Source organism: Lactuca saligna, chromosome 2, assembly GCF_052625555.1.
Source record: "Lactuca saligna cultivar CGN05327 chromosome 2, ASM5262555v1, whole genome shotgun sequence".
NCBI classification, from domain to species: Eukaryota; Viridiplantae; Streptophyta; class Magnoliopsida; order Asterales; family Asteraceae; genus Lactuca; species Lactuca saligna.
This window is the reverse complement of record NC_136418.1, coordinates 174,598,799-174,670,887: the sequence shown is the minus strand read 5'-3', so window position 1 is coordinate 174,670,887 and position 72,089 is coordinate 174,598,799. Positions and strand designations below refer to the sequence as shown.

The window sequence follows — 72,089 nt, the reverse complement described above, 5'->3', positions numbered from 1 at the left end:
AAATACATGCAAAATATGATTTCCGAGGTTAATAATCCTATCTAGCATACATGGGGAGATTTTAATCTAAAAGATGGCTAGAATTACATACTTTGTAGTTGATTTGATTCCATGAAAACCTTGAGAGCCTCGTACCCCAAGTGTGATGCCTCAAATGCTTCACACAATACCAAATGCTTTGGAATGACTTTGAGAGAATGTATAACACTCTAAAAATCGGCTTGCCCTCTCTTCTTGTTAGTGTGTAGCTGATTTTGGTGTATCACATGTTCTTTATATAGTGTGTCACATCTAGGGTTACACCATGTAAACCCTAATGTGCCATGACTCTTCATTTCCATGACCCATGGGTTTGTAACTCCCATGGACCATCCATGGAGCATCCTATGGGTTTAACCCAACTTGATAATCCATGGAGCCTTTTAGCCCACTATACAAGTTATGGATGATTTACATAATCAACCCATATATTTAATTAGTCATCTTTTGATCACTTAATTAATTCCAAATTAATTCTTGATCAAAACTAATTAAATAATACTATTAATATATTAAACCTTATAATATATTAATAACCACAAGTGTTATTTCTCTCATTTAGTCTATCCAAATGCATGATGCCATGAAACCCAAATGGACCATGTCGGGTCGGGTCAAATACATACCAAATATAGTTATGGACTTAGACACCTTATCCAACAATAACTCGGGATGCTACTCCCGCACTTCTGACTCCGGCTTCCATGTCAACTCAGACCCCTTCCGATGCTACCACTGGACCTGAACTAGGGGCACTTCCTTATTCCTCAAAACTTTCTCCTTCCTATCCAAAATTATGATAGGTCTCTTAGCATAATTCAGTCTCGCATCGACCTGAATGTCTTCTAATAGGACAATTACCTTCTCATCATCCACACACTTCCTCAACTAGGATACGTAGAAGGTGCTATGGATCTGGATCAACTCCTTAGTTAGCTCCAGCTGGTATGCTACCTTGCCTACCCTGGCGATCACCCTGAAATGTCCAATACATCAAGGCCCCAATTTTCCTCGCTTCCTAAACCGAATTTCCCCTTTCCATGGGGAAACCTTTAGAAGCACAAAATCTCCGACCTAAAACTCAAGCTCGGATCGTCATCTGTCCGCGTAACTCTTTTGACGACTCAGAGCCGTCAGTAAGCTATGTTTGACCTGCTGAATATATTCGGTCATCTTCAGCATTATCTCGGTGTCACCCATAATTCTCTGCCCCACCTTTCCCCAACTGATGGGAGTACGACACCTCCTCCCATACATGAGCTCAAAGGGAGGCATACCAATGCTCGAATGATGGTTGTTGTAGGAAAACTCAGCCAGAGGTAAATAAGTGTCCCAACTCCCTCTGAAGTCCATGAAACAGGTGTGCATCTTATCCTCGAGCATCTGAATTGTCCGCTCGCTCTGTTCGTTTTTCTATGGGTGGTATGCAGTGTTGAAATGCAACAGGGTGCCTAGCTCCTCATGAAATTTCTTTCAAAACCAAGAAGTAAAACGCACGTCTCAGTCTGAAACAATCAAGACTGGCACTCCATGCCTAGACACCACCTCTCTAACATAAATCTCGTCCAGCTTCTCTGTAGAATAGTTCTCACTAATAGCTAGGAAGTGAGCACTCTTCGTCAATCGGTTCACAATCACCCAGATCGCGTCAACTCCATGCGTTGTTATCGGTAATTTAGTGATGAAGTCCATAGTGATCTGTTCCCACTTCCACTGGGGAATCTCCAAAGGCTGCAATGGACCATGTGGATGCTGGTGCTCTACCTTGACCCAAAGGCAAGTCAAGTACCTCTTTACTACCCACGCGACATCCCTCTTCATACAGGGCAACTAGTAATCTCTCTTCAGGTCCAGATACATCTTAGTGGCCCCGGGATGGATCGAGAATCTCGACCTATGCGTTTCCTCCATCAGAATGTCACGTGCTCCACCCATATAAGGCACCTAAATCCTCCCTCAGAAGGTTATAAGCCCTTGATAGTCAGTCACAAACTCGGTTACCTGCCCAATCACCCGCTGCCTTTTGCGGTTTTCTGGTTTCAAAGCCTCTGCTTGGGCCTCTCGAATGGTATCCAACACTAGAGTCATCACTGTCAACCTCATACACACATATCGGATTGAGTCACTCCCTTCCCTGTGGCTCAGAGCATTGGCTACCACTTTAGCCTTGCCCGGATGATATCGAATCTCATAGTCGTAATCTTTTACCACATCCAACAACCTCCTCTGGCGCATATTCAGATTGGGTTGGTCCATAAGATACTTCAAGCTCTTGTGGTCCGTGTATATGGTACACCGAACCCCATACAAAATAGTGGCTCCATATCTTGAGGGCGAACACCACCGCCCCCAGCTCCAAATCGTGGGTGAGATACCTCATCTCATGAGGTTTCAGCTGCCTCGAAGCATATGCTATCACGTACCCTCTCTACATAAGCACTGCACCCAACCCAGATATGGATGTATCACAGTAAACCACAAAATCCTCCATCCCCTCAGGAAGAGCTAACACTAGAGCTTTGCACAATCTCTGGCGAAGAGTCTCGAATGAGGTCTGCTCCTCAGGACCCCAAACAAAAGCAACGCCCTTCCGGGTCAACCTGCTGAGAGGAGCTGAAATCTTGGAGACATCTCTGATAAACCTCCAATAATAACCGGCTAACCCCAAGAAACTCCTAATCTCGGTGGGGGATCTCGGCACCTCCCATCTCATCACAGCCTCAATCTTGTCCGAATCGACCAAAATCCCATCCTGGTTAATGAGATGTCCTAAGAACTGAACCTCTCGTAACCAGAAATCACACTTGGAGAATTTGGCATAAAGCCTCTCTTAAAAGTAATCCCCAACCATTAACCGAAACATTTACCGTCGAGATGGCTAACGGCGAGAAAGAAAACGCTAGCGACATATTCATGGGTTGTACCCTTACCATAAACGATCATTCCTTTCCCATCAATCTAATGCCATTTTCCATTAACAGCTTTGATGTTATTATTGGCATGGATTGGTTGAGTCCAAATCACGCTGATATCCTTTGTTATGAAAAAGCCATCCGTCTCAATCTTCCATCTAGCCAGACTCTCATGATCTATGGTGATAAACTTAGCTCCAATCTTCGTATCATTTCCTGCATTAAAGATCAAAACCTTATGCGAAAGGAGTGCCAAGCATTCCTAGCCCATGTCATTAATGAGAACCAAGAAGTTAAAGACCTCGGGAGCATCCCCGAAGTCTGAAACTTTCCCGATGTCTTTCCCAAAGAGCTCCCGGGAATTCCTCCCGAACGACAGGTTGAGTTACGCATCGACCTAATTCCTGGAGCTACCCCCGTAGCCAAATCTCCGTATCACTTAGCTCCAGCAGAAATGCAAGAGTTATCCAGTCAGCTTAATGAGCTGCTCGACAAAGGGTTCATCAGACCGAGTTCCTCACCCTGGGGAGCTCCGGTATTGTTTGTAAAGAAGAAAGATGGATCCTTCTGGATGTGTATCGACTACCGTGAGTTGAATAAATTGACAGTCAAAAACCGATATCCTCTTCCTCTAATAGACGATCTCTTCGATAGCTTCACGGAGCCAATTACTTCTCGAAGATAGACCTTAGATCAGGGTACCATCAGCTTCGAGTCCACGAGAATGATGTTTCCAAGACGACATTCAGTACTCAATATGGACACTACGAGTTCGTAGTGATGCCCTTCGGTCTAACCAATGCACTGGCTGTGTTCATGGACCCGATGAACCGGGTGTGTCGTCCTTTTCTGGACAAGTTCTTCATCGTGTTCATTGACGACATACTTGTCTATTCCCAAAGCGAAGAAGATGACAAATGACACTTGAGGTTGGTGTTGGAAACACTCAGAACGGAGAAGTTGTACGTGAAGTTCTCTAAGTGCGAGTTCTGGATTCAGAAGGTAGCTTTCCTTGGTCACGTCGTAAGCGAGGAAGGTATACACGTGGACCCATCCAAGATCAAGGCGATAGAGAATTGGTCAACACCGAATACACCCACAGAAATCCATCAATTCTTGGGTCTTGCTTGCTACTATCGCAGATTCATCCATAATTTTTCCAGAATCGCCAAATCCCTAACCACTCTGAAACAGAAAGGCGTACCCTTTTATTGGAATGAAAAGAAAGAAACTACATTCCAAATGTTAAAGCAAGCCTTGTGCAGTGCACCTATCCTATCCCTGCCCGAAGGGACAGAAGACTTTGTGGTTTACTGTGATGCATCCAATCAGGGATTAGGTTGTATGCTTATGCAGAGAGGAAAAGTTATTGCTTATGCCTCGAGACAGTTAAAAGCACACGAAGTCAACTATACGACTCATGACTTGGAGTTAGGAGCAGTGGTCTTCGCATTGAAGATTTGGAGACATTATCTCTATGGAACTAAGTTCACGATCTTCACTGACCATAAAAGCCTTCAACACATCTTTAATAGAAAGACTTAAACATGAGGCAACGACGATGGTTAGAACTACTCAGTGATTATGAGTGCGAAATCCACTACCATCCCGGTAAGGACAATGTGGTAGCAGATGCCCTGAGCCGAAAGGAGAGTTTAAGTCGGAAGGTGAAGTCATTAACGATGATCATCCATTCTCACTTATCTGCACAGATCCGAGAAGCTTAGTTGGAAGCCCTAAAGCCAGAAAACCTGTTGATCGAAGCCTTGAGAGGAATGGAGAAGAAAATTGAGATCAGAGGTGACGGAGTCTACTGTTTCATGGATAGAATCTGGACCCCAAAGTTCAGAGGTTTCAGAGATGTCGTCATGAATGAAGTTCACAAGACCAAATACTTTGTTCACCCAGGTTCGGACAAGATGTACTTGGATCTCAAGAAACAATACTGGTGGCCGAACATGAAAGCCGAGATAGCAACCTTCGTGGGCAAGTGCTTGACTTGCGCCAAGGTAAAAGTTGAGTACCAGAAACCCTCGGGTCTGCTCCAATAGCCCGAGATACCTGAGTGGAAATGGGAGATGATTACCATGGATTTCATCACCAAGCTACCCAAATATCCGAGTGGGTACGATACCATTTGGGTAATTGTCGATCGTCTAACAAAGTACGCTCACTTCATGCCAATTAAAGAGTCGTTCAAGATGGAAAGACTTGCGCGTATCTACATCCAAGAAATAGTTCGACTGCATAGTGTACCTGTATTCCTTATCTCCGATAGAGATAGCAAGTTTACCTCCCGATTTTGGCAGTCTCTTCAGAAGGCTCTTGGAACTAAACTAGACATGAGCACGGCCTATCATCCTCAGACATACGGATAGAGTGAGAGAACTATCCAAACCCTGGAAGACATGCTTAGAGCATGTGTCATTGATTTTGGAAATTCGTGGGACACACATTTACCTTTGATCGAGTTCTCGTATAACAACAACTACCACACCAGCATCAAGGCTACCCCGTTCGAAGCCCTTTACGGTCGCAAGTGCAGATCCCCTCTGTGTTGGGTTGAGGTAGGGGACACGCAGCTAGCTAACAGTCGATTCCTCGACAGTGCCTCACGAGACCGACAGAAGAGTTACGCTGATAAACGACGGAAACCTCTGGAATTCCAGGTTGGAGTTCGTGTCTTGTTAAAGGTCTTGCCCTGGAAAGGCATGATACGCTTTGGAAAGCACGGGAAACTTAACCCTAGGTACATAGGACCTTTCGAGATCCTTGCTAGGATCGGTCCTGTAGCCTACAAACTCCGACTCCCTCAAGAACTTAGCAACATTCATCGTGTCTTCCACGTCTCGAACCTTAAAAAGTGTTTATCAGATGAAACCCTCGTGATTCCTCTGGACGAGATCGAGATCAATGAAAACTTGAACTTTCTAGGGGAACCAATCGAAATCATGGATCGAGAGATCAAACGTATGAAACAAAGTCACATCCCGATAGTGAAGGTTCGCTGGAATGCCAAGTGGGGACCTGAGTTCACTTGGGAGCGGGAAGACTCGATGAAACAGAAGTATCCGCATCTCTTTTCAATTCCATGATTTGTATCTTAATTCTAAATTTCGGGATGAAATTTTCTCTAAAGGGGGGGATAATGTGACAACTCGTAATTTATTCCGTCACTGTAACCCATTTCCGTAAATAAAGCCGTTACGTCCCAAATTTTTCCGTTAGCTTTGTTTTAAATTAATTTATTGCGACTTCTATTTATGTTTTAAAAGTGTCGGGATACATTTTAAAACATTAAAATATTTTCTATTTTCATTTGGAAAATATTTAGTTTCATCTAAGTCGTAATTACGGTAACTTAATCGGGTACGACCAAAAGCCCCGTTTTACGTCAGTATCGGGTAGAATTCCACCGGGTCTCAAACCCAAACCCTATATATAGGTTGAGTGGACAACTTTGAAGACTTTTGCCCACCTCATAACTTTCTCTCACTACTCTCTCTCTCTCTAAAACTCGAAATTGAGCCAAAAATCCCCCTTTCAAGCTTCATTTTGGTAAGAAATCTATCCTAGCATGTTTCTAAGCTTGTTTAACATTAAAATTTGTGTTTAAACTACCCAAAAAACCCATGAACAAGTTTTTACGGTTTGGGAAACCTCCCAAAACCGTGAACACCTCTAAAGAGGGTTTTCAACCCCCAAAACCCCTCTAAATCACTTCTAGTGCTTAGTTAAGACCTTTGGACTTGCAGGAATGGAATTAGAGCACCAAAAACGTAACATTTGATGTATGGACATGATTTTACGGTCCAAGAACATGCTTGGACCGTAAAACCTCATTCATGGACCATAAACACCTTTTTAAGGTGTTAAATTGCCCTTAAACACCTCCAAAAGCTTCCATGAGCTTCCATGAGTGCATAGAACCTTATAATCCTTCAAGAAATGCACCAAATCATACACAAATGGGTTAAACTTGAGTTTACGGCCCAAGAACATTCTTGGACCGTAAACACATATCCTTAGAGCATAAACTCCTCCAATGGGTGTTAAAGTGCCCTTTAACACCTTGTATGGTTTGGAATTGGACCTACAACTTTGTGTGCTTAACCTACAACCACTAAAACCCATAAATCATGGACAAACATGAGTTTACGGTTGTAAAATCATGTGTTTAAGTTAGTAAACTCCCAAGAACATCTTCATAGACCGTAAACTACTTTTCCAAGGTTAATTCATGTCCCATTCACTTCGTGAGCCATGGAATCAACCCTAGAACCTTCCTATGTGCATTGTAATTGACCTAGGACCACCAAAACGCATTAAAACATGGTACACGAGACTTTACGGCCATAAACTCATAGTTTACTGCCGTAAACTCCTCAAATGGTCCTTAAGATGTTCAAATCTCATTCAAAATCCTTGAAACCAAGTCTAGCATCAACCCTCAAGTGTTATAAGGCCATTTAGCAACCAAGAACACCCCCACCATGAGTTTATGGCCGTAAACTCATGTGGAGTTGGTCATTTGGACCATAAACTCCTAAAGAATTTTACTCTTAAAGAGTAAACTCCATATCCAAACCATACTCGTCCATAGATGCTACCCGGGTCACTCCAAATACTTGAATTGAAGTGTTTTCACGTCTAGAAGTGTTTACTCTTATCTAATTAGTGGTTCAAAGTCTAATTAGATACAATTATGTATCATTTCATATTACATAGGAACCTCGTGAGTTATCAAGCCCCGAATTGACACTTAGCATCCAAACCAAATCGTTTCTCGATTGGTGAGTTCATACCCTTAAGCCTTTTTCCGTGTTTTTCAATGTGTTCAGGGGGGAATACAAGCAAACTATAAATGTTTTCAAAACCTAAAACTGATGAAATTCTATAAATATCTGGAAAACTTTCAAGATACCTTTACCCCTTATGTATTATGCGGAGCATAAGGGATGTTTTATCGAATCAAATAACATGGATTTCAACTACGGTAAAGAAAACAATCAAACCAATCAAATTATTATGGGAATAATTTGGGATCTTTAGTTCTTTTTTACAGACACAGATTTCATGTAAAGTTAATAGATAAACCATGTCTAATTCGGTTTATCTCTGTTTAAATTTAGAATATCATGCCAGATAATTTCATTGTATTAGATTGTTTTACTGTATGATGTTTGATAACTACCGAGTATATCGTGAATAATTTAATACTAGCTTGTGAGATGTATCTTCATTAAACCCTTCGGGTTATCAGTAAATCCTCCCCGGAAGTGTAACCAGAGTCTCCTGGAGGGAGAGCGTGGAATTTGTGAATAGATCTATTCGGGACTGACAATCACACACCTAAACTGCTAGCTACAGTTAGGCGGGCACGCCTGGGGTGACAAATTCTGGATATCGTCCTACGCCTGAAGAACGTCAAGGAGGTCTTGTGGTCATATTAGCATGGTTACCCGACTCACAATAAGTATTAATATCAAAATATAAGTTTATTCACGGGTTGTTATGTCTATCTTTGATCTATTACGGGATGGTATTCCCATGGTTTTTAATAGTTTTATGTATTAAAACTATCTAGTATGGGATGGTATTCCCATGGTTTTCAATCTATATTTTTATGTATTAAAACTACCTACTGTGATACGGGATGGTATTCCCATGGTTTTCAATCTAGAGTTATACGTATTAAACTGACTTAATAAGAAAATATGGGATTTTCTTGGATAACAACTTTTTCAGAAAACTAAAGGAAACATGTTCATTTTCAGAAAACAAAACACTTATGAACTCACCAGCTTTATGCTGATTATCAAACTGCTTGTATTCTCAGGTTTGCATTAGACAGGTACCCGCAATCTTTTGGAGAAGGCGAAGCGTTTTAGAAGACACGTCTTACTTTTGTTCTAACTTTTGTATAGATAAGCATGTATCACTTTACTTTTAAACAATTGTAATTATTCATATGTAATGTAATGTAATGTTTCGTGTTTACTATGCTTACTATGTACATTGGTTGTGATACTTACATGACGTCCTCCACCCCGGAATGTTTCCGCCATCGGTTTCGGGGTGTGACACCACGAACTCGTAATGACCATAACGAGTCCTAAATGTTGTCTTCTGAATATCCTCATCACGCACCCTCATCTGATGATATCCATATCTCAAGTCAATCTTGGAGAACCAAGATGCACCCTGCAAATGATCAAACATATCATCAATCCTTGGAAGCGGATAACGGTTCTTGACCGTCAACTTGTTCAACTCCCGATAGTCAATACACATCCGGTGGGATCCGTCCTTCTTGATAAAAAGGATCAGTGCTCCCCATGGTGAGCTTCTCGTCCTGATGAAACCTTTCCCCAACAGCGCCTGAAGCTGTAAGGATAACTCCTGCATCTCTAGCGGTGCAAGGTGATAAGGTGCCTTGGCGATAGGCGTCGCTCCCGGAATCAAATCAATACGGAACTCCACCTGTCTATTGAGAGACACTCTCGACAACTCCTTGGGGTACACATCTGGAAACTTGCTCACTATTGGAACGTCACAGACAAAACTCGGTCTCTCTGCGGTAACACGCGTATCCATTACATACGCTACAAATCCTCTACAACCCTATTGTAGACACTGTCTCGCTTTGGCAACCGAGCAAAATGTTGATCCAGATCGGGTACCCTCGCCATACACTGTAAGCACTCCCCCACTAGGGTCTCGTATCGTCACCATCTGACGCTCCCAGTCAATCATAGCTCTGAATCGACTCAGCCAATCCAATCCCACAATAACACAAACATCACCCATCGTGATCGGTACCAGATCTATCGGAGACTCTACTCTGAAAATATCGAGCACGCATCCCCGGATTATGTTAGTCACAAACACTACATGCTTATTGACTGTAAAGACTCTCAGAGGTTGAGTGAACGTCTCCCATCGTATACTGATGTGGCGACTAAACGCTATAGATACGAAAGATCGACTCGCACCCGAGTCAAATAACACCAAAGCAGGTACATAATTCACAAGAAAAGTACCTACACATATCACAGTATAAGCATAACATAACTCAAATAACATAAGTAAGAGATCACATGCCAGCCACTATATCGAGTGTTACATGGACCTCCTCCGCTGTCAACTGAAAGGCTCTCCCATGAGCCTTCGGAACCTCGGCCTTCACTGGCCGACCCTCTAAAACTCATGCAACAACAGGGGCAGATCCCTACGTTGATCCCTGCATCAACTATGGGCACTCGGCCTTCCAATGCCCAGTCTGATTGCAGTGGAAACATACTATGAACCCCTTGGGGAAATCCTTGGCTATGTGCCCCTCCTTGCCACACTTGTATCAAGCACCTACCTGACAAATCCCCTCATGTCCCTTGCTGTACTTCCCACAAGTGCGACCCTTCTGGCCTACAGACCTCAAATCAGTGGGCTTTGCTCGCTTGGCTGCCGGTTGACACTGAGCCAGTCACCGATCCCTCATTTGAGACTCCGCCTCCTCCCTGGCCTGAGTCTCCAGCTTTATGTCCCTATTCCGGGCATTTTCCTGAAGTTCAGCAAGTGTCCGGTATGACGAGTTTGCCACGAACTCGCGAATGTCTCTCCTCAGTATGCTCAAGTATCGACTCATGCGTGCCTGCTCAGAACACGCGGGCTGAGGGCAAAACAGCGCCCTCTCATGAAACATCCTCGTAATCACCATCACGGACTCGGTCCCCTACTTGAGGGACAAGAACTCCTGGGCCAACCGTTCCCTCTCCACCGAGGGAACTTAGTTATCTCGAATCATAGTGGTGAATCTCTCCCAAGTCACCGCGGTAAGCTCCGCAGGAGTGAAATCGCCTGTCACAAACTTCCACTAGTCCTTTGCTCCCAAGTGAAGCTGATTTAGTGCGAACCATACCCTCAGATGTTCCAGATAGGAACAAGTATAGAAACATCCCTCAATGTTCAAAATACACCTCATTGCTGCAATCGGATCCTGAGTCCCTTCAAACTCTGGTGGCTTCGTGTTGCTAAACTCCCGGTACAACAACGAGTTACCCCCTGCGGCCTGACAGCAGCAGCCGCCTTAGTAACAACAACATATCGCTCATCAAATGTCTCAATCAACGTGGTCTTAATAGAACCAAACATCTCTGTAATAGCCTCGCGAATGGCTGCGGCCACCTCCTCGTGAGTCATCGCGTGAATCTCATCATCGCTAGCTCTGCTACTCTCGGGGTTGTGGCGCGTACCTACCATGATGTCTCTGAAATACAACATAAAATAGTTAGAGACTCGATCGAGAACACTCACACCCAATCACTCGTACATACTTGCTCCTTAGTACCCTCATGATTCTTACTTGGGATGCTCACCGACCGGGTGTTTTCAGTAGTACGAGCCCAATACTACCTTCCACACCGTATATGTTCTCACCCCGAGTCCTCCTCCTAGTATCTTAACTCACAAGCACTCTACCTCTTCCAAACATCGACTACTGACATAGAAAACCCACCATATGCTCGTTCCTTCTACCTACTTGCAATCAAGCAAATCACAAATTGCAAACCCTTAGACTAAGGTATGACAAATCAGGCCACTCTAGTCCTAAATCAAGAAATACCTAGTCTACTCTCTAGCATGCATATCAGATCTCATAACAGCTTATGGCACACAAAGTAAGGATATTTTGGGAAATCACCGTTTGGGCGTTCGCTGGTTGTACACACTGCTTGTTTTCTTGAAATCTCTTGCTCATTTTTAGAAAAAAAAAAATCATTTCTTTCTGAAAACTTTTCCCAAATCCCCAGTTTGAGTCCGAACATACCCGAAGGTGTACCCGAATCCCTCAAATCAAGGCTTTGATACCAACTTGTAGCAACCAAAAATTTTCAACCAAATTTTCATTTTTAATTTTATAAAAACAAATGTCCTAACATTAATTCTCAAAAATCAATTAATAAGTTTTCAAAACAATTATTCAATCTAGGACCACCACTCTATCTCTATGCAGGTGTATAATCATGTCGGATCCTTCCCGCGATCCTCGAAAGTACCTAAAACACATAACACATAACACGGTAATCATAAATGCTTAGTGAGTTCCCCAAAATACCACATACACATACTAGCCACCTTAGGCTACAAGACCTTCCGGTCCTAACCCTGTCGACCTTATGGTCCAATCCTGCTTGACCTTCCAGTCCAACCCATACAACATATACATATCATATCAAATCATATAACTCATACAAGAACATAAGACCTTCCGGTCATACATAGTTACCATTCCAGGTAAGTATAGTGAGAAGTTTCACCTCGTAACTAGAAGATAACAGAAAATCTCTCAGGATCCTGAACTAGCCTCAGCCTATCATAATAAAAAACATCTTAATCATTTTCCATCCTTTTTACTCATAAAGCCCTCTCATTTTCTTTCTATCTTGCGGAATTGGGTAAAAGACCATGTTACCCCTATATGGTCCCATATACCCCTTATTGACCCATCCCATAAACCAACATAAGTCTACATAATTTAAACTATCCATGCCAACTTGACTCGCCGAGTGCACTCCCGTGACTTGCCGAGTCCAGTTACATTTCTTCGAGTTTCGTCCTAGGGTCCACTTAGCTCGTTGAGTTGCCCCTCAACTCGACGAGTTCATACTGGGTCAAAGATATCTGGACAAGCCACTACAACTTGTCGAGTCGTCCAACAGACTCGGCGAGTTCATCCCCATCGAATTCTCATTTAGCCATCTGAGGCCAGATCCGTGGCTGTAACTTATAAATCCAACCTCCTAACATCCAATAATCATGTAAGGGTTTGATTTTTACGTCTATGCATCACACATCTGGCTCTTATTTGTCAAAATAACCCTCATAATGGTGTTTTAGGTTCAATACTCTTATGTGACTGCATAAAGCTTGAATCATGGGACTCTCTGAACCTCTCAAGGTATAGATCTGTAGTCTAAGCCTCAAGGGGACTTCTTATACTCAATACATTAACTAAAACAGGGTAAAGAAACTCTAATTTCATTAGATCTACTAATCATACGAAAATAGGTACAAAATTATACCTTAAACAGCAGCCTAGAATGGGATACAAGTAGATCTGAGCTCCTGTAGTTGATTTAGCTATCACAATCTCACCCTTCCTTGCAAAAAATGCACCAAGATAATGAAAATGGCTCCCTTTTTCTCTCTAAGCTCTCTGGATCGATTAGGGTCTCTCATAGGGGAAGTGTGGCTGCAAATGAAGTCTATAAGGGCCTTTAAATAGGTCACAAACCCAGACAATTAGGGTTTTCCTCAGCAGTACTGACTCTACGAGTCAACCCCCGACTCGTCGAATCCAGTCATTAAAACACGTCACCGGGTGTGTACCTACTCGACGAGTTGATGCACCAACTCATCGAGTCCCTCTCTAAAATTCCATATGTTTAAATTATGGAAGATACTTGGAAATCCGGATGTTACAACTCATGTTATCCACATCCATCCATCCTCACTGTCGGTTGCCTTATACATGCAAATTATACACAGAATAGGATCTAATAGACTATCGAATAATAGACTCTACCCTAGGACCACAACCATACAAGGAATAGGAGATAAGGCCAAATCAGTTATTCTAGGACTATAAGATCCTAACCGTATATAATTTTCAAAGCATACATTTAGCAGCTAACAATATCAATAATCATTCTTATTCTAGCATAGCATACAATATCTCCAAGGCTATAGGCATAACATATCAGGCTAATCTATAGCTAACTACTCAGCAATAGCATGCAAGTCTACCAAATCATACAACATATAAAAGCACCTCCCTAGCCCTAACTATCATGCAATTCACAGATTCATAAGTCAAGCCATAACAGTTAACATATACGGGTATTCTGGGGAAACCTACTTGAGCTCATCCGATTGCATGCACCACACTCCTTTATTTCTATTAGAAAACTCTTTTCTTGAAAACATTTTTCTTTTCAAAACTTTACAGATCCTCAGTTTGATTTCAGAGACACACAAAGGTATACTCGAATCTCTTAAACCAAGGCTTTGATACCAACTTGTAACGACCAAATTATCAAGGGTAAAAATTTCATTTTTATTATAGCCAAAACATTGATACCATTTATTTCAAACATTCTAAAACATCGTCATTTAAAACATTTATCAGAGTTCATCCCAAAATCATTTATTGCGGAAATCATTGGTGTGTGCATTGCAATGAATCCGAGCCCTTTTTTTTCCAAATCGATGATACCTGAAACAAAAACAAAATTGTAAGCACGAAGCTTAGTGAGTTCCCCAGAGCATACCCACACAAACCACATAATCACACAATCCAAATTAGCTATAAGAGCTACATATACTATATAAGCCATGCATATAAACATATAGGGATGTCATTGAAACCTTCCAAGGTCTTACACCAAGTGCCACGGGAAACCCCCACGTGGTCTTTACCACCCGCCACTGGACCCCCCACATGATCTTGGCTAATTTTCGTGGGAACCACCACACAGTTTACATGAATCATGGAAATTTCATACAAGCTAAACAAGTAAACATACTAGGAAGCCATGGAAACCTGCCAAGGGCTTATACTGCAGATTGCCATAGGAACCTCCTAATGGTCTTAATATACTACCATGGGAACCCCCCCGGGGACTTCCATTCAAGTGCCATAGCAAGACGTTATATATTCAATTATCAATCCAAATAGCATAAAACAAGACACAGGAAGCCCCACATGGTCTTCGCATAAATACATAACATATTGACAGCACATTCACAAATATCCAATACATGTAAGAGTCACGAAAAGAACTAGCATGCTACATATAACTTAATTGCCATGGGAACCCCCACATGGCCTTCACATATATACATAATGTATCAAGACCATATATGGAATAATCATTACAACTAGGTAAATGGACCGGCTTTGGTGCTTTCGACCCATTAGTATTGTGAGGAGACTTACCTTATACTACTAAAGTCACACGGACAAAGCTTTAGCTGCTAGTTGACAGGTTCCCAAACTGTCAACATCAAAATGAAACCCAATTAGTAATTGGGTTCCAATATGTAACCATAAGTCCATGCTTGGGGTAAAAAGACTACTTTACCCCTAACATAGCTTTATTCAGTCCAAGGCCCAATCCAAGGGCCTAAAAGTCAAACTATGGACCAAAGCCCAACACATGGTCCATTTTTCTAAATTGGGCCTAAACCTCTACATGGGATAATCTTAAGGCCCAACCATTTAGTCTAGTCCAACCACTTGGTATTCCAATGGTCCAACCTCTCATAATCCTCAAGATCCAATTATGACCCATCTATGACCCAATTTTCCAAAATGGGCCTTACCCTAAGTGTCATCCATATTTTTGTTAGTCCATATGATTATTCTTGGATGGCCTATCAATAGCCTAATCACCAATACCCAATAGAAAGGCCCAACTTAAGGCCCAAACAAGATTAGGGTTTTCACATAAAATGACAATTAGGATTAAGTGTGTCTTACTTAACCCATTAAGTCGACCAATCTATTTTAATCAAACATATAATGTGGCCGGGCTTAATACATAATTCCAATCCAGTCATCTGAAAATGCAGGTCCTGACTATCCAAAGCACATATATCCCAAATTATGGTTTTCTAAACCCTAATTAGGGTTTCCAACCCATCACAACCCAATTAGGCCCAATAGTTAAGTCTCTGGATCTGTTAGGGTTTCATTAGGCCCATTAGGGTTTCATGAGTCGGGCACCACCCACCTTGGGTAGTGGTGGTCAACGGCGGCTCATGGCAACGTCCAACACCTCACGGTGGTGGTTATGGTTCAAGTCCAAATATGTCCAAATATCCCAATAGCAATCCAAACACATGCAAAGCACACTGCCACCCAACACGGCGGCTGGTAGTGGCAGCCACCACTTCATAGTAGTAGTTATGAGTTTTCTTTATATTATTTCAACACCGATTACAATTTACAATGAAAAATCCAAATAACACACACACACACACTAAGATAAACACACACAACCACCCTTTTAGTGACCGGTGGTGGTATATGGTGGCAGCCACCATGGTTGGTTGCCATGGTGGTTCCCTTTTAGCTCCGGCCAACAGAAAATGAGCATAACACAATTAGCGACAACATCACTAGACTATGTATACCAAAACGGACGTAGACACCTACCTGGTGGAGCACGGTGGCAGTAGTAGCGGTACCGACGTCGGTCATGACATTTGGCAACAGCTCACGGTGGGACAGCACCACACGTCAGCACCTCCAATTGGGATATCCACAAGAAATCGGCAACATCCCCTACAAAATGATGCATTAACGATGGTTTTCAGCTTTGACGACGATGGTGACAACTAGTAGGTCTTGAGTGACGGCGGCAATAACAACGGTTAACGGCAACAATGCAATAGTAGGACGGTGGTGCTCTGATGGCGAAGTAGCGGGTGATGGACGAGGGTCTCACATGGTGGTCACTAGCTGGTCGAAAAGACAGGGTACATGGATGGCGGCACCGGTGGGGATACATAAGGGTGGTGGTGGTGGCTGCATCCTTTCCTTAAGGTTAGGGTTTGTGACATGGTGAAGGTTATATACCCGGTTATGAACAACTTTCCCTTATTTGCATTATCAGCCCCTCCCACCTAATTCCTTTCAAATAAAGCCCATAATTTATCCTTCATACCCCTGCTCCCATAATTCCTTTCATATTAAGTCCAAATGATACCACCCTTGGCTCTAAATCATGTTATTTGACTCCCCGAAACCAACACCCTGATCAATAATATGGATTTTAGGGTAAAAATAATATAAAATATAAATTTACATCTTGGGGTTCCGGATTTATTATTTTATTACTCCATTTTAAACGATGTGTTACCCTCAAGTCTCACTGTGAACATTGATGAAATAATTTATGAGTATATTAGTATATATTTGTATTTAACGTTCAAAAAAATAATATAATTAAGTTTTCATAATATTTCTTTCTATCAAACTCAAAATTTTAAAATAATTTAAACATTTAAATTTAAATTTTGCTTGGTTAGAAAAAAATTGTCTAAATTTTAACAAAAAACGATTAACCTTGATAAAAAAAATTAGGTTGTAACACTCCTTTTAAAATAGAGTAATAAAATAATAAATCCGGAACCCCAATATATAAATTTATATTTTATATTATTTTTAAATGGCCCTAAAATCAATAATATTTATTGGGGTGTAAATTTATATTTTTTATTATTTTTAAATGGCCCTAATTTCTTTTATCAAGGTTAATTGTTTTTGTTAAAATTTTGAATTTTTTTTTTTCTAACGAAGCATAATTTAAATTTAAATGTTTCAATTATTTTAAAATTTTGAGCTTGTTAGAAAGAAATATTATGAAAACTTAATTATATATTTTTTTGAATGTTAAATACAAATATATACTAATATACTCCTAAATTATTTCACCTATGTTCATAGTGAAACTTAAACCCAACCTCCAACAATGAGAATGACACCGGATACCGCTTGATTAAAAATCTTTCTTATAAGATCGTTATACTTCAAACTCCATAAAAATTAAATGAGTAAATTACATTAGTGGGTCCTATGGTTTAGAGTAATTTGCACGTTTGGTCCCTAACTTATTTTTTTAACTCGGAAGGTTCTTACTATTTGTTTTTGTTACACGCTTGGTCCCTATCTTACCTAAAAAAACTATTTTGCCATTGATTTTTTTAATTTATTTAAATGAACACATCTCCAACCCCACTATCATCACCTTACCTAATCTATCCCACAATTTTTTCTTATTTAAATAATATCTTTTTTAGGTAAGATATGGACCAAACGCGTAACAAAAACAAATAGTAGGAACCTTCCGAGTTAAAAAAAAAATAAGTTAAGGACCAAACGATCAAATAACCCCAAACCATATGGACCATTCGTCTAATTTACTCAAATTAAATTCTAGAATCTTTCGATTAGTCTAAGAAAAAAATATCTTTCCAATTTGGAATATTGACTTTACTTCCATTTTGGCTACCAAAGACTTGCATATCTTATTAATTTAAGAAAGGCACTTGATAAGAAAAAACAAAAATGAAATCACTAAATTAAACATGCATTCATATAACCAAGGACTACAACTACAAATTTTTCTACCAATAGCAATAAATAAAGACTTAAATCGTGTTGTTGTAGCACGAAAATCTTCCAAGTCTTACACATGGAGACCCATGGAAGAGATACCATCCTCATTTCGACACAATCAACGGCAACTCGCCGGAGAATAATATTGTTTCCCCTACCATTCCAAGGTCACATCAATCCCATGCTTCAGTTAGCAAACATTCTTCACAACCAAGGTTTTGACATAACCATCATACACACCGAATACAACTCCCCCATTCATTCCAACCATCCTCACTTCACCTTTAAGTCTATCTCGGATCGATTCTTTGAGTTGGAAACTAAGGCAGACGCCGGCGTCATCCTCCAGTATCTTAACAGAAGCTGTGAAGATCCATTTCGGGATTGTTTGACTGGGTTATTGGTAGAATATGGTGAGGGATCGGTTTCTTGTCTAATAACAGATGCCGGATTCCACTTCACGCAAGCCGTGGCGGATTCCGTTAAGCTCCCTCGGATGGTGCTCCGGACAAGCAGTCTGGGTTGCGTCCTTGCTTATGTCGCTTTACCCTTTTCCTCTGAAAGTGGTTATTTTAACCTTACAAAAGAAGGTTTGGTTCCTGGTTAATTTAACCTTCATGCAATTTATAATTTCCTAACTTTTGAAGGAATGTTTCCAGATTCAAATTATGAGACATCGGTGCCGGAATTTCCACTTATGAAAGTCAAGGACATCGTAAAGATGACCAACAACCCAGAATCTATGGGAGAATTTGTCTCCGACATGCTTCACCAGATGAAGGCATCATCAGGGATCATTTGGAACACCTTCCAAGAACTCGAAGAACCTGCACTAGAAACCATCTCCCATGATTTTTCAATTCCGAGCTTTACCTTAGGCCCTTTCCACAAGTACTTCCCGGCGTCCTCAAGCAGCTTGATCGAACAAGACCGAAGCGTTCTCTCATGGCTAGACAACCAAGCCCCTAAGTCTGTGATATACATAAGTTTTGGGAGTGTTGCACTTATAACCGAGTCAGAGTTTCAAGAAGTGGCCCATGGGCTGGCGAATATCGGCTTACCATTTTTGTGGGTGGTTAGACCAGGGATAGTTCCTGGTTCACAATGGCTTGAAGCACTGCCAGAAAAGTTCCTAGAAAGCGTGGGTGATGGGGGACGTATAGTGAAATGGGCTCCTCAACAAGACGTGCTAGCTCATCCAGCAACCGGGTGTTTTTGGACTCATTGTGGATGGAATTCAACGTTGGAGAGCATATGTGAAGGAGTTCCTATGGTTTGTTCACCTTGTTTTGTCGACCAACCAGTAAATGCAAGATATGTTAGTGATGTATGGAAGATTGGTGTTTTGTTGGAGGATGGGTTTGACAGGGTGGGGATTGAAAGGGCGATTAAAAGAGTAATGGTGGAAAAAGAAGGAGAAGAAATCCGAGAGAGAATAACTAGTCTTAAGGAAAAGGTCAATCTCTCTCTTGAAGAAGGTGGGTCGTCTCACCAGTCATTGAAGGGATTAGTAGATTATATTTTATCTTTTTGATCCATAAAAAACCACATGCAATATAATTCCATGTATTCTAAACCAAATAAACTTTGTTACAGCATTGAAGTATTTTATGTTGCAAACTTATCATTGAATTGGCAAGAGATTTATTGTCGAAATTTATATTTGATCTATTTTTTTAATGTGTATTATAACCTAGAGGTGGGATAAAATTTCGCTCCAATGAGGTCTTAGTGGGTGTTTGGGATTGTTTTTTTACAAAAAGATTTTTTTATTTTAATTTTTAAGGAGGCAAAAGACAAAAATCAAAATGTCATTTTAAAGTGAAAAATTCTTTTACAGTTACAAAAAGACTTCTTTATTTTAATTTTTAAGGAGTCAAAATGCCTAATATTTTTTATTTTTGAGGGTAATTTACCTCGTAAGTAGGCAAAAGTCACAAAAAATCATGATTTCTTGTCTTTTGAAAACCATCAATTCCTTTTTGCTAAAAAGTTAATTTCAAAAGGCATTTTGCAAGTGTCAAACATCTTTTAGAATTTTTTTACTTTTTGAAAAAATCAAAAGTCAAAAAGTCACTTAAAAAGAATCTCAAACACCCCCTTAATCGGTTATAACTTAGGGCATCCACAATAGAGTTCAATGCATTGTCACGTCATCTTTCTATAATCCTTACAACAATATAATATTACAAAATGTAATTTGTAGTATATTTAAAAATTAAAAACTTTTTTTTCATTGAAGAATTCAATGACCATTAAACTCCAAATTCATTGAATGCTAAGGTAGCATCTCATATTAATAGAGTTTTATCCATTGAATGACATCTAGATTTTGTCATCTCGTTCTAACATTCTCTATATTTATAGTTATTTGTGCCGAAAACTATTATACAAATAAAAGCTACAACTTTCGGTTCCAGCTACTTTTGTCAAACATCTACTATCTATAACTTTTATTTTATTTTTTCTACCATTATCAACAACTCAACAAAACATATGTGTAACACCATGTTCGGGATCATTTTGTAATTCAGGATCGTGGGTCGGAAATTGATTGTGTAAAGGCTTTAGGCCTTAAGGAATAGATGTTTAGACCTTTTAGAATGAGGTAATGATGGTTATGATATCTAAACCTTTGAATTGTGTTTTGGAATCAAAGGGTAAAACGGGAAAAGTCATAGGTCGGGTAACGGGTTCTTGCATGAAATATGGATTTTTGTTCGAGAAGTTTTTAGTCCAAGATATTTAGATAATATTGTAGAGATCCTCAATGCCTTATTCCCGTTTGAAGTTTGATTGGTCTTGGGTTATGCCAAGTATGATGGGCGTACGTTAGGAGTACAGAGGGGCGTACGTTGGGCGTGCTGAGGCACCCTAAGTACGACGGGCGTACACGATTAATGTCCAATCTCTATTTTCGTGTTTTGAGCCCTATTTAAGTTCCTTAACTCCCCCAAACCCACTCCATTCTCAGCCTCCACCACTCCAACACCCCTTCCATGAAACCCTAACCCTAGTTGAGCATTATGTGCTAAAAGAAGGTGCGTTTAAGTGCTTTGGGGTATGCATGGTGCACCTTGGAGAAAAAGGAACTTCTTTGAGAAGTGTTAGTTGCTTTGGAGCTTGTAGATCTGAACTTTGTTCACCTTGATCTATCTTCTAGAGGTATAAAGCTTGAATCTTGATGATGCATTTGTTAGATCTAGCTAGTTTTGGATGTGGTGATCTTTTGGTCATTTTAGTGCATGGAGTTAAAATCTTGAAAGTTTGTGACTTTGTAATGGATAAAGTTGGAAACTTTATCCATCTAAACATAGTTTTGATTCAGATATGAAAATTTGAGACTTGTACTTAATGGATTAAATTGAAAAAGATGAACTTTTGGGTCCCTTTGAGACTTAAAGACTAGATCTTGTTTGTTGGGACCATTCTCATGGATAAAGTTAGAAACTTTATCCAATATAAAGCTATTATGAACTATAAAAATATGATCTTGGCCCTTCTATCCCTTCCATGCAAGAGTTGTGATGTCTTGTTGGGTTAAGAACTTAGGGTTTTGGACATTAAGAACTTTATAGCCATGCAAAGCCATAAAGTTGGAAACTTTATGACTTAGGACATCATTTTGGGATTAGGTATGAGTTTTGGATGTAAGAACTTGATGAAATAAGCTCTTAATGGAGTTTTGGGACTAGGTTGCATACGCTAGGCATACCTAGTGGTACGGTGCACGTACGCGATCAGCACCCCACTTTTGGTCAACATTATAGTACGTTGGGCATACTCTCTTGGTACACAGGGCGTACTCTGTTGGGAAGAAATATTGACTTTTGGACCTTGACCATTGACTTTGACTTGGACCAGGGTTGACCAAGTTTGACCTAAGGGCATTTTGGGTAATTTGATTTATAGTTTCAGATTTGGGTTCCTCTTTAGGTGACCAGTAGAGATAACTTTTAGAGCATTGATCAGTTGTAACGTCCCAAAAATACGAGCCAAAAATTTCATTTTTAAAACAGCAAAACATTAGAAATAAAACATTCACCGATCATATCATTTCATAAAAGATGTGCGTGTCTGGAAACCAGTTTATAAAAACATAACAATGTCAGAGTACAAATCCCCAGGAAGATCTCATAGTGCGGAATACAAAGCGTGTGTGTGATGTACCGCTATCGTGCCAGCTCCTTCCCCTTCGAAGAAGAGTTACCTGAAACCAAAACTGAAAACTGTAAGCACGAAGCTTAGTGAGTTCCTGTTGGATTAGTGTCTAAGTTCATAACTATTTTGGTATGTACTTGACCCGATGGTGCATGGTCCTTTTGGGTTGCCTTCACCAAAGCAACTTGATTGGAGAAATGAATAAAGAGAGAGAGGATAATATGATTTATTAATATGTTATAAGAATAATATATTAAAGGAGAAATCATATTTGTTTAATTAATATTGGTCAATAATTAATTAAGAATTAGTTTTGTGATCAAATGTAATTAATTAAACTAGAGGGGCTGAATTGTAATTATGTGATAGTTACAAAATAAGGTAAGGATTACCTTATATATATGGTGAACGAATTTGAGGTGTAAATCCCTTAGAATTCGAGTATGATAAGGATTCAAGGATTATCTTATTGGTTGCTTAATGGATAATCAACTAGATAAGGATAATGACTGAAACCCTATCTCTACACCTATATAAACACCCCTAGGGCCATGAATTCGTGTATCCCTTCCCAAGAGGTCCTAGATACGAATTCTAACCTCTCACCTCTCTCCTTATACCTTCTCCACTTGCTTATGGTGTTTGTGAGCCATTAGAGGAGTGACACTTGTGACTCTAAGCCTTCCAAAGTCAATACAAGGAGATTTGGGATTGTTATTACTACATAACAATCAAGGTATGTTCTTAAACCTAATTACATGTTAATATGATTACTTGTATGCTAGAATTAGGGTTTATAGTCTTGGATTCAAAGCATGTACAATAGAGAAACCTAGATCCAAGCAGTAGGGTTTGTATGAGCACATAGGATGTCTTATGACCAAAAACCCAACAGTGGTATCAGAGACTTGATTGGTTTCTATTGTATTGATGCATATTTGATCGTAATAAGCACTGAAAATCGATTTTTTTGAGTTTTAAAGGTTTGACTCGCCGAGTCACTTGGTGAACTCGCCGAGTCAGCTGTACTCGACGAGTCCAAGCCCAGACTCGACGAGTCAAAGTGTCTGACAGCTCGTTTTCGCGATTTTCTTCCTGTTTTGGCTTTGGATAATTACCATAAACTTGTTTTTGTGATAAAATCCGAATTTTTTCATTATCCTTACCTAAATAGAAGATAATTGTCAAATTTTAGATAATCACTTGTTTTATTAGATAAAGTTTGATTATTTGTAATTTAGATTTGAATTATCTTGTGAAATAGTTTCAATTAATCCCTTTAGGTTTTATAGTTTAAATTTGAACCCCAAAAGTTTTGTTGTTTTGAAATTTAAATAGTTAAAACCCTAATGTTTTGAAAAAGGTTTCAAAACTTGCCCTCAAGTTTTGGAATTTAAAGGTTGATTAAAAGGTTAATTAGAAATGTTAAATTCTAAAACTCTAGTAATGTTTTGAAAAGTTCAAATCACCCCTTTATGGTTTTATTAATTAATTAAGGAGTATAATTAAAAGAGGTTTAATAAATCCATAAAAGTTTAGGTTAACAATTTAATTGAATTAAAAGTGTAATTATTAAAGTTAACCACATAGTATTTTAAAAGTATAAAATACACCCTATACTATATATAAGATTAAAAGTCTAACATTATATATATGTATGAGTAAAAGTCAGTCTTACCGTTAGTAGGCCTCATTCACGAAGCTGGTCTATAAGGGGTGTTTAAGGAAATTGCCTATAAAATGGCGATTGAATGGGTATCCACTCTTACCCACCGCACTCTTGACTAGTGGAGGGTCGTTAGCCGAACGGGTAGGATAGGACGAAACCTTCCATTATAAGTATAATGAAATACAAAGTAACTAAATGTTTCGCAAATTCCCAATCTTAGTTACTTAGGCAAAAGTGAATTGATGCAATTCCATGAAATTACACTTTGTGCCCTTGCGAAGACGTTAGTGGAGCGTGTGTGGTTTACCGGTACACTAAATGGTTCTAAGCAAAGGTAGCAAAGGGTGACTCAATGTTTGTCATAGTTCGGTGGAGCGTGTGTGGTTTACCGGCACATCGAATAGGTGATTGTAACATGTGAGGGCACCATGTAGTTTGCATGGTTATTCACACCCGCTTTGTGATCCTCGGCATCCCAGTCACAAACAAGAGGGGCATATCGAGATTTAAACATGCCATTGAAATGTTCAATGAATCTCAAAGGATCTAGGAGTTTTCATAGATTTAAAACTGAAATTTCTTTTTCGTTTCTCATGGTGAAAACTAGTGAATCGTCATTCACTTACCTTCAAATGTTCTGCGATTTGGGTTACGGCATCCCTCTCCCGAGTTGTAGGATATTGTGTTGGGTCCTAGCCTTGGAATTTCATTTGGGTGATTTACCAAGGACTCAATCAATCAACTAACTTGAATTCGTTTTTCTCCCGATGTCAAAGTTCGACAACTATGGTCTTCTCAAATCCCGTGGAACAAGCATTCCACATGAAGATGATATTCCACGATTCGATCGAGGAACAAGAAATCATGCTTCACTTCCTCCTCCTCCTCCAATTATTCTCCCTAACCCACAAGATTGTAAAATTGAAAAGTTCAATATCACTCAAGCCCTTTTGGCAAGTAAACATAAAGAAGGAAAGTCGGTGTGTGCACACGTCCTAGGGATGAAGTCGCACATTGATAGACTAAGAATGATAGGATCCATTGTCGGTTTAAGAGATGGCTGTTGATTGGGTTCTTCAGTCACTTCCTAACTCATATAGTGAGTTCGTAAGAGAGTACTATATGATGAACCGCGACGTGACCCTTATAGATCTCACCTATATGCTTATTGCTGCTGAATCAGCAATGGTTTGGCGCAATAGAAAAGCAAAGTTGATTGGTGAATCTGCCTTCGAGACCTCTGTGGATATAGACAATGGCAATGAAAGACATGCAATGATCGAAAAGTTTGATCATAAGAGAAAGGCGATGTCTGAAGTAGTTCCATGTGTTGTTCCAAAAAGAGTCAATTTGCTTTTATTGCCAAGAGAAGGGGCATTAGAGACGAAGCTGCCCTATTTACCTAAGAGATCTAAGAGATGGGAGAGTCGAAACGTATGGCTCTAATTTAGGTAAAATCCATTGACTAACTCTTTTAAGCTTCATTCTAGGTTCTGAATACATAATGTGATAAGATTACAATTGATGTTTAGAAGGATCAAAGAAAAGAAAAGAAGCTTAAGGGAAGAAGTGAGCAGAATCTAACCGTGAAGGAATGGATTTCGATTGCGTTTCTCGAAGATTAGATTCTTGAGCTACTACTTAGAGTTAGAATTAGATTGCTAAGAAAGATGTATTCGCATAAGTTTTTCTATGAGTTGCATTGTGAAGGACAAATTTTTCCGCAATAAAATAAATTTTGATTTTAAATTTTATTTATTTATCCTTACAATGGCGTGTATGAAAAAAATTGATGTTAAAATTATTAGCAATAATGGATTTGTTTCTTATTGTGTTATGGAAAGTCAAGAATTTACCAAATAGGGAGAGTTTCTCATCGCCCAAGTTTCAATTGGATAGAAACTTGGAATCATGCAACTTGGTTGCATGATGAATGAGAAATTTCATATTTGATAATTAGACTAATTCGTTGACAAAGTGTCAAGTGAAGGACTAGAAGATCGAGTACACAAAGTTGTGTGTTGATCAAGTTCACCATAAGAGTAACAAAGATATTCGTCATCATTTACTAAAGGTTTAGTAAATATGATTATACTTACAAGATTAAGTGTAATTTTGAATTGATTAAAGGGTTTAGATCAATAGCAAAACGAATAAGAAGAATCAAATAGGCAGAAAGATAAGAGTTTCTCCATTCTAAGAAGAAGGGAGAGTAGCTTTTATGCTTTATGATAGGTCTTAATGATTAAGAACCATATCTCAATTGATCCTCTAAATGAGTCTTGGTACAATTGTATGTCCAAGAAGAGGAATCAAAGATTGATGAAATGGTCAAATCAAGAAGACAATCATACTTTGTTCCAATAACAAGTCTTAAAGTTAAGATTGTGACAATGAGTAAAAAGTATTAAAGGTTTATAACATTCATCAAATGTGGAAAGTTGTGATGTCTTGGATAAGACAAAGACCAACTATGACCAATTTATGAAGTGTTTTGATACAAGCTACACTAACTCTTGAAAATTTGTTTGTCAAGAAATGTTTATTGACAAAAGAATCTTATATGTCAAGGAGTCAGTGGGAGTCTTAATGGTCTCGAAAAGTTTCAAGAACAAATCAAATAAACCTTATCGATCATCACTAGCACACGAGTTGAGGTTTACAACCTATCATGAAGACATTATTTTGTTTCTGTGCCAATCCAATCGAGTTAATTATGCATGTGAGTCCTATGAGTTCTCATTTGAATGCGTAAAACGCAAGGACCTTGATCAATGAAAGGTACATTGAAAGGAAAAAGGTAAGATGCTTAACTACTTGGAAGACGTGGTGGGCAGCTGTGCTACCATAAGGCAAGAAATCAAGATTAAGAAAGTTCGATCCATAAGAGTTTGAATTTGTCGTAAACTTTGGTTTTAACAAATTCGCATGGATAGGAACACATACACCGTTTAAATCTAAGTGTCATAAGATTTCCTCCTTCATGAAAATGATTGTGAGAAAATGCTTTCACTAAGAAAGATTTTAAAAGATAGTGATTGTAAAATTGCATTCTCAAATTCGATCATGGTTACGGCATCCCTTTCCATAATTTGAATTGTGAGGTTTGGCAATTAGTCTTAATTGTTAAGACACACATATGAACTATCTAAGGCAAAAAGTGTATAAGTTCAAGAAGCCTTGATAAAAGATTATCAAAGCACTAAGTATTAGAAACATGAACTTAAGAAATTCAATAAGTATTGTTTTTCTGAAAGTTAAGATGTTTATGAATACATGTCGAAGCTAGTGAGAGCATAAGTGTTATGTTTTATAATAATCATCATGATAGTGGGAGCATAAATGTTATGATTGTATGATTATTAAGGCACGTATTGCATAGTTGGCAATATTAATTATAGAAAACAAGAGTCATACTTTGCAAAGTTGTAAGAGTTGAAAGGTTGTTTTGCTATAATTAAGGGAGAGAATATTATGCTTCATTTCAAATCTAAAGGATTAGATTGCGAAATGTTGATAAATTTAGTCAAAGGTACATAGTGTGTTCTTAAAATTTCGATTGTGATTACGGCATTCCTCTTCGCAATTCGAATTTTGAGAACATAGCAAATAAAACATTATGCGTCGTGTCCCATACGCTTCGGGTATAGGATCGATTGCGAATGCTTTAATGTTTGACCATTCTAAAATTTTCCAAATGTATAGTGCATTTAGAGGGAAAAGGGACTAGAATTGGTTTTGACTAAAATAATTAAACAACTATCAAAGGACAATCCAAAGTTCGACGAGGATTGGTTGCTTGCGAGTAGTTGGAAGTATAGTATTGGAAATTATGGAAGTGTTTCCATATTGGATGGACGATATCGACATCATTACGAATAGATAAGATTCTATTAAGAATGAGTTGTCATATAGAAAATATGGAAGTGTGTCCATGTTGGGAAGTAAAATCTATGTCTAGATTAGAAACTTTATGCGAAAGGATGTTCAAAGGAATGTACTTTGAGTGAGAGACATCATATCTAAGGAATTGTCTTGTAACAATCTCCGATAGAGGAATTTGTAATATCATTGGCAATAGTCTTTGAGACTTTGGTGCAGTGACATTACAAAAGGATCGTTGCATAAAGTGTTAGAATCTAGTATATTCTATAAGTAACAAGAATTTGATATTCTTACACTTAAGAAAATGGATTTGGTGTTGTAAAATGAGAATGATTGGAAATGTGTTCAATTTGTCTATTTCGCAAAAGTAAGAACCATAGGTAAACATTGTGTGCATACTAGGAGCATGGGACAAGTGTTGGAATTAAAATGCGAAGTTGATTACCCGAAACGACAAATAATGAGTAATCGATATGGTGATAAATAAAACGTGTTTTGTATATACTCAAAGGTTTGAGGCCATATGGGATTAGTATTATTCTTGTGTTTCACTTTGCATGTTTTGACTTCCAGAATAATTGAGTTTATTAAGAATAATCGAATTATTCAAACGGGCCACAGTCGTTCATATGTTGGAAGTAGATATGAATGAAGACTGTCGTGAATTGGTGTGTGGATTGTCTAGAAGAGTATTAGACATAAGCAAATGTTTGCTGCAACGTTCATGAGTGCTTATGAATATGATTTGAGCATTGGATTAAACCCACGCTCACTTGGATCACTCCATGAATTGTATTACGAGTGATTGGTGAGACGATAACATCTTATATTCTTGAAACCGAGATGTGTGAGTTGTATCTTGCGAATCGGTTGCACATTGATAATGTGTAAACGCACCAGTAACTTGGTGTTATAAAACATATTGTTGTGTGTAATTCGGTGAGTGAGTGCAAGCGAGCATTGTATCAAATTTTATCCGTTCCTTTTATCCAAAGTAGGATAAAAGCGATATCTTTGGGCCCCTCGATGGTTTAGTGATGACATACGTAAATGCTCGGCCGGGCTAGGGCTAATTTGATTTGTTCAATTAGTATGTTGTCATAAATCGGAAATCGAGAAGTAGTACAAAGAGAATGATTTGAAATCATATCTCATATGATATCTAGAATGGAGGAATATATGATCCCTTATCTAAGGACACGCGTATCTGATATGATCAGAGTTGACAGCGGCTTTGGAAAGCTACGATTGCAGATCAGGATCTGAAGTCATATGCAGAATAGTTGTTAGACTTATCCAAGTGGGAGACTGTTGGATTAGTGTCTAAGTCCATAACTATTTTGGTATGTACTTGACCCAATGGTGCATGGTCCTTTTGGGTTGCCTTCACCAAAGCAACTTGATTGGAGAAATGAATAAAGAGAGAGAGGATAATATGATTTATTAATATGTTATAAGAATAATATATTAAAGGAGAAATCATATTTGTTTAATTAATATTGGTCAATAATTAATTAAGAATTAGTTTTGTGATCAAATGTAATTAATTAAACTAGAGGGGCTGAATTGTAATTATGTGATAGTTACAAAATAAGGTAAGGATTACCTTATATATATGGTGAACGAATTTGAGGTGTAAATCCCTTAGAATTTGAGTATGATAAGGATTCAAGGATTATCTTATTGGTTGCTTAATGGATAATCAACTAGATAAGGATAATGACTGAAACCCTATCTCTACACCTATATAAACACCCCTAGGGCCATGAATTCGTGTATCCCTTCCCAAGAGGTCCTAGATACGAATTCTAACCTCTCACCTCTCTCCTTATACCTTCTCCACTTGCTTATGGTGTTTGTGAGCCATTAGAGGAGTGACACTTGTGACTCTAAGCCTTCCAAAGTCAATACAAGGAGATTTGGGATTGTTATTACTACATAACAATCAAGGTATGTTCTTAAACCTAATTACATGTTAATATGATTACTTGTATGCTAGAATTAGGGTTTATAGTCTTGGATTCAAAGCATGTACAATAGAGAAACCTAGATCCAAGCATTAGGGTTTGTATGAGCACATAGGATGTCTTATGACCAAAAACCCAACAGTTCCCCCATCATACCACATACCATACAATCACATATCATACATATGGTCGGGCAATTCTGGGGTGCCCGACTTACCCGGTACGGCTATTCTGGGGTGCCGACCTACCCGTGTCAAGCCGTTCTGGGGTGCTGACTATCCATGTCAAGCCATTCTGGGGTGCTAACTATCCATCGGCCCTAACAACCGCTCCTCGGGGACTATTTCACCCCTTACTGCTACTATCACATATATCATAACATAACATATTATCAGACATATCTGGGGTGCCTGAACTACCCTTCGGTCCTATCAACCGAACTCGGGGATTGGTCCCCTCCTACTACCTCTATCGCATATAACATAACAAGCCAGCATGCAAACATATCATCACGTACTGTCAGACGTATCTGGGGTGTCTGACTACCTTTTGGTCCTAACAACCAAACTCTACTACTATCACATACAACATATCATGCTAGGCATATAACATATCAGGTAGTAGCAAACCTAGATGATATCACAAAGACAATCATCTATCATACATCTCCTACTGGTGGGCCGGTATTGTAGCCTTAGACCCACCACTACTGGAAGGTAACTCACCTCGTAGTAGCTGCTGATATGTGTGGGAATGGTCTGTCTGGTGCTACTGCTACGGAAATCCTCTGGCTGTACTTCCCACCAAACACTTAGTCAATTACTGCTAACCCTCCTCAGGGTAAATTGTCCATTTACCCTTAACAATCAATGAGTCAAGACACAATCAACTGCCAGTTGACCAGACTCGCCGAGTTGGCTTGCCAACTCGCCGAGTCCCTTTCTCTATACCCAAGTCCAATAGTCCTTCATCCTACTTGCCGAGTTGTATGAACAACTCGTCGAGTTCGCCTTCATCCGAAGAACACTTTAAGCTGTGACTCGCCGAGTTGTATGAACAACTCGCCGAGTTGTTCTTGAGACAAGAAGATTGCCATGAACTCGCCTAGTGACTTCATGAGTGAGTCTGGCTTCCAACCCACTGAGTCATTCCCTATGACTCACTACTCCAACCCGCAAACACGAAAAGTGGAAAAACCCGGGGACTCGCGACCAGACTCGCCGAGTCAGATGAACGACTCACCGAGTCTGCCTCATGCAAAAACTATACACGCGATTTTGCTTGAATCCAGCCCATGCCATTCATAGATCTGGGTTCCTAGGGCCTTGTTTACACGTAAAGTTTCCAACTTTACGTGTAGATAATCACCATTGAAGGTTTTAGGACTCAAAGTGCACCAAAAGGGGTAGATCTAGGACTTTCATGCAATATGACTCCATAAAGGCAGTAGATCCAAGCTCCAGGGACTAAATCATGCCTAGATCTAAAGGCTAACAACTTATTACAACCCATAAAGCACAAACAAACTTGGGGAATGGCTCAAGAAGGACTTTCATGAAGCTATTAGGGACTACAAGCTTGAAAACAGAGGGGAAACGAGCTATACCTCAAGGAAAACGTTGAGATGTCACAAAGATGCTTGGCCTCCTTCTCCTCTTCTTGATCTACTCTTCTTTCTCCTCAAAAACTTCAAGAACACACCAAAATACTTCAATCTCACAAGGAATAAGGGTAAAAACGATGTTGGTAGCTCTGAGAGTGAATGGGGGCGAGCTTGGGGCGGAAATGAGGGTTTAAATAGGGTGCAAACCCTTGAAATTTAGGGTTTCATCAAACATCGGTGACTCACCGAGTCCAGAATATGGACTCGCTGAGTCGCCAACTTAAATGTACCCCCGAACCGCGTCCCTACTCGGCGAGTCGAACCTACAACTCGCTGAGTCCAAGGCTAAAATGACAAATACTTAGATAAATTTTACGTACCAGGAACCAGGTGCTACAATCTTCATCATGAGAAATGTAGACGGGCAAAGATCACCGGTGGTGGTGGACTTTCTATATCATAGATAATGTTAGGACAAAAAGTAGTAGCTGAAATCTACAAATTTAGTATAGCTAAAGGGGGGTGGGGGAGGAGTGATAATTGATCAGTAGTTATTTGGTAAATAAATATTTTTTTAGTAATGTTGAAAATAAATACATAATTTATAGTAAATCAATATTTTTATATTAATTTGTTAACAAATTTTCAACTAAAACAACCATATGGGTTTTAATGCCATCATCAAAATAGTTTTTAATTTTTAAAATTTTTTACTTGATTGATAATCCAAGTATTTACATAATTTTGGTTGTCATATTAACTTGACTATATTTTGAAATGTCATTTTACAATTTAAAATGTCATATGTTTCTATACAAATCATTATTTTTAAGTTATATGTTAATCATTATTATAATTATATATGAATATTACTAATTTTTTAGTTTACTTTATCAACAAATTTTTTATTATTTTATATACAATCAACTTTCTAAATATCATCAAAACATTATACATATTAATGTTAAATAAACCGTTGTTTGAATTAATAGTTTTTTCTTGATTAATGATTTCGATTATAATCTAGAAGTATCAATGTATATATTATTTGATTTTAATTCAATTTGTGAATTTGTGTGTATTCCAATTAAAGGAGCTACCAATCCTCCTTGGTCTTACTTTGAAATTATTAAATTTATTTTTAAATTTTACTTTATCATTTGTCATTATTTATCAAACAAAAAACATGAATGCTACTTATGCTAAAGAGGAGAAAAAATAATAAGTTATATATTGATAATAGAAAATCCAAAAAAAATGTCTATCGCATCATCATCTCAAAGTATATCTACTGCAATGACAGTTCTTACGAAAGTTGTTTATTTCTTAGGGATCATTTTATTCATACATTTTTAATTATATGTCCTCTTATCTAGAATTCAAAATATACATTGATTAAAATTGTTAATTTTAGATACAGTTGATAGACTTACAAATAAAACATTTAATATCATGTATAAAGAAGTTTTAGAAATTTATAAATAATTTATAAAATTTTATTCTTTATATAATCTTTTATTTATTATTAGTAAATGGCCATTCATTCGTCATTTTAATTTGTAAATTGTTTGTGTTCATGTATTTTCTTATATTACATTAATTTTTAATTTGTCATATAACAATGTTATTATCATTGATTGATTATGCTTCTTTTTTTCACTCTATTGAAATTTATATTGCATTTTATAGAATCATAAGTTTACAAAATATCTACAAACACAAAACGATGATCTCATATTAATTATTACAACCAATGTGTTTTCATATTACAACTTTCTTCCTAACTCCAAAATGTTTTAGTTATCATCATGCAATGAATGAAAAGACAAATGAGCAACAAGTTGCGCTGTTAAACCCTTTTGTATTGTAAAACCAATTCTTTTGAAGACTACATCCATAGATCTAGGGGATATAACATGACCATGCATGATCCGTTGTAGTCTACTAAAAAGCTCCACCGCATCCGGCGCAAGTAAACTAAACGTATCAAATGCAAATGGTACAAACGCTTGTTAGTTTTCCATGCACGGTTTCTCATATTTATTTTATTACACCCAATGTGTTGTTCTAGTTTGAATTAAACATTATAACATGGAGAAAATATTTATCTTTATAAATTAATACTTTTTTTATTTTATTGTCTGTCATTACCTACCAATTTAATTATAATTTTTTTTATTTTATTGTTCTGTCATTACCTTACAGTTTAATTATAATTATTTTTTTTGTGTCACGGGTTATAATTTAGCAGTAAAAAAATAGTAATTTCAGCAACCCACTCATGGTGTGCATCGTGCCAACGTCAACGTTGTGATAATGCTTGGGATCTGAATTTCGATTCTTATATTTGTTTTATCAACACAATCCGATGTCAAGTGACCAGAGTAATCATCCATATACTCAGCAGTCAGTAACCACTACAAGTCTACAAGTCTTGCCTTGCTCCCTGAACATGGAGACCAACTGAAGCGATACCAATCTTCGATGGCCAAAATCGACCTCAATTCGCCGGAGAAATAGAATCATATTGTTTCCCCTACCATTCCAAGGCCATATCAATCCCATGCTTCAGTTAGCAAACATTCTTCACACCCAAGGTTTTGAAATAACCATCATACACACCGAATACAACTCCCCCAATCATTCCAACTATCCTCACTTCATCTTCAAGTCCATCCGGGACCGATTTTTCGAGATTGAACACCAGTTAACGAAGGAAGACGCCAGCTTTTTCGTTATATACCTTAACAGAAGCTGTGAAGAGTCGTTTCGGGATTGTCTGACTAGGTTATTGGCGGAAGATGATGAGGGGTCGATTTCCTGTCTAATCTCATATGCCCTATTCTACTTCACGCAAGCCGTGGCAGATTCCCTTAACCTCCCTCGATTGGCGCTTCGGACAACCAGTCTTGCTTCCGCCATTGCTTATGGCGCTTTACCCTTTGCCTCTGAAATTGGTTGTTTTAATCTTACAAAAGGTCAGTAAGTTTTTCTTCTTCTTCTTCCAGGTTCATTTATCCCATCATCCTTATAAACTAGCCGTATAACTTGCTCTGCTTCTTCTGGGTTTTCGTTCAACATTAATCTTCTGCACTCGAATATTTAGGTACTAATTAACTGTGCTGGTTGTTTCGTTTAGATTTTTGTTTCGGAGGATTCTTAATATAACTTCTGAACCGACGTTTCCATATTCAAATTATGAAGCACCGGTGCCGGAATTTCCACTTATGAAGGTCAAAGACGTCGTAAAGATGACAACCAATCCATAAGGTATGGGGATATTTGTCACCAACATGCTTAAACAGATGAAGGCATCATCAGGGATCATCTGGAACACCTTCAAAGAACTTGAACAACCTTCACTAGAGACCATTCGCCAAGAATTTTCAGTTCCGAGCTTCACTTTAGGCCCATTCCACAAGTACTTCCCGGCATCCTCAAGCAGCTTGATCGAACAAGACCGAACTGTTCTCTCATGGCTAGACACCCAAGCCCCAAAATCTGTGATATACGTAAGCTTTGGGAGCGCTTGTCACGAGATGACTCTTTTAGACTAGTCAATACCGTGTGCCACTTAGTGCTTCTTCGACTAAGTCAGGCTTGGAACGCTTCCTTTACGATGTACTAACGACTATGATAGCAAGAGATGCGATAAGGAATGCTACGAAGTAAGAAACGAAGCTTATATATAAGACCCGACTACTTTACAAGGCAAATTTTCAATGATTCCTACAAATGAGACATCCTTCCTATTTATAGGCACCTTACACCTCCTCAAATGGAAGTTTCTAGGTCCCGATCTTTCTTGACTAATCTAGATTCTTCTTATTATTTACATGGCCTTTACATGACTCTAGAAAATGGTATACTTGTCTACGATGCTCTAGAAGGTTCTAGGTTGTTCCGACATTATCCATATTGCTCTTGTATGATCTAGCATATTCTAGATCATTCCAAAGTCTTCCAGGTCGTTCTAACTTCGTCTAGCGTCCTCTTGATTATTCCAGATCGTTCTCCTTTGTTCCACGGACATCTACAATATTCTAGCATCTTCCAGGGTCTCATAGAGCATTCATGATCTCTCCGGAGACTTCTCGAATATACTTGATCGTTCCGGAGTTCTCTAGATGATCGTGGAATTTTCCAAAAACTTGGTTCGTGACAGCTGCACGTATTACCGAATCAGCATTTCAAGAATTGGCCCATGGATTGACAAATACGGGTTTACCATTCTTGTGGGTGATTAGACTAGGGTTAATTCCTGGCCGTTCAAAATGGCTGGAGTGTTTGCCGGAAAAGTTCCTAGAAAGATTGGGTGATGGCGGACGTATAGTAAAATGGGCTCCTCAAGAAGACGTGTTAGCTCATCCAGCAACCGGGTGTTTTTGGACTCATTGTGGATGGAATTCAACGTTGGAGAGCATATATGAAGGAGTTCCTATGGTGTGCTCACCTTGTTTTGTCGACCAACCAGTAAATGCAAGATATGTGAGCGATGTATGGAAGATTGGTGTTTTGTTGGAGGATGGGTTTGACAGGGTGGGGATTGAAAGGGCGATTAAAAGAGTAATGATGGAAAAAGAAGGAGAAGAAATCCGAGAGAGAATAACTACTCTTAAGGAGAAGTTAAATCTTTCTCTTGAAGAAGGTGGGTCGTCTCATCAGTCATTGAAGGGATTAGTGGATTATATTTTATCCTTTTGATCCATAAAAAACCACGTGCAGTATAATTCCATGTATTATATAGTCCAATTCCATGTGTTATACAGTCCACATTAATAAACTTTGTTACAACATGAAATTTGAAGTATTTTATATTTCAAACTTTATCATTAAATTGGCAAAGTGATTTGGTGTCCAGCTTTTATGAGAAGTTTTGTGGATCTATTTAATCTTTATATCCTTTATTAATATGGCGTGTATCTATTAAGTCTCCTAAGCTTTTGTCATTTGTTTGAACTTACGTCACCCTCACATATATATATATATATATATATATATATATATATATATATATATATATATATATATATATATATATATATATATATATATATATATATATATATATAGAGAGAGAGAGAGAGAGAGAGAGAGAGAAAGAGAGTTAACATCAAATAAGAAGGAAAATTTTAGTAAGAAGGTAACAAATTTTTTATATGCATATTTTCTTAGCAAAAAAATATAATGAATCATTAGATGATTCAAAAGTAAGATGATTTACAAGACAAAATTCCGAAAAAAAAAACACCTTTATGATTCATTTTTAGGTAAATAAAAAAAATCATTTTTATAACAATTTTAGAGAATATCAACAAAATCATCATAAAAATAAATCATCGAAATATTTTTTCGGGATTTTTTTGGGTGAATCATCATCTTATTATTGATTCATTTAGTGATTCATTTGTTTTGTTCGCCAAAAAAATAAGTTGAAAAAACAAATTTCTTACATTCCTACCAAAAAAAATTTCTAACCGGATCTATTATATATATATATATATATATATATATATATATATATATATATATATATATATATATATATATATAGTAAGTGAATGCCCTCACTTTGCGCGAGAATAGAATTATATAGTTACAATAATAACTTTTACCAAATTATTATTTAATATTTCTACTTTGAAACAGAATGTTAGTAGTAAAGCAAACATATAGTTACCATATTAGTTTTATTAAACATTATAGTTTAATTTTTAAATCATTGTAATATATACATTTATTTGATAATTTTATAAACCGTTTAAAATTGTGTAAATTATATATCAAATTAATGATAATATAACGGTTAACAAAACGTATGAACAAAAATATGAACTGCAACTTTTAGTAACATAAAAATAGAAAAACATATATTATAACATTTGTATTATATATATATATATATATATATATATATATATATATATATATATATATATATATATATATACACAACGAATAATAAAAAATATGAAAAATAAACACTATAACTTTTAATAAAATAAAAACACTAAAATATCTATTATAACATTTATATTAACTCTTTATATTTAAATCACAAATCTCTTCAAATACATTAATGTTTTTAATGAGCAAAACTTTATAACCTTATAAAAGAAACAAAAATAAAAAATTATTAGTGATTACTAATTAATAATCATAAGTTAAAAACTCTTGAGTTGTAACTAATAAATATACATAAATTAGAAAACTCTTGAGTTGTAATATGAGTTTCAAATTAATACGGTACTTGGAAATGTATATTTATTATTATTATTATTATTATTATTATTATTATTATTATTATTATTATTATATTAGTCTAAATAATTGATTTTGATGCATCATTTTAATCCCTTCAATTATTCAACATAAAGATGTTTAATTATAAATTTAGAACATACATAGGTACATATACATTTTAAACAAATCACATATAATATATATATATATATATATATATATATATTTGTAAATGTTATATATAATTCTTATCGTAGTAATATGAATAAATTACTTTCATATGAAGAACATATCATGATAAGTCTATTATAATTACATATCAAATGTTCAAAATTATGTAATCTTTTAAATATTGTCTTTTAGATATGATCAAAATTATCTTATCTTTTAAATATTGTCTTTTAAATATGTTGTGTAGGATAACCCAATAAAAAAATAATATGAAATAAACATAATCAAAATAGAAAAAACTACAATCAAATAAATAAGAGCATTGGGTGGTTGAATATATAAATAAAGATGTTACATAAATATACATTTAAATCAAAAGAAAAAACTAACATTCATCAACTTTGCTCAAACAAAAAAACCTATATCCATTTTATGAATCTTCTTTCTTCATTTAACACCATTCAACCATAGAAACTTGATTATAATTCTTCACTAACCTGTAATCATAATATTTTTCTTGAAAAAGAAGAATCAGAAAAATATTCCTAGCAAAACATTGATGTTTGGAGAGTCATATTCAAGATTAAGTAATACAAACAAATCATATATAAAGATTAAATGAAAAACTGAATATAAAGAAATAATAGAAAAAGTTTCATTTGTTTTGGTTGAACGAAACAAAATCATATTACAATTACCATCGATGCGATATAACCCATTTCTTCAAATCGTCATATTTGGATCGTGAATGCTTCAACTATATGAAAACTTTTGAATCACAATATCTTCAAATCCTTCTTACATGTAAGATTTTATATAACACAAAAGACACAAAAGATTAGCCTTTTTATAATAAACTTTTCACTAAATGCTAATTAAACATAATATAAGTTATCAAACTTTTGAGTGTTAAATCATAATTAAGAAAACTTTTGAGTTGCATTAAGTATGTATGATATATATATATATATATATATATATATATAGAGAGAGAGAGAGAGAGATAGATAGATAGATAGATAGAGAGAGAGAGAGAGAGCTAGGTTCATTTGTTTAAACTAATTATTGTGTTATTGTAGGCATAAATGTGGGTTAATCAAAATTAAATAAAAAATTAAATAATTAAATAAATAAATAAGTGTAATTTAGTAATTTGTTTACTAACTTTCAAAAGTAATCCCTATAATCATGGGATAATTGTTGGTCTTCCTCACCTTAAAACCTAAATAAATGAGCTGGTCTTCCTCACCTTCTCATTGCCGCCTGACCTTCGCCAAAAATCAGCCCCTTCTCTCTTCCTCCAAATCGATCAGAACTCCAAACTTGGAATCAACGACCTTGGTTGGATCCAATCCCAATCCGACTCATGGATAATCGATGCCCTAATGGGACCATCAATCCTCACTCTCCTCAACATCCCCAACGGACATTGCTTCTTCAAATACGATGCATCGCCAGCGATCCCTGACCGAATCCCGATGAGTTCTTCGATGAGTTCTGCGACGAGGATGAAGAGGAATCAAATGGGCCACTGCCAGCACCGAGTTCTGCCCATATTTCCCCTTTTCCTTCTCCTTTGCCTTTGACGCGATTTCTTCCAGCAGCTCCTCCCCCTTCGACCAACGTCTCCATCCAACGCCGCCTTGTTTGAGCTCCAGCTTTTTCCAGCTGTAAGAACAACCCTCTCTTTTTCGTCATTTTTTTGTTCGAATTGCCACCGGTTATCTTATCATCTTCACTTGTTCGATTGAACAACTTTTGTTTTAGATTTTAGATGACTGATCGTTTACCAGTTATTAGCTTCTTTTTTTTGTGTTTTCTTAATCACAAATTTGATCAATTAGTCCTTTACCTATGGTTAGGAATGGAATGCACTGCTGTACAAATCCACATACTTCAGATTAAACACTGTGAAGACTTTATTTGATGATAAATTAACATGCATCAACTTAAAGTGTAAATTAAATTTGTTGGTTTTTGTTTGCTCATTTGATTTATAGGTGATGTATGTACTGCAAATGTCCAACAAGGCCTTTCTTCATGTTGTTTAAAGTTTGTAAAAGTTCAAGTCACCCTTTGTTATTGCTCTTGATGATGCTTTGTAATTGCTCTATTGTAACGATCCAATTTTTACGTCCGAAAATTTCATTTTAAAATATTACTTTAGAAAACATTAATAAATAAAAACATTGTTTGATCACACCATAACACATCGCAACCATGTTCCAAAAGGTCAAACCATACATCCCATCAAAATATCAGAGTACAATCCCAGTAAATCTCGTAAATGCGGAAACCGAAGAGTGTGTGTATGACGTGCCGCTACCGCGCCGGCTCCTTCCCCTTCGATGCAGAGGTACCTGAAAACAAAACTGTAAACGTAAGCACAAAGCTTAGTGAGTTCCCCCAACGTACCACATACCATACAAACACATAACATACGTACTGCCAGGCTATTCTGGGGTGCCTGACTACCCGGTACGGCCATTCTGGGGTGCCGACCTACCCATATGGCCATTCTGGGGTGCTGACTACCCATGTCAAGCCATTCTGGGGTGCTGACTACCCATCGGTCCTAACAACCGATCCTCGGGGACTGGTCCCCTCCCGCTACCTCTATCGCATAACATAACAGACCAACATACAAGCATACCATCACATACAGTCAGATAATTCTGGGGTGTCTGACTACCCTGCGGTCCTAACAACCGAACTCTACTACTATTGCATATAACGTATCATGATAGCATATAACATAAGATATAATAGCAAACCTAGATGATTTCACAAAGATAATCATCTATCATACGTCTCCTACTGGTGAGTCGGCATTGTGGCCTTAGACCCACCGCTACTGGAAGGTAACTCACCTCAAAGTAGCTGCTGAACTGATCGGGAACTAACTGACTGCTGCTGCTCCGGGAGTCCTCCGGCTGCAATTCCCACAACATACTCAATCAAACACTGCTAACTGTCCTTTAGGTAAAATGACCATTTTACCCCCGGTCTAGCTCTAAGTCAAAGCTAGAGTCAACTTTCAGTTGACCCGACTCGCCGAGTGGATCTCCACTCGCCGAGTCCCTAGCAACTATTGTCCTGGGTCCCTGGTTCTACCCGTCGAGTTGGGCTATGACTCGACGAGTTCATCTTCTAACTGTCATTCAACTCCTTCATCCTACTCGCCGAGTTGTATGAACAACTCGTCGAGTTCATCTTTATCCGAAGAACACTTTTATGCTAAGACTCGCCGAGTTGTATGAACAACTCGCCGAGTCTGCTCTTAATCTATGAAGATTGCCTTGGACTCGCCGAGTCAGGGCATTGACTCGCCGAGTCCTAACATGGGTGAGTTCAGCTCCCAACTCACCGAGTCACCCCCTGTGACTCACGGCTCAACTCGATACATCATGAAGGGACCAAATCGGTGACTCGCGACCAGACTCGCCGAGTCGCCAATACGACTCGCCGAGTCGCCGCCATGCATCCACCAAATACACCGATTTACTCGATTCCAGTCCATGCCATTCATAGATCTGGACTTCTAGGACACAAATCACACGTAAAGTTTCCAACTTTACGTGTGGATATTCACTAATGTGGATTTTAGGGTGCAAAATGCCTCAAAGGGGTAGATCTAGGATGAACAAGCCACATGGGGCCATAAAGCTAACAGATCTGAGCTCCTGGAGCTCAATCTTGCCTAGATCTAAAGGTTAATCCACTTATTACGAATCATTAAGCACAAACAAGCTTGAAGAATTGCTCAAGAGTGTCCCAAATGAAATCCTAAGCATAGAAACAGGGGGAAAACGAGATATACCTCAAGGAAAATGTTGAAATGACACAAAGATGGCTGATCTCCTTCTCCTCTTCTTGATCTACTCCTCTTTCTCCTCAAAACCTTCAAGAACACACCAAGAACACTTCAATCTCTCAAAGAAATAAGGGAAAACGATGTTGGGGGAGTTCTGGGGGTGAATGGGGACGAGTTGGGGCGGAATGAGGGTTTAAATAGGGTGCAAACCCTTGAAACTTAGGGTTTCATCCAGCAGCGGTGACTCGCCGAGTCCATGATATGGACTCGCCGAGTCGCCCACTTAAAACGTGTCCTGAGTCTCGTCCCTACTCGGCGAGTCGGACCTTATGACTCGTCGAGTCCAAGGCTAAAATAGGGCAATGCTCAAATAAAATTCAAATACCGGAAACCAGGTGCTACAAATCTCCCCCACTTATTTTAGACTTCGTCCTCGAAGTCTGCTGCCCGATCCTGAAACAGCTCGGGGTAATGCTCCATCATCTCGTCCATCGGTTCCCAAGTCCATTCCGAACCCTTGCGGTGCTGCCATTGCACCTTTACTAGTTCTACCCTCTTGTTTCTCAACGTCTTGGTCTTTCTGTCAAGTATTGCGACTGGGCGCTCAATGTAATTCAAGTTGTCATCAACCTGAATATCCTCCAACGGTACTACTGCTGAATCGTCCACCAGGCACTTCCGCAGCTGCGAAACATGGAAGGTGCTGTGGATCTGACTGAGCTCGGCTGGCAGATCCAGCCTATACGCCACCTTGCCCACCCGGGCTGCAACCCTGAACGACCCGATGAACCTTGGGCCCAACTTGCCCCGCTTCCAGAATCGAATGACACCTTTCCAAGGCGACACTTTCAGGAGGACCATATCCCCGACTTGGAACTCCAAGTCGGATCGACGTCTATCGGCGTAGCTTTTCTGCCGACTCTGTGCAATCTGAAGTCTGCTCCGAACCTGCTGGATTTTCTCGGTCATCTCTAGCACCACCTCGGTACTTCCCATGACTCTCTGGCCAACCTCCCCCCAACATATCGGGGTTCTGCACTTCCGTCCATACAACATCTCGAACGGGGGTCGGTCGATACTCGCGTGATAGCTGTTGTTGTAGGAGAACTCGGCCAAGGGAAGATAGGTATCCCAGCTACCACCGAAATCCAACACACACGCCCGCAACATGTCCTCCAAAGTCTGGATGGTCCGCTCACTCTGACCATCTGTCTGCGGGTGAAAGGCGGTGCTGAAATGTAGACGAGTGCCCAACTCGTCATGAAATTTCTTCCAGAATCTGGAAGTAAAACGCACATCCCTGTCCGAGATTACCGATACTGGCACCCTATGCCGTGCCACAATCTCCCTGATATAGATGTCGGCCAATTTTTCGGCCGATATGCTCTCCTGAATCGAAATAAAGTGAGCACTCTTGGTCAATCTATCCACGATGACCCAAATCGAATCCACTCCCCGTGCGGTCCTGGGAAGCTTTGTGATAAAATCCATCGTGATATCTTCCCATTTCCACAGTGGAATGTCCAACGGCTGCATCTTGCCATGCGGCCTCTGATGTTCGGCCTTGACCTTCCTGCAGGTCAAGCACCGCTCGACGTACCATGCCACATCCCGCTTCATGCAAGGCCACCAATAATCCGGACGAAGATCCCTATACATCTTCGTCGCCCCGGGATGAATAGAAAAGCGGGACTTGTGCGCCTCCTCCATCAGAATCTGACGCACGCCACCATGATACGGCACCCACACCCTACGGTGTAATGTCAAAAGTCCTCTGCCATCATAATCAAAGGAGGAATCCTGACCCACTACACGCTCGCTCTTCCGATGCTCCTCCTTGATAGCCTCCTGTTGAGCCTCCCGAATCTGCTCCAACAGGGGAGTCACCACCGTCATCCTCAAACAGACGTCCCTGATCGGCACCGTCTTGCGGCTAAGCGCATCGGCCACCACATTGGCCTTCCCCGGGTGGTAAAGGATCTCGCAATCATAATCCTTCACCACGTCCAACCATCACCGCTGCCTCATATTCAGATTCGGCTGGTCCATGAGGTACCTCAAACTCTTGTGGTCCGTGTAGATGGTACACCGAACCCCGTAGAGGTAATGCCGCCAAATCTTGAGGGCAAAGACCACCGCCCCCAACTCCAAATCGTGCGTCGGGTAATTTGCCTCGTGAGGCTTGAGCTGTCGCGAAGCGTAGGCAATGACATGCCCCCTCTGCATCAAAACTGCGCCCAACCCTGAAATGGACGCATCGCAGTAAACCATAAAATCCTCTACGCCCTCAGGCAGGGCTAGGATCGGTGCCTCACACAATTTCTGTCTCAGCATCTCAAACGCAGCCTGTTGCTCGGGTCCCCACCGAAAGACCACGGCTTTCTTCGTCAGTCGTGTCAGGGGTACGACTATCTTGGAGAAATCTTGGATAAATCTCCGATAGTAGCCCGCCAATCCCAGGAAGCTCCGAATCTCGGATGGAGACTTCGGGACCTCCCATCTCATCACGGCCTCGACCTTGGCCGGATCAACCAGAATCCCGTTCTGGTTGACGAGGTGTCCAAGAAATTGCACCTCGCGCAACCAAAACTCACACTTGGAGAACTTGGCATACAAGCTCTCCCTCCTCAGGGTCTCCAATACCTCCCTTAGATGCTCCTCGTGTTCCTCCCGAGTCTTAGATGTTCCTCGTGTTCCTCCCGAGTCTTGGCATACAAGCTCTCCCTCCTCAGGGTCTCCAAAACTCACACTTGGAGAACGGCCATTCTGGGGTGCTGACCTACCCATACGGCCATTCTGGGGTGCCGTCTTACCCGTGTCAAGCCATTCTGGGGTGCTGACTACCCATGTCAAGCCATTCTGGGGTGCTGACTACCCATCGGTCCTAACAACCGATCCTCGGGGACTGGTCCCCTCCCGCTACCTCTATCGCATAACATAACAGACCAACATACAAGCATACCATCACATACAGTCAGATAATTCTGGGGTGTCTGACTACCCTGCGGTCCTAACAACCGAACTCTACTACTATTGCATATAACGTATCATGATAGCATATAACATAACAGATAATAACAAACCTAGATGATTTCACAAAGACAATCATCTATCATATGTCTCCTACTGGTGGGCCGGCATTGTGGCCTTAGACCCACCGCTACTGGAAGGTAACTCACCTCAAAGTAGCTGCTGAACTGATCGGGAACTAACTGACTGCTGCTGCTCCGGGAGTCCTCCGGCTGCAATTCCCACAACATACTCAATCAAACACTGCTAACTGTCCTTTAGGTAAAATGACCATTTTACCCCCGGTCTAGCTCTAAGCCAAAGCTAGAGTCAACTTTCAGTTGACCCGACTCGCCGAGTGGATCTCCACTCGCCGAGTCCCTAGCAACTATTGTCCTGGGTCCCTGGTTCTACCCGTCGAGTTGGGCTATGACTCGACGAGTTCATCTTCTAACTGTCATTCAACTCCTTCATCCTACTCGCCGAGTTGTATGAACAACTCGTCGAGTTCATCTTTATCCGAAGAACACTTTTATGCTAAGACTCGCCGAGTTGTATGAACAACTCGCCGAGTCTGCTCTTAATCTATGAAGATTGCCTTGGACTCGCCGAGTCAGGGCATTGACTCGCCGAGTCCTAACATGGGTGAGTTCAGCTCCCAACTCACCGAGTCACCCCCTGTGACTCACGGCTCAACTCGATACATCATGAAGGGACCAAATCGGTGACTCGCGACCAGACTCGCTGAGTCGCCGCCATGCATCCACCAAATACACCGATTTACTCGATTCCAGTCCATGCCATTCATAGATCTGGACTTCTAGGACACAAATCACACGTAAAGTTTCCAACTTTACGTGTGGATATTCACTAATGTGGATTTTAGGGTGCAAAATGCCTCAAAGGGGTAGATCTAAGATGAACAAGCCACATGGGGCCATAAAGCTAACAGATCTGAGCTCCTGGAGCTCAATCTTGCCTAGATCTAAAGGTTAATCCACTTATTACGAATCATTAAGCACAAACAAGCTTGAAGAATTGCTCAAGAGTGTCCCAAATGAAATCCTAAGCATAGAAACAGGGGAAAAACGAGATATACCTCAAGGAAAATGTTGAAATGACACAAAGATGGCTGATCTCCTTCTCTTCTTCTTGATCTACTCCTCTTTCTCCTCAAAACCTTCAAGAACACACCAAGAACACTTCAATCTCTCAAAGAAATAAGGGAAAACGATGTTGGGGGAGTTCTGGGGGTGAATGGGGACGAGTTGGGGCGGAATGAGGGTTTAAATAGGGTGCAAACCCTTGAAACTTAGGGTTTCATCCAGCAGCGGTGACTCGCCGAGTCCATGATATGGACTCGCCGAGTCGCCCACTTAAAATGTGTCCTGAGTCTCGTCCCTACTCGGCGAGTCGGACCTTATGACTCGCCGAGTCCAAGGCTAAAATAGGGCAATGCTCAAATAAAATTCACATACCGGAAACCAGGTGCTACATCTATTCATTTTGCTTTTATATTTTATTGACGTTGTTGGTGATTTCTCATATTTCTAATACTAGGTGGAGATGTGTAATGTCATATTTTCTAAAGAAGACGTGTGACAAGCAATGTGGACTTGTGACAAGCAATACTTACGTATATTTAGATTCTGCCCACTAACTGTTCTCTGAAATGCTTGAATGAAATAGTTCCTTTATTTCCATCCAAACATAAAGACAAATAGTTCCTTTAATTCTGTTGGCATTTGTTCACGAATTATATGAAATCATGAATCCAAATTTGTTGGAATGGAATCATGAATTCTAATTTTGTTGGAATGGAATCACGAATCCATTTATCTTTAATGGTTTTTGCGTGATTTTGTTTTGTTTTGCTTGAATTTTATGCGTGAATTTTATCTTATATTGTTGGTTAATAATGATCAAGTATTGAATACCATTATTTTTTGTAGGTACGAAACGAGAGATATCAAAGCAAAACATGGTACATATGAAACTTACAACATTCTAATGGAATGGAATGTTATATGGGATGAAGATGAACAATGACCACCAATCTCCCAAAAAGAATAGATTATTCTACCAGAAAAATATACAATATAATGATATATATATATATATATATATATATATATATATATATATATATATATGTGTGTGTGTGTGTAATAGTATATTCAGGTAGAATGATTCATATATTGTGTTTTTTGTGTTATTAATACGTGTAACATTCGCATAGAATAGTATATAATTTTTTTTTATCTTCTAAGAATGTGATGAAATTTTTTTGAACTTGTATCCAAAATTTTGTTATTCTTCAAAAAGTTCATTAATCAAAATATATATTATGTCAGAATATGTAATTCTTGTATGGTTTAATCATATTTGTTATTTTTCAAAATATTGATAAACATATTCCATCAGAATTTTCGAATTAAGAGAATTATCATCCATAAAATCAGATTTTTAAAATTAATAAAATCTATTTTCCTTAAAATATGTAATTTTCCTTTTTAACATTTATGTTAATTGACTAAAATACCCTTAGAATGAATTTAGTTTGTATTTTTTAATTATATTTAATTTAATAATATGTATAATTCACTTTCCAAAATTAAGTAAAATGATTGGCCTACAATTATGCATATAATAACACAATACTTAGTTTGAATAGAATAACCTAAGCATATATATATATATATATATATATATATATATCAATGTTGTAAAAATCGTTCGACGTTGGCTAATCGGTGGACTGGAGTTAAGAGATTAATCGGCTAGGCGGAGACTAACCGGGGGATTAATCGGGGGGCGTTAATTGCTAATTTATTAGATTTTAAAAAATTATATATAACTAATATCATATAAAAGATCGTAAATACCACTAATATCATAACAAAATAGGTTCATATGATAATACAATACTAACAATACCTCAAATAGCTTTTGTTGAGATATAACTTCTTCAAAGTGTTAAAATTTATTGGGTTCTACTATTTTAATCATTGTGTATGCAGGGATTAATCGTTAGACACCCTCTAATTGGTCGAGTAATGCCTAGAGATTAATCGGGACCTAATCGGGTCGGTTCAGTTCCATTTCTTTCGGTATTACCATATGCAAAAATCGAACCCAAACCGAAATTTCAGTTTTTGAAAAATCCAAACCTAAACCATTGATTTTTAATATGATTTCGGTTTCAGTTTTGCTCAACTGCGCCATTTACTAACAAATAAATGTCGTCCCCAATTTATATAAATAAAATTTATCTTTTCAGTTATAATAAAATAATTTTCTTTGAACTTAAAAGTTTTGTATATAGTATATTTATTTTTTGAACAATGTGAAGAAAAATCCAAATAGTAATTCAAATTGAAACGATGAAAAAGTTTTGTATATAGTATATTTATTTTTTGAAGAATGTGAAGAAAAATCCAAATAGTAATTCATATTGAAACCCGGTTCACACATCTCCCAACAGGAATCATCCAACCCAACTTGCTTAAATGCAGACCCGTGTGAAAAAAATCAAGCATTTGTTGAAAATGGGCGAGTTAGTATTTTCTCAACAACTTATTTTTTATTTTAACCCAACCTAAAAAACGTACATATATTTCTAAACACATACTTTATTTATAATACCAAACTAATGTTCGTATATTCGTAAACCAACTCACTAATCTCCGAAAACATTATTTGTTTAAATTCAACTATTACATAGTACTGTACATAACATCAACGTCCTGCCTATAAGACCAAACGATCGGTACCGAGATGGAGAAAGAGGACCATAAAATCATGTCTTCAAGACAGAACCAAAAGCATTCTCTAGGATCTGGTTGCATTGAGATGTAACATTTTTTGTATTTTTCTTTTTGTTTTGGTGTTATTTGGATCGGATCCAATGAGATAACATGTGTGAGGTATAATTTAGTTAACAAATTCATTTTGGATCCTTGAACAGTGGACTGGCACATGCTACACAAATTTGTAGAAAGGATTCAGTAAGAAAAATAAAGATATCTCCCAAGTAAGTCTTGCCTCGATCCCTGAATCCATGGAAACCAATGTAAGCGATACCAATCTCCGGTGCACAGAAATTCGCCGGAGAAATAGAATCATATTGTTTCCGCTACCTTTCCAAGGCCATATCAATCCCATCCTTCAGTTAGCCAACATTCTTCACACCCAAGGTTTTAAAATCACCATCATACACACCGAATACAACTCCCCAAATCATTCAAACTATCCTCATTTGGCCTTCAAATCCATCTCGGACCGATTCTTTGAGATTGAAAGCCAATTGGCAACGAAGATAGACGCAGACCCCGCCTATTTCGTGAAGTACCTTAACAGAAGCTGTGTGGAACCGTTTCGGGAGTGTCTGGGTGGGTTGTTGGCGGAATACGGTGAGGGATCGATTGCTTGTCTGATTACAGATGCCGTATTTTGTTTCACGCAGGCGGTGGCAGACTCCGTTAAACTCCCTCGGATGGTCATCCGAACAAGCAGTCCAGCTTGCATCCTTGCTTGGGGCGCTTTACCCTTTTCCTCTCAAAATGGTTACTTTAACCTTACAAAACAAGGTCGGTTCTACTTTTTCTTCTTCTTCCACCTTTATTCATACTCCATGTGCTTTAAACTTCTGCATTTCTGCTTGAAAATCTAATTTAAAAATAACTGTATTTATAACTATATCATCTTTATACTTATTTATTATCTAAATATATTATAGTTAGGCTTAAAAGATCACCTCAATATTGTTGATGATTTTTTTTTAATATAAGGAAAGATGATAACCACAAATCATCTACAATTATCGACTATAATTTAGGAGAGTCGATATACTCTATAATACTTTTGGCAACATATATAATTAATATTTTGTTGATAGTTATTTAATTTATTTTTATACTATAAAAAACTATAAAATTACAATAATTTTTATTGTTATCCCATTATATTTTTGGGTGATTATTTATTGACTAATGTATACGTAATTGTATTTGTGTTGATAACTTATTACATATTTATTAAGTATAAATAATTTGAATATTTGTTAAAAAACTATAAATTAGTAGATATAAGAGGTATCTTGCCGAACTTGTTTAATTAAAAAAATTTAACGAGCAAATATGCAAATATATGAAAGTCTTGTGACCTAAGTTTAAAACTCAAAAACGCTAAGAAGTAAAACTGTCAATATATGAAAGTACTGTGGCGAAAATATAAAACTCAAAAAGTCTCAGAGTGAAACATGTAAATATACGAAAGAATAGAGATCAAGCATGTCAATATATAAAAGTCTCGTGTCCATACTTTAAAACCGGGTAAGAACGAAACTTTCTGATATAAAAAACTGTTGTGACAAAACTATGAAATCCATTTCCACCTTTTAATTTTTAATTAGTATATATAATGAAGACTCCACTTTCCAATCAAATATGAATCATAAAGATGGTTTTGCAAGTAAAATAATGAGTGATCCAAGACTGAAGCCTCTTAGATTTGAATTAAATACATTTATTTTAAAATGTTTAGATATGATATTTGTCTACATTATTCTTATTTTAATAACCGTTGTTTATGGAACATAATTTAAAGACTTTAATCTTCCAAAATATGAAGCAATCTTGTGATATTTTTGATGAATATAAAACCTTTATATATTAATTAAAATTAATTAAAATATGAGAGGTGTCTTGAACTCTTTAAGGTTTTGCACTTGTGCTACAGGCCAATCATTTCTCTCTCTCTTTTTTTTTTAATTTCTTATAAAATCAAATATATTATAAAAAAAATTATAAAAAATATATCAAAATTAGTAGTTTTTGACTCGCCTTAAAGTATAATTATTATATTGTTTATATGCATAAAAGTATTAAAAATAAATAAGTAAAGGAGTGAAGAGAGTGAAAGGTAATAATTTCCTGAAATGAGGGAGGGTTTGAGAAAATAAATGTGGCGATGAGAGGTAGTAGTGAGATGATACAAACCACCCTTTGCTATGTAACAAAACTGGGATAACTCAAAAAAAATATTTATAATTTATGTAAAAGATTTTTTTGTGGCTTTTCACATCTTCATCCGGTTTGATCTATGTCACTTTCTTTAAATCTCTAATTTTGACTTATTTGACCATTTATAAAAATATATAAAATCTAATCAAATTTTACATTAACTTACAAATACACTGATCGAGAATATGATTAATTAGTAGGGTAAATTACACGATTGGTCCCTGTGGTTTGGGGTAATCTGTATGGTTGGTCCCTATAAATATTTTTAACTCGGACCATCCCTATATTTTGTTTTCGTCTCGGATTTGGTCCCTGATCAAGTTAAAAAGACTGATTTGCCCTTAAGAATATTTTTATTGATTTCTTTTATAATTTTATTTTAGTTAATATGTATTTTAAATATTAAATAATTAAATAAACCTATCCTCAACTAACCCCCACCCGGTCACCCATACAACCCTCCTTTCACCTTTTCCCCTTCTGCTCTCGTATCCTGTAATGTGGCTGGCTCACCTCCCTAAAAGCCATCGCTGGTCTTCTGTACCACCACCACCGTTCCTATCGTCGGAGTTAAAATCAATACTTCTCTGGCAGTTAACCTAAACCTGTAACTGGGATGCTGCTTTCTCACTGTTCAACTTTATCTGGTGAAACAACAAATTTGAAAATTTCAACAACAAATAGAAACACTTTGATCAAACTCAAAACCAATCTCTATTTTATATAAAAATCTGGAATTTACATTTTTAAATCTTAATTGACTACTGATTCTCGCTTCCCATAGCTGTCCAAGAAACAGATTCACCATCACAATTAACAAAAAGCAAAATCAAACTAAGACGAAGAGATTGCTAAGATGGATCAACAAATTGGGGAACAAAAAGGGCATTTACTGGTGTTGATTAATAAATAATTTGAAGAAAAATGGAGATGGAGATTTCCAGTCGGAACATTTACCGACATCGACGACATCGTTCCTCCAAGCTCTCTTCGCAAACCTCCACCTCAAAGTCTACCCCCTTCTGAAACCATTGCTTTTTGAAACCCGACGTCCAACCTAACCCCCGCTTCATTCTCCTTCGTCTTCTCCCTGCCGTTGCACCCCATAAAACCCACTTGATCGATTAGGGTTCAAACTAGCTGAAAATCCTAAATAATCAACCATGTTCATGCTCTTCTCATACATAATCGAGTCCAGGTCAACTCGATTAGGCTTCCAATAAGAAGAAATCGAGTCCATTTGGGGATTTGACCCTCATTGTAAACCCCCTGGTTGAGGTGTATGGCAATCAATCTTCACCATATGAACAATATTGTTTCCGGCGGAAGAATCGATTTCACGCAACGAAGGTGGTCAGTGGCAGTATATAAAGTGATGTCCTATGGAGAAGACGAACTTATTATAGAAGTTAGGAATTAGGAAGAAGGAACGGTGATGAAGAGGAAACGAGGATGAAGGGATGATGACGAACTGTGTATATTTTCTTAGGGTTTTATTTATTTATTTATTTTAATTTATGTTTTATTTGTAATTTATAATAATAGATAAATAAAGCAAAATATATTTAATAAGGGTAATCTTGTCATTTTACATCTACTAGGGACCAAACGTGCAACAAAAACATACCATAAAGATTGTCCGAGTTAAAAATACTTTATAAGGACCAACCATGCAGACTACCTCAAACCACAGGGATCATTTGTGTAATTTACCCTAATTAGTAAGACGTGTGTTGTCGTGTATTTGAGTAGGCTAGCTCCTAATAGAATAACGTTTGTATGAACCTTTCCAGATTCAAACTACGAGGAATCGGTGCCGGAATATCCAATTATGAAATTCAAAGACGTCTCAAAGATGACAACCAACCCAGAAAGTATGAGGAACCTTGTCACGGACATGCTTAGCCATATGAAGGCTTCATCAGGTCTCATATGGAACACCTTCAAAGAACTCGAAGAGCCCGCACTAGAAACCATTCGCCAAGAATTTTCAGTTCCGAACTTCGCTTTAGGCCCTTTCCACAAGTACTTCCCGGCATCCTCAAGCAGCTTGATCGAACAAGACAGAACTGTTCTCTCATGGCTAGACACCCAATCCCCCAAGTCAGTAATATACATAAGTTTTGGGAGCATTGCACATATAACTGAATCAGAATTTCAAGAAGTTGCTCAAGGATTAGCGAATACGGATTTCCCATTTTTGTGGGTGGTTAGACCGGGGGTAGTTCCTGGTTCAAAATGGGTCGAGTCATTGCCTGAAAAGTTCATAGAAAGAGTGGGTGATAGGGGACGCATAGTGAAATGGGCTCCTCAACAAGACGTATTAGCTCATCCAGCAACCGGGTGTTTTTGGACTCATTGTGGATGGAATTCAACGTTGGAGAGTATATGTGAAGGAGTTCCTATGGTTTGTTCTCCTTCTTTTGGCGACCAACCATTGAACGCAAGATATGTGAGCGATGTATGGAAGATTGGTGTTTTGTTGGAGGATGGGTTTGAGAGGGTGGGGATTCAAATGGCGCTTCAAAGAGTAATGGTGGATAAAGAAGGAGAAGAAATGCGGGAGAGAATAACTAGTCTCAAGGAGAAGGTAAATCTCTCTGTTGATGAAGGTGGGTCGTCTCAACAATCATTGAAAGGCTTAGTGGATTATATATTATCATTTTGATCTATAAAAAACCACATGCAATATTATTCTAGACCAACTAAACTTTTGTTACAACATGAAACGAATTTTTTTTTTTTTTCAAAATAGAGTTTGAAGTATGTTTGTTTCAAATTTTATCAATTGAATTGGTAACTGATTTGAAGTGAAAATGGATTTACTATAAAGTTGGTAATTAATTAATGCACTTTTAATTGGTAACTGATTTGACACTTCATGAGATAACTTTTAAAACAACCATAGTAAAAAAAAAAAAAAATCACTCCTCGAGTCGGGAAGAGGAAACCTTTGTTATATCCACGGATAATTAAGAACTGTCCAATTTTATATGTATTACACAGCAAAAGTCATTTAAACTTTTTTTTTAACTAGAAGTCAAATTTCTAACTAAAAATTAATGTATATGGACAACGAAAACGAGTCAATCATTATAATTTAAATATCCTTAAATGCTTACGATGAAACAAAAAAAAAAAAAAAAAAAAAACTATCGTTACTATGAGTTATATATATATATATATATATATATATATATATATATATATATATATATATATATATATATATATATATATATATATATATATATATATATATATATATTAGACAAATTCCCGCGCGTTGTGCGGTACATGTTTAAAATATATTATTAGAATATAGTTTTCATACAGTCAATTTAGATTCTTTTATTATTGAAAAAATTCATAAATGGTCCATGTTGTTACCTAAAATCTGATGTTTAGTACACGTGGTTTGAAAACATCATAGTTGGTCCCTGTGTTTTCAAAACTTTTAACGATTGGTCCTTATTACTAACTCTGTTAAATTTTATCCGTTAAATGAAGAGCATTTTCGTCATTTCATTACCACAGGGACCATTTATGATGTTGGATCTTATTTCTTTTTAAAAAAAGGAAAAATTAAATATAATTATTTAACCACCAGTAGCACAACCCCTGTTCAATATCACTTTCAAACCACCATTCTTCACCTCCCTATTTTGCTCGCCACTGTGGCAGCAATCAGAACCCTCAAGTTAGCAAACCAAAATACCTACTGCTGACCCTCACCCACCGAACGCATTCCTTTGAAATCGATCACCCTCAAGTCTCATTGCCCCGTAAACACCACTCTACCTCCCTTTTTTTTTTTTTTTATCGAATTTACTCATTTTTCTCTTAATTTGAATGTTAATGTTGGAAAAATTTTGCCCATGATTTTGATTTGGCTATGCTTCATTTGGAATATTTTGTTGCGAATTTGATTTGGTATTACCATTGAAGTCTTCCTAATGGTAATTGTGTTGATCTCTTAGAGAAGTTGGAGTTTATAGTAATCATGAAGATCCCCCAGAAAACACAAATCTCTTCTTGGGTTGAGAAATGAACCATAAATCCGGTTGGAAGATGGGTTATATAGGGCTTTTATTAATTGCATCCGGTAAACAGAGGTGTTGATCACCTCTCTTCTGCTCCAATTTCAGAATCAGTTCGCAGTAGTCATGAAGAACCTCTTTCCTGTTCCTTCTTTTCTTTTCCTCCGCTCCCTCACCATTTCCCAGCCAACTACTCGTTTCCTCCTTGATAGACTCTCCCTTTTTACTTACCTCCTGAGTTTTCTACACTATCTCCATCAACCGATGATGGTGTGATGGTGGCAGGTATGAATTTTAGTGATAAAGCATGGGTGTAAGTGTGCATCGATGGTCGTGTTTAGGGTTATACTCATCGATAGTTTTATTTGAGATTATCTTGCTTAACCTCGAGTCGTTGACCATTTTTCTTCATCATCCATCGCGATCTTCAAGTTTCTTAAACCTAATTCAAAGAATGACCTCTTTGGATCTTTCAGTTGTAATAGAGAGGAAAAGGAGCATCGATTAGCGCCTGGTAGTAGACCTTGATGGAGAAGACGAAGAAGGTGGGTTTCATTTTTGGAGGATTAGGTGGTAGATGAAGCTTCAAAGGTTAGGGATCATGATTGGGTAGAGATTGTTGCATCCAGGAAGAAAGAAAGGAAGTGGAGACGAACATATATATATATATATATATATATATATATATATATATATATATATATATATATATATATATATATATTAAATAATATTTATTTTTTTCTTTTTAAAAAAATAAGAGAAAACATCATAAATGGTCTCTATGGTAGTGAAATAACGAAAATGCATTTCAGTTAACGGACAAAATTTAACGGAGTTAGTAATAAGAACCAATCGTCAAAAGTTTTGAAAATACAGGGACCATCTATGAGGTTTTTAAACCATGTGGACTAAACTTCAGATTTTGGGAAATCACAGGGACCATTTATGATGTTTTTTCTTTATTATTATATCTAATGTTTTCCTTTTAACTATGTTAATATATATATATATATATATATATATATATATATATATTAAATTTTTTTTTAAACATTATTTGATATTTTACTTTAGGTTTTAAATTTTACACTAAATTTTTAAGCTTGTTTGATATATTAATTGATATTGCCATATTTATACTTATTTTTAGGCAGTATTTAAGTACATTTTTATTAATAAATTGATAATATGTGCAGAATAGTGATATTTATGAGTTTAAATTGTTATTTGCAGTCAATACAAAGGATTTTCGAAGAGAGGGACCAGAGGTGACAAAATGGGGAACATGGGAGGCTTGGAAGACAAGAAAATAATAATTTCATAATAAGAGCTTAATTCACGACGTGGCGGTGAAGCCCACGACGTGGCACGGGTGTTCCAGTAGATAAACATCGCGACGCAGAGGATTTCCTTGAAGGATACGTTTTACTTGGAGCCCACGACGTGGCGCATATGGCCACGACGTGGCGCAGGTTTTTGAGGATTATACAAGTTCTCCTATTATTACGAATAAAGGGACTTTTGGCAGAAGAAAAGGAGTTCCAGGAGACGTTTCAGAAGAGAAGAAAGGTCCTGGAAGAGGGATTTCAACACCAAAAGAAGTAAAGTTTTATATTTAGTTGATTATAAACATGTTTTTCATTAGTTTTAGCTGTGCTAGTTTAATTACTATGATGAGCAACTAAATCTAGCTACTTTTGCTTAGCTAGATGAAGCTTTGAACTTATGAATAGTTATATGTTTATGGATTAATTTGAGTTGGTAAGAGTTGTTTGTGTTTGATTTGTATAACCTAGCATGCTATTATTTGCTTATCTAATTGCTAGATTGCATGTTCTGTGTAGCTTAGTGACTATGAAACTACATGAACTTGTTTACCTAATAATTTAGTGAACATTAAATTGTTAGAGCTAGGATTGACCAATCTTAGTTAGTAATTAGGCTAAATAAATCTTAGCTGTGCTAGAGAACGTAAATTGTGACCATAATTGCGTTTAAACAACAAATCTTACATAACATATTCACATTCATAATTAGTTCTGTGTTTAATTATGTGTGAACATACATGGTTTAACATGAATTAGTTACTTATTGGTAAGATAGAACTAAATTACTAATATAACTAAAACCCAACTTAATAACCCATAATCATTAGCTAGCCATAAGGAAGAAGTGGATTCAACTAAGCAAGAGTGTGTTTTTATTAATTTGATTAAGTTCATTTGATCTTGCAAAATCAGATAAAACCCCCTTATTAAATTTGTTAATAAATTAGGTTAATTTATTAGTAATTAGGTTAATTAGTAACACCGTTCCCTGTGATCGACACCCGACTTACCTAAGCTATACTGTAATCTGACTAGATACACTGCCTATAAGTGCATAGTTAGTCTTAGTTTGTTAGGTTATAAATATTAAAATTAGTGGGTACTTACGTGCACATCAAGTTTTTGGCGCCGTTGCCGGGGAACGGTGCAGATTATTAGTTTATTTAGTTGCATTAGATTAATCGTTTTTTTTTTAGGAATAAAATCTGCAGAAAGCTTAATTGGTTATTTATTTTGCTAGTTTATCTTAGTTTAATTATTGTTTTGTTTGTCACAGAGTTCACGACGTGAGATTTAGTATACTCACGACGTGAAATCTGAGAGTTCATTTTTAGTTTTTCTTATTTTAGTCCAGTTTTACGTTTTAGTTTAGCAAGTTGCAGGAGTTAATGACCAGAGGCTCAAACACACCATTGGTGCCACCACTAGAAGATCCCGAGTTTGCAATTCACAAGAAAAAGACGCCCTTGCAAGAATTGAAGTCAGCCTTCTCTAGGAAATCAGGAAAGAAGACAGGAGAGTCAAGTTCCTCAACGAAGCACGAGAGCAATCTTGAGCATTTGGATCATTCACCCGTGCAAACCGAGTACGAAAGCGACACCGAGCCAGAATTTGAAGAACACACGAGTAAACCCGAGAACGAGCCAAGGAACGAGATGGCAAATATTGAAGAAATGTTCATGGGAGCTTACAAGAAGCGGATCCACGAAGATGTGGGTCCCGGATTAGTCCAACCCGCAATACCTGCCAATACCACATTCGAGCTGAAGGGACACATATTGACTGCGCTGAAGGACATCCCATTTTTCGGGAAAGACCATGAGGATGCTTTTAAGCATCTAGATGAAGTCAATGACATTGCTGATTACTTCAATGTACCAAATGTCAACAGGAACACCGTCCTGCTTAGGATGCTGCCCGTTACTTTCAAAGGAACTGCTAAGGAGTGGTTAAAAGCACTCCACCGGGTACAATGCGTGAGCAATTCCTAGACCAGTTTTGCCCACCATCCAATATAGCCAAACTCAAGAAGGCAATAGCCAACTTTGAGCAACAGCCGGGGGAGTCACTGTACGAAGCGTGGGAGCGTTACAAGGGCTTACTCAGAAACTGCCCGCAACATGACCTAAATGTGCAGCAAGAGATGTCAATCTTTTATGATGGGGTCAATGTGATGACAAGACAACTCCTTGATTCTCAAGGACCGTTGACAAGGAAAAATCCAAGGGAGGTCAAGGAGCTAATTGAAGAATTCGCGAAACACTCCCACGAATACCATAACCCGAGGCAGGATGGAAGCAAAGGCGGTGGAGGAGCCCAAACTGAAGAAATTGCAGCTGTCATGGCCATGCTGAATAACATGGATCGCAGGATAACACAAATGGACCAGTCGATACACGCTATAAGAGTGGGGTGCGAGCAATGCAATGGTCCACACTTGACCAAGGACTGCAACGTGGATGAACTTGGGAACAGAAAAGCTCAAGTGTGCTACTCTAATGGGGATAAGTTTGAAGAGGACCGGAGGAAACCGAAGAAGGAGTGGCTGCCATATGAAGAATATAGGAAGCAAAAAGAAGAGAAGTATAGGCAGACAGGTCGAGGCCTATATCAAAAGGAGCAGCCACCAGCCGAGAAGAAACCCGACCTAGAGACCATTTTAATGAAATTTATGGAAGCATCGGAAAAGCGACACGAGGCCACGGATTCCGCTATCATGGAACAACAAACATTGATCAAGAACCAACAAGCCTCCATCCATAACCTTGAAGTACAATTTGGTCAACTAGCAACTTTAGTTCATGAAAAATTGTCCCCGAAGAGTCCCAAAGTACAAGCCCAATCTCACGTAATGGCCATCAATACTGAAGAAGATACAATATCTGAGTTCCTGGAGGCGTTGGAAGAAGAACCGCAGCAGCCCAAGAAATTAAGGATCGACAATGGAGAAAGTACTGAACCAGGCGACCCACGACGTGACTCTCCTCTCGCCACGACGTGGCGCAAGTCTGAGCAAAAACCCTTTGCGCCTATTCCAGCTTATCATCCACCTATGCCATTTCCCACCCGCGCAGCACTTAGTCAACTGGAGAAGGAACATTTAGAGTTTGTGAAGCATGTGAAAGGGATCCCAATTAATACTCCCTTTGTTGAATCCTTATCCAAAGCTTCTGAAAACCAGAAATTACTGCAAGACTTGATAGATACGCGAAGTCAATTAAAGAAGCAGTCTACAATGATTCTGAGTGAACAAACTTCAAAAGTTGTTTTGGGAGAAACACCAGAAAAGATGGGGGATCCTAGACGCCTCACTCTTCCATGCGAGTTTGGGAATAAAATGAAGGTTAATGCTTTAGCCGATTCTGGGGCTAGCATTAATCTAATGCCTTTTTCATTTTATCAAAAATTGGAGATTCAGAAGATGAAGGCTACAAAAATGAAGATTCACATGGCGAACCGTTCGGTGACACAACCCCGAGGCATAGTGGAGGATATTTTGGTGAGAATTGGAAAATTTATTTTTCCAATAGACTTTGTAGTCATGGACATGAAAGAAGATCCAAATGTTCCGATAATCCTAGGACGGTCATTGCTCAACACTGCTGGTGCCCTTGTTGATATCCGCGAGTCGAAGCTAACTTTAAGGGTTGGAGATGAACAAGAAGTCTTTGGGATAAAGGATGACTTTCAAGAAAATAAAGAAGAGGTATTCACAATTAATGAAGAGAATGAACTAGAAGAACTGGAAAAGCTTATGGAAGAAGAGATAAAAGTAGTTCATCAAGTCAAAATGACAAAACCAAAGGCATCTGTTCCATATTGGATTGAAGTCATAGCCTACAAGAGCCCGCCTTCTTGGGTAAGCAAAGAGGATGAGGAAATAACAAGTGATGAAGAGGAGGACACTTCAAGAATAACAAAGTCGGTGGTGAAAGCAGAAGAGAATGACATAAAGTACAAGGAGGAAACCACGGGCACAAAACGCAAGCTTGAAGAAAAGGGAAAAGCTAAAAAGGAGAATTCAAAGAAGGCGTATAAAAGGAGAGTTCAAGCTTACAAAAGGCGGTTCAAGGAACAAAAGATCTTGGTGGAGGACTCTTCCGAAGATTCAACGTAGAAGGCACGGAGTCCAGCTCAAGACTCCAAGAAAAAGAAGCGCTTCTCGGGAGGCAACCCGAGTTTGGTTTGCATTTTCTTTTTAAAATTTTCTTTCTTTTCTTTTTAAGTAGGAAAGACATCGATTCATCATCTAAAAAAAAAAAACCGGTAACTAGTAGAAAATTAGCTGTAGGGAACTTTAAATAATGATTGATATGCAAAATAATTAATTAATATGATAAACATTATTGAGACTTTTGCATCTGGCAGTCTCCACGACGTGGGCATAGCCCAGCCACGTCGTGGGAAAAAGGGAATGCGCGACTGAGAAAACAACACTTTAAGGTCCACGACGTGGGCATCACCCGCCACGTCGTGGCCGTTAAAAATCAGGGGGGACCAATTGTTTAAAACCCTTTGACTGATAATTCTCATTCCCACTTGAGGCTGCCGCACGAACGGAAACATTGTAACCCCACAGCTAATTTCGTATTCTACTTCTAATTTCCTTGCAAGATCTTGCCAATTAATCTATTTGGTACGTGTTTTCTTTATTATTTTGTAGTAATTCTTCTAATTTCAAGTTTTCATGGTTAGGGTTTGTATGATTCACGAAATTGGTTGAATCTAATGGTTGATTTTAGATTAAGTATACCTTTAATGGTCATAGGAACAAACCCCAACCATTGATTTTAGTAGAAATCGCATGCAATTAGATCGATCAACAAGCTGTGAACGACGCGACCCACGACGTGGCGCAGCCTGGCCACGTCGTGACTTCTGTCAAATTATTTAAACTGTTTAATGTGTTGGTTGTTTGCTGTTTTGGTTTGTTCTGATTGCAGAAATGGGACCACGACGAGCTGTTCCGCAGGAAGAAGACCCGATAGATGTCGCAAGCATACATCCTTTATACCAGTTTCCTCAAAACATTCCCCGACCGTTGCTAACAACCTACGAGAATCGGCTTGGATGGTTATATAATAGGGAGTTTGCAATAGCCCCGATTATTGATTGGGGATGGCTAGGTGGAGTGGGCATGGTAGCGGAGCTGGGATGTTATTGGTCAAAGACTTATGTTGGAGATCAATTTTCGTTTACTTGTCACGGGTGGAGGAATTTATTCACCATTCAAGAACCCGTGTACCGGGAATTATCGGTAGAATTTTTCTTTACCGTATGTTTCGAAGAACGCACCCTTGATGCCACCTACAATAGAGCACTTGTTTTTCGTTTGGGTGGTGTATATCGTGAGTGTAGCCTTCGGGAATTTGCTTGGCGTATGGGGCTCTATACGGAAGTGAAGACGCAATCTCCGTTTTTTATCCCTTTCTTGCTTGGATGTGTGCGGGATTTTACTCCGGGTACCTTGGATGTGCAATTTTGGCGGGGCATTTCTAACCATGAATACAACACTCGTGACTCGAGTGAGTCACAAATTCGGAATCCTGTTCTCCGATTTTTGCACCGCCTCATCACGTTTTCAATCAATCACAAGCATCATGGTGACAAGGTCCCCATCCAGAATCTATTTTATTTATGGACTCTTATTACTCCGGGGGTTTGCTGTGATTTGCCTTATATGTTGGCAAGGTTTATGGGGAAGAAAGCGGCCAATTCTAGGCCTGGGAGCCTGATTACTGGGGGGCATTTGGTTACTCGCCTGGCTAGGTCATATCATATTTTGACCCATGACTTTGTGAGGAATCTTACTCGATTCCCGGATACCGACTTGACCATTCAAGTCTTGGGTGTGATGCGAGCAGTGGTGAATATCGGGGGTCGTTTTATGATACCACCAATAGATGACGAGGAAGAGGAGGGGCAGCCGGGACAGCAACCACCCGTTAGGCCGAGGCGTCGAAATGTGCGGGCTAGAGGCGAGGTCGAGCGAGAGCGTGCTGCTTCGCAGTATGTGCAGGGAGTGCCCACCGACCCTTTTCAGAGTCGGGTGGGAACATATTTGGATAATCTACGGGGTCATGCCATTTACCATACCCAGCTTACCGAGGGTATTTATTCACATTTGGGTGTGACCCGACCACCTGCTATGCCACCGCAGTATCCCTATTTTCCGACATGGGAGGAGTTATGGCGTCCGCAAAATGATGAGGCAGGGCCAAGTGGAGCACAAGATCAAGATGATGATTGATTTTATTTTATTTTATTATTTTTTTTTAGTTTGACTTTGGTGTGTAATGTAAAACCTTATTAAAACTATGATGTTAATTTTTGTTTCTTTTGGGTTGTTCTAACTTTTCAGATTAGCGTTGGAATTCTAAGGAGCATAGCCGGTTATCTTTCGAGTCGTGTTTGTCTAGTCAAGGAAGCGTAGAGTTGCGAGTCCGAGTCCACAATTCAAGATAAGTATGGGTATATTAGGAGAGAGGTTCTAGTTGGGACATATATTTGCATAGAAGTGTCGGACACCAGTTAGCCATTGGTCAACGCTGCTAGAGTAAATAACGCCAATAAGTCATTTTCTATTGATGCTCAGTTCCACAACGTGGATTCCTTATGCCACGTCGTGGCACGCTTGCAGTTTGTCGTAGTTCAGCATTTTGGTGTTCGTAGTTTACACCCAAATCACGACGTGTCCAGATATATGCCACGACGTGATCCAGTTTATCATTGCCATATTTTTCATTACCAATACCCACTTTGACGAATTGAAGTTTGAGTCCTGTTCGTGGTTTATTTACATATTCAACCAGTTCTACACCGAGTTTCTATTTTTGGAAGTCCAATTCCGCATTTTCCACACTTTTCGAGATGCTCATGCCGCTATTCTAGGGGAGTCTGTTCATTTTTCTCCCTTTTCTTTAATTTTGATTTGTTTTTATACATACAATGAGGGCATTGTATGAAATAAGTGTGGGGTAGGGGTAGAAAAAGTAAATTGCTAGGAAATTTTGAAAATTCAAATTTTTATTAATTGAATCTAGTAATAATAATTTGAGCTATAATTGCTAGTATTATGTGGGATGATCCGATGAAAGTTCAAATGTTTAGTTAAGCCAATATACGTTATAGTGCATTTGTGGCTTCCCTTATTTTAGTGAAATCATGGAACAAAAACATAACCCCGCTCGGTTTGAAGGATGCAATATGTTTAGCAGCCTAAACCTGAAATGTATCCAGGAAAATTATTATCATTAACCAATAAAGGTTGAGGTTGAGCGCCTCTGCTTAAGCATGTAGGTTTTGAGTGAAAAAAGAGAGGTACATGTAAAAAAAGAGAGAGAGAGAGAATTACGAAAAAGTTTGAAGAATTTTGGAGCAAATAAAGTGAAGATCAAAAGATCAAAATTCTGAAGAAATCCAAAAAGTTGAAGATACCAGAAATCAATTCAAATAAGGTGTTGAATTCAAAGAAATCAAAGATCAAAATGTCAGAGAAATGAAGAATTCAAAGAAAGCTCCATAGTGGTATCGGAAAATTGTAATTCTAGATTATGTATGCTTAGGTTGCTCAACTAAAAATACCTTGAGGTTATGAGGTTTTCTGAATGAGCATTGTTCGGAAAAAGTGGGCAAGTGTTTATGAAGATTGTGAGTATTTAAAGTATGGGGGGGTACTTAGGAAAATTTTAGACACAAATGCATGCGTTGAGGTCTTGGCATAATGGCTGAACTAGAGTCGGATTGTTCTGTGTAGTGTTAGTAATTAAGAATTAAGTGTAAATTTGCTTGAGGGCAAGCAAAGCTTAAGTGTGGGGTATTTTGATATTGCCATATTTATACTTATTTTTAGGCAGTATTTAAGTACATTTTTATTAATAAATTGATAATATGTGCAGAATAGTGATATTTATGAGTTTAAATTGTTATTTGCAGTCAATACAAAGGATTTTCGAAGAGAGGGACCAGAGGTGACAAAATGGGGAACATGGGAGGCTTGGAAGAGAAGAAAATAATAATTTCATAATAAGAGCTTAATTCACGACGTGGCGGTGAAGCCCACGACGTGGCACGGGTGTTCCAGTAGATAAACATCGCGACGCGAAGGATTTCCTTGAAGGATACGTTTTACTTGGAGCCCACTACGTAGCGCATATGGCCACGACGTGGCGCAGGTTTTTGAGGATTATATAAGTTCTCCTATTATTACGAATAAAGGGACTTTTGGTAGAAGAAAAGGAGTTCCAGGAGACATTTCAGAAGAGAAGAAAGGTCCTGGAAGAGGGATTTCAACACCAAAAGAAGTAAAGTTTTATATTTAGTTGATTATAAACATGTTTTTCATTAGTTTTAGCTGTGCTAGTTTAATTACTATGATGAGCAGCTAAATCTAGCTACTTTTGCTTAGCTAGATGAAGCTTTGAGCTTATGAATAGTTATATGTTTATGGATTAATTTGAGTTGGTAAGAGTTGTTTGTGTTTGATTTGTATAACCTAGCATGTTATTATTTGCTTATCTAATTGCTAGATTGCATGTTCTGTGTAGCTTAGTGACTATGAAACTACATGAACTTGTTTACCTAATAATTTAGTGAATATTAAATTGTTAGAGCTAGGATTGACCAATCTTAGTTAGTAATTAGGCTAAATAAATCTTAGCTGTGCTAGAGAACGTAAATTGTGACCATAATTCCGTTTAAACAACAAATCTTATATAGCATATTCACATTCATAATTAGTTCTGTGTTTAATTATGTGTGAACATACATGGTTTAACATGAATTAGTTACTTATTGGTAGATAGAACTAAATTACTAATATAACTGAAACCCAACTTAATAACCCATAATCATTAGCTAGCCATAAGGAAGAAGTGGATTCAACTAAGCAAGAGTGTGTTTTTATTAATTTGATTAAGTTCATTTGATCTTGCAAAATCAGATAAAACCCCCTTATTAAATTTGTTAATAAATTAGGTTAATTTATTAGTAATTAGGTTAATTAGTAACACCGTTCCCTGTGATCGACACCCGACTTACCTAAGCTATACTGTAATCTGACTAGGTACACTGCCTATAAGTGCATAGTTAGTCTTAGTTTGTTAGGTTATAAATATTAAAATTAGTGGGTACTTACGTGCACATCATTAATGTAGGTTATTAATTTAACTATATATTGAAGTTAACAAATTAACTATATGATAAGTCATAAATTCTTTCATTTATGATAATATTTACAACAAAAAGAATATTTAAATTAATAAATTAAGTATATTGTATGAAAATATGAAAAGTTTGGAGTTTCACATGAATATGGTGAAATAAAAAATGTTCTATTTATAATATAGTATGATATGATGATTATAGTTTTAATTTTTAAGTCATTGTGAGTATATAATTATTTGATAACTTTATAAACCGTTTAAAATTGTGTAAATTATATATCAAACGAAAATCTATATATAACGGGTAACAAAATGTTTGAACAAAAATATTAACTACAACTTTAGTAACATAAAAATACAAAAAACATCTATATTTGTATTAAAAAAGATATATAATACGAATAATAAAAAAAATATGAAAAATTAACACTACAACTTTTAATAACATAAAAACACTAAAACATTTATTATAACATTTATATTAAATTTTCATATTTAAATCACAAAACCCTTCACATACATTAATGTTTTTAATGAGCAAAACTTTGCAACCTTATAAAAGAAAGGAAAATAAAAAGTTATTAGTGATTCTAATTAATAATGATAAGTTAAAAACTCTTGAGTTGTAACTAATAAATATACGTAAATTAGAAAACTCTTGAGTTGTAGTGTGAGTTTCAAATGAATACAGTACTTGGAAATGTGTATTTATTATTATTATTATTATTATTATTATTATTATTATTATTATTATTATGTTCGTCTAAATAATTGATTTTGATGCATCAGTTTAATCCTTTCAATTATTAAACATAAAGATATTTAATTATAAATTTATAACATACATAGGTGCATATATATGCTAAACAAATCACACACACACTCACACACACACATATATATATATATGTCCTACTCGGCGTTAAAATTCAGTCAATGGTTGCCCTACTCACCGAGTAGCAGTGGGAATGGAACGCGTGTTTAGTGACCTACTCGGCGAGTCCACCAAGGGACTCGGCGAGTAGGAGCTGGCAGATGAAACCCTAAATTCTGGGGGTTTTACACCCTATTTAAAGGATCATTGGCCTCCACCAGCCTCCCCTTACTACTTCTTGCCCCTCTCAAACCCTAAATCGTGTGTGTGTGTGTTCTTTGGTGTGTCGAAGCTTGAAGGAGTAACCTTGGAGAAGGAAGCACTTGAAGAAGAAAGGAAAAGCAAGGCCAGGAACTCGTGGGAAGCTAAGGGATTTCATCAGTCATCACTCTCTGGAAGGTATTAGGTTGTTCCTTAAGCTCTTTTCACTTTGAACCTCCCTTGGATGGGTGTTATGAAGGGCTCTCCATGTTTAAGCTAAGATCTGAAGTTGTAACTTCAGATCTGGACTTCCCTTGACCTCTAGATCCATAAAGTTCCCAGCTTGTACAAGGATGAGACTCTCCCAAGGTGTAAAACTCCATTAAAGATCTTAGATTGATCATTTAGGGCCTTTAGAGCTTTTCATGTAAGTAAAGATTGCAACTTTACGTGATAAACATGCCTTAGGAGCTTGGATCTATAATCTGGGGCCTTGCCATGGCTTAAAAAGCATCTGCATGGATTAAGAACTGCATGGAATCGGCGAGTTGAAGGAGGAACTCGGCGAGTCCGTGGAAGATGATCATGAACTCGGCGAGTTGGATGAACAACTCGTCGAGTTCATTGGAGATTGCCTTAAAATCGATGAGTTGTTAGAAAACTCGGCGCGTTGGCTAGGGCTTCTTCCAAATCTTGGCCACATATGAACTCGATGAGTTAAAAGGGGACCTCGATGATCAAATCAAGGATTTCACGACTTCTCGAATTCATGAAGAACTCGGTGAGTCGGTAACCTGCACTCGGCAAGTCGAGTCAACATAGACTGTTGAATCTGACTGTGGACTTTGACTTGGACCAAGGGTTGACCAGTTGAATTCTGTTGGTTTCTGGGATTGGGAGATTTATGAAAAAGGTTGTGTGGTACATATAGGTGGTGGAGTTCGTGTTGGACCTGGGAGTTGAGCTTTCTTATTGTCGACGACAGTTGCTAGGTGAGTTATCCTCACTATACTAAGGGGTCTAAGGCACCAAGGCCGACCCATTGGATATGATATCCTAGTAGTTGTATTATGTTGGGTATGTGTTAGTTATGCATGCTAGTTTGATATGCTTGAGGGTAGGTCTGTAGTACTACCTGTGATACTAATTGATTTCCTGTATGTGCATTATCTGTTACATGTGATATGTTATGTGGGATGGGTTAAGGTTGTACTGCTCCGTGCGGTAGCCAACAAACCCTAGAGTATTCCAGATGTGAGCTGAGGGCCCGGTAGGCACTCCAGACTCACACTGTGGGCCCAGGGGTATTCCAGTCTGTAAAGTTTTGGACCCGTTATGTGTTGTTCTGCTCAGTTTGTTATGATATGTTATGATGTGAGATGGTTATATAGACTGTATGTGTATCGGTGTTTCGGGGGTAACTCACTAAGCGCTCGGGCTTACAGTTTTAGTTTACTGTTTCAGGTACCTCAGGGGATCGCGGCATGGCGAAGGCATGATCGTACAGCTCATCCTATTATGTTATGTTTCTGGGAAAACTCTGATATAAATGTATTTTGAAAACAAAGTTGTAATGTTTTGATGAATTCAACGTGTTTTGAAAGTTTAAATTTGGCTTAAATTTTTGAGTGTTTCATTTGGATCAATTTTATTGTCGCCGCCGTCGGAATCCCCTAGTTATGCTTAATCAATTTTATTGCCACCACTGCCCCCAATAATCGACTTCCTTGGCCAGTCTCTCAATACCTACTTTCTCTGGTAATTGATGTTGTAGAGAAGGCGAATTGGGATCACCCATGGCGTACACCAACACTACAACTATCGGAAAACAAAGATAAAGTTCCCTTGCTAAACTCGAGAAGAAGTTTTCTTGCCAAACCCTAGTCATGGTAAGTTATTAAACTCAAATTCTAATTTTGCAATTGATTTTTTTAAAATAACATGTTAATCGATTTCAAATTCTACACCTTCGATGTTTTTAAACTTGATTTCTAATTGTACAGTTAATTTCTACTTCTACAATCGAATTTATTTTGATTTCTGAACTGATGAACTTCTGTAAATGGTTCTTGATAAAAACGTCCTTGCCTACAAGTATGTTTCTCTTTGTAGAATATATTATGCCTACAATACTACATTGATGACACAATGATAAAATAATTTTGATATTTCACTGCCCTTTTGAGAATGATAATGTTCGTTCTTTCCTATCATTTTTTATTTCCAAGGCTTATCAGTTTTGACTTTAGAAAATATCTCATTCACGTAAGCTTTTTTTTCAGTTAATTGTTTTTACATGATTGTATTGCATATGTTATACACATATTGGTTTTTAACATTTTTTTTGATTTATTTGTCTGTTTATAAGGATCATGGTCTGTGTTGATACGCACCTAACACCCACATTATTATTCTAACTTCATTAATTGTTTTAGATGAATTTTGGCTTGTTTAATGATAATGCCTAACAAGTGTTTGTTGAAATGCCCAAAAGAAAACCCACGTTATTATATTAACTTCATTAACTGTTTTAGATGAATTTTGGCTTGTTTAATGATAATGCCTAACAAGTGTTTGTTGAAATGCCTAAAAGAGAATCTATATAATTTAACCTTGTGGTATGCATTCTGTCAAAATTACTAGCAACACATATTTTATGTATTTATTTAAAACTGTTATTAATTTGTTAGTGTATTATTTTGGTTTAATTTGTGATTTTGAATTCCAATTTCTATTGTCTCTCGTTATTGTATATTTGGAATCTAAACTTGTATTACTAGTAAATACGATACTTTTGAATGTATTCTATGTATACTGTCAGAATGTATTATGCCAAAATAAAATCTATGTATTCTATATATTCTAGCATATTCTATGTATTCTATCAAAATATATAAAGTGATAGTTAATTGCAAGTAATATGTTTTTAACCATTATTAGTTTTTGTTGTATTTGTGATAGGAATGGCTAGAAGGATGCGTTGAAGACCTAATAGGAATAATTTGAAGACTTAATAAAGTTTGATGATACTCACAATTTAAGAATTTTGTTATTTTTTAATAATTTTATTCATTTTTGTTGATATTCTTATAGAATATGTATAATTATATTAAAATACATAAGACTTTTAATCTGTAAGAATATGTATGAATTTGTATTTAAGTTCAGATGTATAATAATATATTAGAATGTTGTTATTTTTCAACCTCGGATTCAATAATTTCGTTATTCTTCAATAATATTTTAATAGAATAAAATTCTAAAAAAACATCATTCTAACAAAAAAATATTCTGACAGAATAAAATTGGTTATGTTTACAAATTACGTTATAATTAAAATTGAATTAATTGAAAAAAATCAAAATTTTAAAATTAAGAAAATTAATTATCCCTAAAAATCCGAAAATTACATTTTATAAATGAAGTTAATTGTCAAAAATACCATTTTGCTCAAATTTGTGTGCTTATATGGTACATGTTATCCCATTATAATATCATACACTCTTAAATGATGCTCATTGATCTGTGCATTGTGGCATCCAATAGATAGTAAAAACCAATATATATATATATATATATATATATATATATATATATATATATATATATATATATATATATATATATATATATTGACATTCTTATGTTAGATGTTTAAAGAAAATAAATATTTGTTATCAACTTTTATTACAAAATAAAGCAGATGATACTTGATCATTTGTAAGTCTAATAAAGAAAATAACTTACAAATGCTCAAGTATTATCTGCTTTATTTTGTAATAAAAGTTTATAACGAATATTTATTTTCTTTAAACATCTAACATAAGAATATATATATATATATATATATACATATATATATATATATATATATATATATATATATATAAGGGAGGGTTCCATTGAGAAAAAAAAAAGGTTGAGAATTGGGGAATCATTCTCAGCCAATCATTTATTTTTGGAGCAAAAAGCTCCAACGTACCGACGGAAATGGGAAACGAATGCACATGTGTTTTCCAACATAACATATTTCCTTAAACTATGCTAATCATTATCTTAATATATACAAAAACATAGCTTTTTTCGTTTTTTTTAATTTTTATAAGCTATTTTTATCAAAAAATGATTTTAAATATACCAAAATTCATGATTTTTTATTCTCTACAAATAGACATCCATATTGATATAGTTTTAAGATAAAATAAAAAAAATATTATATTTTCAGCTATTGTTATTCATAAATGAATAACAATGCATCAGGTTTTATTACAGTATATTCGTTATTCACTTATGAATAAAAAGTATGATTTTTTTTTTTTACAATTTAAGTATCATTCATATATGAATATAGCATATAATAAACATAGTATATTCATATTTTAATATTGGACGATGAATTCACTTGTGAATATTAACATAGTATATTCACTTGTGAATATTAGATGGTATATTCACTTATGAGTATTAAATGATATTTAGTATGTGAACATTACATAGTATTACATGGTATATCACATGTGAATATTACAGAGTATATTCACTTGTGAATATTAGATGATATATTCACTTATAAATATTACACAGTATATTCACATATGAATATTACAAGGTATATTCACTTATGAATATTGAAGGTATTTTGACAAATATATATAATTTTTATATGTTATTCATATATGAATAACATACAGACTTGCATGTTTGTTTTGTGTTTTTAATAATCACATACTGATTCAGGTGAGAAAATATATTTATATGTGAATATAACGTGGTAATTTAGTTTATGCATTTCATCAAACAGTTGGAGTGCAAACAAGTTAACTATTTTAAAAATGTTAAAAACATCAAGTTATCAATTCCAAATCATCATATACTTCCGATTTCGACTTCAAATGCGACATCCTATCTCTGATCGATTTCTCAATTTGATTTTGAATTCCGAAATTCCGATTAGGAACCTGTGAGTACCGATTCTAAATCCCTCAATGTCGACTGTGATTGCGAGTCCAGAACTCCGATTCCAATTTCATGAACAGCGAAGAAATTCCGGTTTAGTTGAAGAAATCTGGATGATTATTGAAGGTTGGAGGAAAATTTTTGATGATAACGAACAGTTATCGAATTCTCTATAGTTACGTATTTGAGATTGAAGGTTATTACGATATTTACAAGTTTGTCACCGTGTCTTTTATGCTTAGATTAAATGAGTGGCTGAGAATGATTCCCCCATTCTCAACCTTTATTATTTTCTCAATTGAACCCACACACACACACAGATATATATATATATATATATATATATATATATATATATATATATATATATATATATATATATATATATATATATATATATATATATAGGCTTAGGTTATTTTGTTTTTACTAACTATTGTGTGCCAGAATGCACAGATCTAGACCACTGGATGAAAAAAAATCAACAGTCATGATCTGAGGGTCTATGATATTACAATAGAGTAACATGTATCATATAATCACAATTTTTTTAGCAAAAGGGTAATTTGGTCAATTAACCTATTTTAAAAAAGGAAATTTTCGGATTTTAAGGGATCATTAATTCCCTTATTTTTTAAAATCTGAATTTTTTAAATTAATTATAATTAAATTTTATATTATTTTTAATTATAACCGATCTTATTCTGCCAGAATGACAAAAGATCAACAATAAACTAGTAAATATATTTGCGGTTTTATTCTTGCAGAATATGGTTTCATTCAAGATACTTTTTATATTAAACATGCTTAAGAATTATACAATATATTATCAAGAATAACATT

The 72,089-nt window shown here is 37.3% G+C and overlaps 2 protein-coding genes, 1 non-coding gene and 1 pseudogene across 3 annotated transcripts; 3 read left to right on the top strand and 1 right to left on the bottom strand.

The window, feature by feature from the left end:
- The first annotated feature begins 18,121 nt into the window (after positions 1-18,121).
- Positions 18,122-19,791, top strand: LOC145032882 (UDP-glycosyltransferase 76B1-like). The gene is made up of 2 exons (XM_078981840.1): positions 18,122-18,725; positions 18,795-19,791. Exons 1-2 carry the CDS (start codon positions 18,212-18,214, stop codon positions 19,667-19,669), a joined length of 1,389 nt encoding a protein of 462 aa, XP_078837966.1. The 5' UTR covers positions 18,122-18,211; the 3' UTR covers positions 19,670-19,791.
- A 14,081-nt stretch (positions 19,792-33,872) lies between these two features.
- LOC145029362 (UDP-glycosyltransferase 76B1-like) lies at positions 33,873-36,137 on the top strand (annotated as a pseudogene).
- A 12,297-nt stretch (positions 36,138-48,434) lies between these two features.
- LOC145032881 (UDP-glycosyltransferase 76B1-like) lies at positions 48,435-56,488 on the top strand. The gene is made up of 3 exons (XM_078981838.1): positions 48,435-49,246; positions 52,474-53,292; positions 55,957-56,488. The coding sequence occupies exons 1-3, from the start codon at positions 48,718-48,720 to the stop codon at positions 56,034-56,036; spliced, it is 1,428 nt and encodes a 475-aa protein (XP_078837964.1). The 5' UTR covers positions 48,435-48,717; the 3' UTR covers positions 56,037-56,488.
- Positions 56,489-58,071: 1,583 nt separating this feature from the next.
- LOC145033119 (small nucleolar RNA R71) lies at positions 58,072-58,178 on the bottom strand. The gene has a single exon (XR_013677359.1). It is a non-coding gene; the product is annotated as a small nucleolar RNA R71 (small nucleolar RNA).
- Between the last annotated feature and the right edge of the window lie 13,911 nt (positions 58,179-72,089).

Excerpts from the sequence above, each read along its gene's own strand:
- LOC145032882 (XM_078981840.1), top strand. The coding sequence starts at position 18,212 with ATGGAGACCCATGGAAGAGATACCATCCTCATTTCGACACAATCAACG. Across the intron at positions 18,726-18,794 it reads TTTTAACCTTACAAAAGAAG|ATTCAAATTATGAGACATCG; the intron begins GTTTGGTTCCTG and ends GAATGTTTCCAG.
- LOC145032881 (XM_078981838.1), top strand. The coding sequence starts at position 48,718 with ATGGAAACCAATGTAAGCGATACCAATCTCCGGTGCACAGAAATTCGC. Across the intron at positions 49,247-52,473 it reads CTTTAACCTTACAAAACAAG|ATTCAAACTACGAGGAATCG; the intron begins GTCGGTTCTACT and ends GAACCTTTCCAG. Across the intron at positions 53,293-55,956 it reads AAATCTCTCTGTTGATGAAG|TCAATACAAAGGATTTTCGA; the intron begins GTGGGTCGTCTC and ends TGTTATTTGCAG.